The sequence below is a fragment of the Periplaneta americana genome, chromosome 6 (assembly GCF_040183065.1).
Source record: "Periplaneta americana isolate PAMFEO1 chromosome 6, P.americana_PAMFEO1_priV1, whole genome shotgun sequence".
In the NCBI taxonomy this organism is placed as follows: Eukaryota; Metazoa; Arthropoda; class Insecta; order Blattodea; family Blattidae; genus Periplaneta; species Periplaneta americana.
In genome coordinates this window covers 154,334,210-154,406,298 of record NC_091122.1, presented here as the reverse complement: position 1 = coordinate 154,406,298, position 72,089 = coordinate 154,334,210, and positions in this window count along the sequence as shown.

Below are 72,089 nucleotides of genomic sequence, written 5' to 3'. Positions count from 1 at the left end.
AACACATGGCACCAATGCAAATTTCGCAGAAAATTGTTACAATAGATGTGATAGAAAGTACACGAGGAGGAGGCCGGATAATCGAGAGTACGAATTGCTGATGGCTGGGCTAGTAAGAGTCTAGTGTATTTTCAATTCCTCTACAATCTCTGTATTAGTTTTCATTCATTCATTCATTCATTCATTCATTCATTCATTCATTCATTCCTTCATTCATTCATTCATTCATTCATTCATTCATTCATTTTTTTCCATAGATTTTACATGAGCAATGAAGCTTTAAAATGTGGAACAAGTCAAAATTTTACAATATTACAATTATAATTTTTACAAATTTTTATAGTTTTACAATTTAGTAATTTTCTACAATTTTTACAATTTTGTGCAATTTTTTACAATATTTTGGCGAGATGTAGTGAGATGAGGTGAGGTCCGAGGATTCGCCAAAATATTACCCGGCATTTGCCTTTTGGTTTGGGGGAAAACTTCGGAAAAACCCAACCAGGTAATCAAATCAAAGGGAGGTAATCTAATCAAAGGAGTTGATGCCAAGGACTCGCCATAGAGCATCCGGCTTCAGTCCCACGGCTGTGGAAAACCTCGGAAGAAACCAAAGACCAAGGGGGGATCCAACCCAAGCCCGAACGCAGCTGCGGATCAGCAGCCCAGCGAGTCTGCCGACTGAGCTACATCGATGGCTCTACTAAAAGTATACAATACATAGCCAATCAGATTATTAAATTTACAAACGCAAACGATCATTCATCAGTTGAGCTATATGTATAATACAAAACAAGTAAGTTTATTAAATTTAAGGCATAAACAATTCAACCAGTTGTGATATACAGAAATTGGTAATACATATCATGCAAACTACTTCAAATTACAAACACAAACAATTTATCAATAGAGTTATACAGATTACTATTCAATTTAAAGCATATACAATTCATCGGCCAAAACTATGCAAATATACAATACAAAGTAGATTACTTTCATTAAGCTATACAAATTTGTGCAATTAATATCAAGTATATTAATTCAATTTATAATCATAAACAATTCATCTATCCGAAGAGTGAGACAGTGGTTTTATAAAGCAGAGTTTCTCAGCGGTACAACAATTTAGACACAAGTTAACAGCGAGGCGAGTTTAAGTTTAGAAATTTCCAAGATGATCTGCGATGCAACAATTTATATACAGGTATCTCCAAGAATGAGACAATGAAGTTACTAAATGATCAGTTGAAAATAAATATTTGTAGATGTTCCTATCGATCCCTGTCGGAACTCGAATTGAGTTCAGGGCAGAGACAACGTGTACACACATATCGAATAGCCCTCAAAGATTCTCCACCTCTCTTACACTTGGTAACCAAGTAAACAATATCGAGGCGTTGTATGACTATTTACGAAGTCAATATAGACGTTCATACTCGGTACATATTCTACAGTCTGTCCATGGTTATGAAAACACTTCTAGTCGTACAGGGACGGTGTCTCCGAGCTGGAAGGGCTCTCATCTCGTACGACTCAGTTACAGAGGAGAGCGTGGGATGGAGCATTAGAAATAACGCTTGACTCTTAACTTTATCTGCCATGAAAAGCTGTTTAATAATTTGATGGCGACGAAGATGTGTAATCAATTATTATGTTGTTCTTACTAGAGATGAACAAAACTAACTGCCGCTCTCGCTCGTTGTATTCGTTGTACTTGTCTTTCGAGTCTCGTCTCGTAACTCTCGTGCGCTTCGAGTCTCGCTCATCATTCTCGAAATAGCATTTGGTCGGCGTGGAAAGATTTCGTAACTTTGAATACCACTAACATACATAATTCAAATAAATAACATGATAAATGTTTGAGACAGAAAAACAAAACAGAATCGTTGGAAGAGTCCAGAGGAAAAAAGAGGGATGTCCACTTTTCAACAATTCTCAGGAAATCAATTTTAAAATTTGAAACTCTATCATTCCAAATATAATACTGATAATACAGGGACATCATTTTATTTTTACTAAAATTTTTAATATTAACCTGTCTATACCTTTAGAGAACCGGAAACACCGCTTGCTCCCCCCTCCAAGACTGGAGTTCGATGATACTGGCGTAAAACACAAATCACTCTACTAGGTATAGGATGGAAGAAAAGTAGTTCATCCATTTACGTAAACTAGGAAATATCGCGATTTTGAGTTTGATAATTTTCATTAGGTTTTTCTTTAATCAAAGTACAGTACTGTATTAAGAATAAGTGTTTTTACTCATGAAGTGAGTTATCCATGCGAACGTATTCATTATGCAGTGTATATTATACTGTTTACAGCACATTAGCGTACAATATAGAGAAAGAAGTTAAATTGAAAAATAATCATAATATCAATATTTAAACACAATTTTGAAAATGGTGGCCGTTCATTTCGATACAGGCTTCAGTTCTTTTGTGCATATTATCGCACTATAGACTATTGCATCTAATTCCAATTGCCAGTTTCATCCTTCGTACTAGTAACTCATGTTGAAATAATTCTGTACCTACTCTACGTACTGTGAATTCAATCTTCACTTCTGCCCGACCCGAAAATATAAAATTACTCAGACATACTATCTACTGTCCGTCCAAGTAGTTATGCCGTAGGATTATAGAAAGGGAGGAAATCACGTGACAGTTAATTACTTAACGAGGCCCTTTTATTTAAGTTAAATTAAACAGCTGTATAATTTTACGTAAACGTCCAATTCCTAAGAGAAATTAATGTTTTCAGAAAAGAGCTAAGACAGCCCAGCTTTTACAGAGGGGCGAGCAGAAGCAGGTGGGGGAAATCGGGATGCGACGTAGGCAAACGGACAGTACCTGTGCGAAAATATGATTCAATATTGAAAGCTCTTTCGTCACTGGAAAACGCGAACATATTTCTGGAACATACTATACTCAGTAACTCAGTACTGCTTACTATCTGTGGTCTTGGTTCTGTGTGGAGTTGGAACTTCCTTAGTAGAAGGGGTGGGAGTGAAGTACATTAAAAAACTCAGGTACTTCATATGAAGCATATAGGCGAATGGAAATCTGAATTTTGCCTGAAAGTGGACATCCCCCCTTTTTCCCCTGGACTCTTCTGTTATCAAAATGTTCTGGTTCAATTACCAGATATTACCTAAGGTTATATAAATAAAAAAAAAACTTAAATAAACTCGCATTTCTAAGAAACATAAAACATAACGCTAAATAAAACTTTAATATTTTTTTACTTGAGATTTTATACTTGATCTCAAACATACGAAAAGAAAAATCATAGCCTTTTAAATAAGGGCCTAATAATGATTTAAAGATTGGGGACCGGATTACGATCACAAAGCATGTTTTGAAATGTTGGCAAAGAAAGAAACAAATGCTAGGGAAGTGATAAAACAAATGCTAGGGAAGTGATAAAAATAAATGCTAGGGAAGTGCTAAAATTGTAGAAATAAAGAGCCATGATTGGTTGAAACACGTCCTTTCGTACCGTTTTATTGGTCAAAAGTAGTATGACGTAGTAAAAGTTAATTGTCAATAATAAAATGTTTACCATAGTAACCATAACCATGGTGTATCAGTATAAAACGAATGAAATATTACATTGATACTCTTTCAGATGAAATTTAAAATATATATAGCGTCATTTAAAAATGTTCTCGATGATGTCGTATGCCTAACTCGCACAACAATGGTCGCAAAAATAATTTGTTTCTATAAAAACATTCCTTTATAAATACAAGGTTTGACGTGTCTCATCTATTTGTCCAAAATTCCCTCATTCAATTTTAATTGCAATTATACATTACTTTTGAAAACCCCTGTATATAGTTTTTTTTTTCACAAAATTAAAAGTAGAAAGCTACAAGCAGTGCTTTATTATTTTTACTCACCGTAACAAAATTCTTACACCACGTTCGCCTCGGTTACCATGGCAACGTAACTGCAACAGATAGCCCAGGGCTGGTACTGTTCCTAGCCAAAAATCTGGTATGAGTGAGGAATTATGTTGAGTATATAGCTGGAATCGAACTTGGCGAAGAGCCTCCCAGCATCCGGGGCTCAACTGGGGGTTGGATAGGGGGAGGTGTGCGGGGAGTTCAGGCCATTGACAATTCTCAGACCCCGGAGGAACCGGTAATCTAACAGTTATATGCTCGATTTGAGAACATTGCGCTGAATTCCCAGGATACCTCTGGTACACAGAGTGAAACTTAGTATGTCTAGGATGCCCTGTCTACAGAACAGGATAGCAAAGTCACTGTTACATTAAAGGAAACATTCGGAAAAATACTGCTGTGTTTTACTTTGACTTTCTCATTGTACGAAGTACCTACAAGAAATTTTCTCGAATATACACTTTTATAATAATACTAATAATAATAACAATAATAATAATAATATTAATAATAATAATAATAATAATAATAATAATGGTTTATTTAACCTGGCAGAGTTAAGGTCATACGGCCTTCTCTAACACTCAACCAGGAGTAATTTTTTTTATTGGGTTATTTTACGACGCTGTATCAACATCTAGGTTATTTAGCGTCTGAATGATATGAAGGTGATAATGCCGGTGAAATGAGTCCGGGGTCCAGCGCCGAAAGTTACCCAGCATACCAGGAGTAAAACTGCGTTACAAAAACACTACAAATTTACGAAGTGCACTACAATTTTACATAAAAAACTGAATAAGATAATAATAATAATAATAATAATAATAATAATATAATGTAAACTACAAGCAAGTAGAAATCAGACATAATAATATAACATACAGAAAGGAAAAAGCATAATAAATTGTGAACAGGAGGTCAAAATAAATGAGACATACAAAGTATAAAAAAATAAGACAATTATTGATAACAATAACAGTAATAATAATAATAATAATAATAATAATAATAATAATATTAATAATGGTAATAGTAATAGTAGTAATAAAATAGTGAAGTACAAAGCATGCAATGAATACAATATTTTTAGGTACACACAGTAAGGAAAATTATGATTATATATATAGCTCAAGTTATCACAGGGAAATATGAATACAAAAAAATAAAATAAGTTAAATATCACTAGAACACAAAAAAATGTGAATACGTGGAAACATGCAATACAACACTTGTCATAATAGTAAAGTTAGTTTGACAACTCGTCATAAGATAATTTTCTAACTTGGATTTGAAAGATTTCAATGTTCGGCAGCCCTTGACTTCAGGCGGCAGAGAGTTCCAGTGACGAGAGGTAGCAACAGTGAAAGATGAGGAATACAGAGATGATGTGTGAAGTGGAATTTCTAGCGTGTTATCGCGTTGTGATCGAGTATTAATATTATGATAGAGAGAGAGAGAGAGAGAGAGAGTATGTCGAAAAAGTGGTGTTAGGCACGTCGTCCTTTTGTCTGAGTATAACAGTTTTTTCTAGACTTCGTTCATACGCAATATCTACCGAAAACGATACACATGGAATGGAATATAATTGGAATAATGTTCTTTTTTTAAGCAGGACACGAGTCGAACACTACGAAACAAAAATTCTGTGACGGACATTATAAGGGTCCCTTCAGACGAGGCCCCTTTTAGTGGCGCTGCTAAATTTTTGTAGAGAATTTTTCAATCTTCCAGTGACCATGGACGTAGAAGGAGATATACTTTTGGAAAATTTGCTCATACGGAGAAAGAATAGACGTAAAATATAAGAAGAGTCTGGGTTCATCCATTAGTTTGAAAAGACTAAATCGAGAACTATTCCATACCTTGTTTGATGGTTTACATCAGGACGATAAAAAATATTAATTTCAAATTAGGCAAATGGGGAACGATGTGGCATAAAACATATATTTGTTTACTTTTTAAGAATTCAAAAATAAATATAATAGGCACCAAACATGAAACCAATCATAGCACGTACGAGTAATTCAACCAATATACTAGAAATACATGCTTGTAGGGTAATGGCAAAGTCAAAGGCCGTGGTTTAATTGAACCCAGGTTCGAACCTGAGATCAGCTAATTTTTCATCTCTTTATTTTTATTTAGTACACTATTTTAGATGCATTATTTTATTTTAACGTGAAATAAAGAGGATTTTACTACATAAATAATATATCTGTAATTCGCACTAGTCCAGCAATTTAGTAGCCTAGGGTTATAGTTACTTACTGGCTTTTAAGGAACCCAGACGTTCATTGCCGCCCTCACATAAGCCCGCCATTGGTCCCTATCCTGAGCAAGATTAATCCATTCTCTATCATCATATCCCACCTCCCTCAAAACCATTTTAATATTATCTTCCCATCTACGTCTCGGCCTCCTTAAAGATCTTTTCCCCTCCGGCCTCCCAACTAACACTCTATATGCATTTCTGGATTCGCCCATACGTGCTACATGCCCTGCCCATCTCAAACGTCTGGATTTAATGTTCCTAATTATGTCAGGTGAAGAATATAATGCTTGCAGTTCTGTGTTGTGTAACTTTCTCCATTCTCCTGTAACTTCATTCCTCTTAGCTCCAAATATTTTCCTAAGCACCTTATTCTCAAACACCCTTAGACTAATCTCTGTTCCTCTCTCAAAGTGAGAGTCCAAGTTTCACAACCATAAAGAACAACCGGTAATATAACTGTTTTATAAATTCTAACTTTCAGATTTTTTGACAGCAGAATAGATGATAAAAGCTTCTCAACCGAATAATAACAGGCATTTCCCATATTTATTCTGTGTTTAATTTCCTCCCGAGTATCATTTATATTTGTTACTGTTGCTCCAAGATATTTGAACTTCTACACCTCTTCAAAAGATAAATTTCCAATTTTTATATTTCCATTTCCTACAATATTCTCGTCACGAGACATTATCATATACTTTGTCTTTTCGGGATTTACTTCCAAACCTATCTCTTTACTTGCTTCCAGTAAAATTCCCGTATTTTCCCTAATCGTTTGTGGATTTTCTCCTAACATATTCACGTCATCCGCATAGACAAGCAGCTGATGTAACCCGTTCAATTCCAAACCCTCTCTGTTATCCTGGACTTTCTTAATGGAATACTCTAGAGCAAAGTTAAAAAGTAAAGGTGATAGCGCATCTCCTTGCTTCAGCCATTATTATTATTATTATTATTATTATTATTATTATTATTATTATTATTATTGTCATTCTGTATTATTCTGTCGTGAGATATTTTTCTAATTAAGCCTGTACACTGTCGTGACGGTGCAGGGAAATGGTGGCTCAACAGTTAGCAGCACTACTGACGCGCGTTCGCAGCGCCACTAAATATGGCCTCGACTGAAGGGACACTGAGGGCTATATTACACGAACGTTAAAAATGTTGCGTTGACAGGCGTTGGTAACGTGTGAAAAATGTATAAACTACACGTTGCGTAGTTGCGTTGACAGGCGTTGGTAACGTGTGAAAAATGTATAAACTACACGTTGCGTAGTTGCGTTGACAGGCGTTGGTAACGTGTGAAAAATGTATAAACTACACGTTGCGTAGTTGCGTTGACAGGCGTTGGTAACGTGTGAAAAATGTATAAACTACACGTTGCGTAGCTGCGTTGACAGGCGTTGGTAACGCATGAAAAATGTATGAACTACACGTTGCGTAGTTGCGTTGACAGGCGTTGGTAACGCATGAAAAATGTATGAACTACACGTTGCGTTAGGGACGCTGTGTTTGGTTTCAGAACTGCAATGGATGTTATACAAGTTGCATATGTAGCTCTGCTATGTGTTCAATTTATAAGTCTGTCTCAAAAAAAGAGGAAAAGGAGATGGTGAATTCATCCCGCAAGCATTAAGAGACTTTCGACAGGGAAGATTTATACAATGAAACCTCTCATTTACGGACATCGAAGGGACGTAACAATATGTCCGCATCTGGGAGGGAGACTCCCCAATCTAACAGCAAATTTATAATATGCATTATTTATCCCTTCACGCTTTAAATGAAATATGTATTACTGTAGTATAATTCTAAATACAGTATATTACAGTAAATTCTTTGCAACTTTGAACTACAGTAGATAAGACCGAAAAAGGAAAATTCAGTACTGTGCCATGCATTTTTATTCTAGGTCTACAGCTATGCAGTACTATAACTTAGGCCGGGATTACGATCGACGTTCGTTTGCGTTACGTTACGTTGGGGTGAAGTACGTAGAAGTTCGACAAATACAAGCTCCGTGTATTTCATTACGATCACCGTTAGAATGAACGAACGCATGACGGCGTTGTTTTAACATTGTCAAGGTCAAGCTTTCACCACCGCCGTCTGGATACCTTCGCCTAGCGTCTCGTTGTTAAGACGCTAGGCGAAGGTATCCAGACGGCGGTGCTTTCACAAACGCAAAGAAACGTAAGCTGAACGTCAACCAATCACGAATCAGAAGCCCTTCATATGTTTTCACCTCTTCTTTCGTTATAGATGCGCCATATTGCTACTGAAATATTAATTAAAATCGTATTAATTAAAAATTACGTAATACGAGAAACGATCTTTGATTGAATATGTCACGTCACATGAATATATTTCCTCTATATGGCATAAAACACATTTTGTTTAGAATTAAACATTATAGGCAGCAAACATGAAAGCCTTCATAACAACTAATTCAACAACTGCATTTTGAATCTCTCCGTAGCGTAATTGTCAAGAGATTGGTCGTGGTGTAGATGAGCCCTGGTTCGAGCCTCGGTTAATCTTATTTATTTATTTTTTTTTTTTTTAGATTTTTAATAATTTATTTACATTATTTTAGACACGTTATTTTATTTTAACCCGAAATAAAGGGGCTTTTACCTCACAAATAATATATTCGTAATTCGCACTAGTCCAGCTATTTAGTAGGGAAGACTGTTGTACCTTCAGCATAGTATAGCTTTGAACATTTTTTGTTTTTTTAATTTTTGGTGCTACCTAGAGGACTCAAACTGAAGTAGATTGTAGAGAAAGTCGCTCAGTAGTTCTGGTCGTAATTTCGGTTTGATTTATTGCAAAGTGTGAGTTCTGTGGACGAAACAATTTTTTTAGTACTAGAAGTAAACATTTCGTTCATTGATATATGTTTTCTAACACGAAACCAAGGAATAAAATCTCAATCAGAGAAGCCTACTCTGGTTTATGATGGGAAATATATTTTAAATATGATTGCCAGTTTTTACAACTATATTCCCACCTATATTCCATGTGTCCCAAATTACAAAAGGGTATATTCCAAGGTACATGAACCTGTTGTACCTTCGAACACATTACACATCCCTTTATTATATTTTTTCCTCCTTAACAGATCTGTAGAACACGAAAATACATACAGGAAGTTGTAAACAAAGCTTCAATAATTATTTCAAGCTTTTTTCATTTAAAAATTTCATTCCTCAAAATTAAAAAAAAAAAAAAAAGTGAAAAGTGTTTCAAGGTACGACAGTCTTCCCTAGTATATGGTTTTATTATTATTATTATTATTATTATTATTATTATTATTATTATTATTATTATTATTATTATTATCGTTATTCTATATTATTCTGCCGTAAAATATTTTTGTAATACCGGTAGGCCTAGTTTATTTGTCTCAAAGTTACCATAAAATTCAATGTTTATCATAATCAGCTGACTGACTGACTGACTGACTGACTGACTGACGTGTGCATTTCAGTACTCATTATGGCCGACAGAGCGTGATAGTTGTCACGAACGTCGATCATAATAAACAGCCTCTGAACGTTCGGTAGAAATTCAACGTACAGATGAACGCAATGTAATGTAACGCAAACGAACGTCGATCGTAATCCCGGCATAAGAGGGCTTCTGTTATACGTCGTTGCTACGGGATTGTATACGTTGCTATGTTAGCTCGTAATAAAGTTGATGTTTGCATTTTTCCACCTAGATACACAAATTAATGCATAAATTAGTTAAGAGTGGGGCTGCAGAAGGCAGTGCGAGGAGAAGACAACGGATGGAATGGAATTTCGGGAGGGAGGGTACTATGACGCAATACTGCGGCCTTTCAAGTTCTATTGCGCTAACTCTCAAGCTAGACGAATTCCCAAACCCACATCGGCTGACTACACTAAGGTTCGCTACGTACTCATGCTTCGAGAAGGCAGCCCCTTCCGTGCTTCGCCAGCCTACGTTCGGGGTATGCTATGGAATGATGACGGAATGAATTAGATGCCTAATATGAGAAAACGGGAGAACTCAGAGAAAAATCCCAACTGCGACCCTGTCCGCCAATGTGTCATTATGGATTTTTAATGAAAAATCTCAGGCCTGAACGGGATTTGAACCCGGACTCAACAGGCTGAAGGTCTGACCACTCAGCCACGGTAGGGGTTGAAGAAGACAAGGAGAACGAGGGGAATACAAGAAGAACAAGGGGAACGCAAGGAGAACAATATCAAGACAGGGAGAATAAGAGGGGACAAAAACAAGGAAAAGACTGAGAATGTGGGAAATACAAGGAGAATAAGGAGTAGACATGAAGAACATGGAAAACACGAGAACCTGATTCAGGCGAATGAAATGAGAGCAAGGGAATACAAGGAAATGCAAGGAGAACAAGGGAATGTAAGGAGTATACAAGGAGAACAAAAAAGGGTAAAAGCATAGGAAACACAAGAACAGGGGAAATACAAGGAGAACAAGACGAAGACAAGAAGAATACATGGAGAACAGGGAATACAATAATAAAAGAGGAAATAGAAGGAAAAAAGAAGAATACAAGAACATGGCGAATAAAAAATATTTATCTCAACATCTAAGCTTTTTGGGTGTATTTTTAATGTATTCTTGCACATTGATAAAAAGTTACAGGTGCACATGTGATTCAACCTCATTTAATTATCGTTCGGAGTCGCAATTAATAATTGAATATATTTCCATGTTTTCTGCGGTCATTGATTGTCTCGTCAACGTATGAATCGCCAAAAGCTCTAATCGCTTTCATTGTGTCAGTGTAACAGGAGTTAAAATAATTTTTCCGGAGTGTTGATTCATCCGAATATTGAAATTGTAGTATCTGCGTAGGAATGCTTGAAACTTTGGCAATCAAAGTTTATACTACGGTATGTTAGCAGCAACCATTGTCATGCAAAATTCTTTATTAAATTCACTGGTAAAAGACGAAGAAGGTTCCAGCACCACTTGTTTAAGAAGAACTTGTTTTTTCGAAAGGGGCACGTTTTTATTTGTGATATGAAATTGAGTTTTTAAATGCGTTTGTCACACGCTTTGCACGGCACGATTTTGTTATCACTAGTAAAGGCGTCGTCAATTGAAATCCAAATTTTTAACTTGGATGCGACTGGCACCATAGCAGTAGACTAGATAGCTGTATCACCTGATATCAGAATAAGCTTGTCAAGAAAACTGAAAGAACTACTGTTTTCTTTCAGAGCAACTGATTGGGGGTGTTTGTGCCAAACGGTCATACCCACAGGATAATTTTCACTCTGTCCTTTACCGCGGTAGCAGTACAGTGACCCACCCTTCGCATTGGTATTTGTTCCTACTTTACCGTTACTTCGTAAGGGATACACAAAATGTTAGCATGGCGAAGGGATGTTCATTTTTTGACAGAATATTTTCAATTATTAAATTATTTTTATGCAGGAATAAGCTTTATAAAAATTTTTCAAACATGTAACTTGTGAGTCAGGTCGAGGGAGAATCTATGAAATAATGTATATTCTTTCAAAATATGCAATATCCTTCAAAATATGTAATATATGCCAAAATATTTATTATGCACCAAAACATGTAAAAGTACGTAACTTAAAACTTCGGAATAATAATCCCTTTGGTGTGATTTGTCGACATTTTAGCTTTTCTTATAGCTATATAGGGACAGAATATGTAATTGCATAAAATCCGGCCTCTACTCATTGCCAATGCTAACAGATTCCAGAAATGTGAGACCATCCTATAGAAGTCAAGAACCTTACAAACAATGGCCTGCATCATGTGTTCGAGGACTGGAAGAAACACTTAACAAGTGCTTTAAATAGAAGAGGAATACTTTGAAAAAGATCATGTAAACATTGAAGTGGAGTAAGAAAGTTCTGTGAAAAAAATCAGTCTCTGTCTTTCTTGATCTGTCCTCGTATATATGGTAATGTAATTTGCAACTTGTCAAAGGAACTGAATCGTTGCGATATGCGTCAAAGTGTACGTTATCTTTTGAAATTCGAATAAAGTAGATGATAAAAATATCGAATGTGATAGTGCTATAATTGCATTTAGCCTGAGCACGTGATTCAATCAGCTGTGTACACGGTCGCAGGAATCGTAAAATGATTGTTCCTTCAGATCCTCTTCAGAAAGACAAAGACCCTGACTTTCAAAGGAATAAATACGATCCCTATAAGAATTGCATAATACAACCTTTTCTTTTCAGAGTTCAAATATGAGTGTGTTATATCGGTTAATGTAAAAAAAAAAATACAAACATGGAAATGTGTTGAAAATACTCCAACGATTGTACACTTACTGTTCGACAACGAGCTATGCAATATTTCATGTTGAGAGACTTGAACTTTTTCTACTGTTACATAAGCATAACATTATGTATAGAAAAGGAAACACGCTTCATGACATTTTTCGTTCTTAGATTTCTGCTGTATTGCTGCATCATGGCGGAAGTCTGATATCTAGCAGAAAAGGATATTGAATACAGAATCGAATTCGTCTGCGGTTTTTTTACATAACTGCACTAGTTTCACTGTAATGTCTACATCAACTTACACTCGTAAGAGACTGAATTTTCATGTCTGTTGAAGCGAGTCGTTTTTGTTCTAAGTCTCTCTCTTTTTTTTTATACTTATACAATGGCTCTTTCATTCGCGATGACCAGACAATAATATTAAATATGGACGATAATTTATGAAGAATATTCTAAAGGTATAAACGACATAAACTGCGAAAATTACATACAGAGTACATATCGGTCTACTCAACAAAATATCTAGTGAAATTTATATATTATTATAATGTACCGAAGTGCATTATATATATATATATATATATATATATATATATATATATATATATATGATATCCGTCGGATCCCGGCCAACTAGTCACTCATTACGAGTGCACCTCAGCACATGTGTGGACTTCGGTCCTAGGTTCATAGTTATCTATGACGTAGTGCAGAGGGCGGCCACTAGAGGGAACCCAAGAGTTGGAACTTAAAAACTGAGACGATTCTATCCGACGCCGGGGTGGAATCCGGTGTGGCTTAGTGGATAAAGCGTCAGCACGTAGAGCTGAAAACCCGGGTTCAAATCCCGGCGCCGGAGAGAATTTTTCTCCGTTCCATTACTCTTTCATCGTAGTGAAATTTAGGTATATCGTATATTTGTATTTTTAATTTGTAAATTGCCATGTTTTTTTTAAGACTGATAGCAGTCTGATATTTGTTTACATTTCGACTGAACATGAATGTCATTGTCAATGACCTTGAGCCAAACACATACCTAGGCCTATACAGTGCATGAATAATAGACTGCGAAACTTAATCACTTTCCTGTTTCTAAATTCTATTGAGACTAATACAGAAATTTATCACGCTGCCATCTGTTTAGGTCCGGGATAACTAAATACTCCATGCATCTAGCAGCACATGAAGTGGCTATATGCGTCTAGCAGTGCACCAAGTGGGGAAAGGAATAACTACGTGCAAAAAACATCCCTCCATTCTGAAACAACCAAATTTAAAATAAACCATTTAAATTTTTATTCCTCCCATCTTGCACTGAAAATTCGTATTGGCGCCAACAGCAAGATAAAAGAGACGGTTTATTTTACATTACTTTCTAATACAACTTATTAAAATACAGCCAAAAAGGAACAGAAAAGGAAATAAAAGGTTAGATAATTGAAATTGTATTCTTTGGGTATTTAGTATGCAGTGCATTGGAAAAGTCTGCAAAAGCTAGTTAGATTTAATGAAATTATTATATTATTTTTCACTATCTGACAATACATTCAACAACATCATTTTAACAAGATTTATAAACATCACTTGTTAACATAAACTGCATATACACACACGTACCAGTTACATCCAGGGGCAGAAAATTTGCCTCGATTTGTTTGTAAGTTTCTAGCTTCTATCTTGTCTTCTAATCTAACTGTTTACCTCTGTGTATGTTCTATGGCGTAACGGATAAGTGGGAAACTCTGGGGACCTACCAGTCACGTAGTTCTAATGTTCACCACCTACCACACCGTGCGCTGGTCTTGTTATTTCCTCCGGGCGAAGTTAGATGGTGCTGACCGCAGTTTTGCATCCTATTATATTCATCCACGCCAGTAACAGAGTAGAAGTATAAACAAACGACTACTTCAGTGTACATATCGGGCAAAGTAAATAACGACTTTCTATTCTCATTTTCGAAAAAGTTAAACTTACAAAACATATTTTTCCTGGGAAAACCTTGATATTTACAGAAAAAAAGTTATTTGACTTTTGTCTTCAGTTATTTATGCTCTACCACCAGTATTTTTTGGCAGTTTATATTGTTTGCATCCTGTATAAACTTAATAAATTGTCTAGTGTTTTAGTATGATAGTATCTCAAAGTGTAAGTAGTAATAGAATATTGTGTCTTACAGAGACTGATTTAAAATTTTAGGTTGTACTTTATATTACGTTGAAAGTCTTGATCTAAAAAGAAATAGAAAAGTTTAATTATTCAAATGGCAGTGCCAGGAGATCCTTTAAAAGACTGACTGTGCATCTGCAGCTTAAATATTACCAGATTTAATAATTTTCCATCCTTTTATGTCTCGTACAAGTCCCCGGAAAATATCTGTAACACAAATTTCTTCAATTTTGTGCACTAAAAACTTTTGTGGTGTAAAACACCTTAACACCTGTGGCTGGATAATTACAGTCAAAGTTGTTTAGAGCAAAATCCGGTCATTTAGGTCTAAGTAACGTGCTGTGGATTGTCACGGCCTCCTAGTGTCGCGCTGCATGTTCGGCTGATTGGATTAACGGGCGCGTTTGCCATTAGCATCGTAATGGAATATTCACTCTTAACCAGCATTTTAGCTCCCGGGAGATCCAGCAAAGCCCCTTATGAATTTAGTGCAGGCTTATTTGTATTACGTTGTAACAAATTGATACAGCGTCTGCTGAAAATAAAAGTCTCTGCCTTTGTTGCACAGCTGTTTACCGAGACTGAAATTAACTTAGATTGTCTGTTACCAATTCATTTACTACATCTCTCTCGTTCTGGACTTTGATCTACGTTGTCTTTCGAAATCTCGTGTCAACGAATATAATATGTGTTGTATTTAAATAATTTTCAAAGGTAATACCTCTAAAATACACAGCTGTTCGAAGAGGGAAAGGGGTTGCAGGATGAGAACACTCATTACCCTAAGTAATTAATCTGTTAATTAATTAGGTTTATTATTTCATTGCTTTGTTACCGAGCGATGTGGTTCCGTGGTAAATTAATGGGTGTCCGGCTGTAAACAGGTTTCGTTGGTACGGCGCCGTTAGAAATGTGACATGGGCAAGTAGCAGCCTGCCTAGTGGTGATATAGAGCGTCAACTTTCGGCAATAAAATCTGGCGACTTGTATACTACATTTTTTTCCAGACTAAAACCCTATTTCTCGTAAGTACACGTAGGCCTAATTAGAGTTAAAGTTTGTAGCTAAGTATAGATGATGATGATGATGATAATAATAATAGTAATAATAATTTATTTTATTTATAATATTAATGTGCGAAACAACAGCACAAGGCTAATTACAGTTTAGCACAAGATACAAACAAAACAACAAATGATGAAGAGAATGAATGATAGAAATGGCAGTGAGATGAAATACAATCAATATAATAGTCTACATTAATCAATTGACCAAGTGCAACAAAATAGCACAAATAATAATTATTAAAATTAGTTCAGTGAGATAATTAAAAATAATGGCAATTGAATAGAGTGAATTACAAATGTATTAGTGAAATCAAATAAATGAAGACTGGAATAATATAAGTAATATTGTAAAGATATGAATTGGCAAGAATAGTATAATTCATATATTGACAATGGCATAAATTAATAAAAATGACATAAAAACTCAAAAGATATACTACACATTAAATGGATCCAAGTTCAATCCATGCAAATTAGCATATTTAATACATCTGCAGACCGGAGACAGAGATTTAGAATTCCTATTATAAAACATTTTATGAAATCTTAAACCCTTAGCAGGAATAAGAAGACTGACATTGCTTATGAAAGATTCACAATCAATATCACCCTTAATGACTTTACAAAAAAATTAATAATCAAGATCCTGACGTCTGGTAAACAAACTACCGCAATTAAAATATTTGCAATTAGTCTCATAGTTATAATCGGAATTTGGTAAAAATCTATAAGAACACAAGGAAATAAATTTTCTTTGAATATTCTCCAATTTAGCCGAGTCAGTGGAAGTAATGGAGTTCCATACAACAGATGCATATTCAAGCTTGGATCTAACCAATGTATAGTATAAAATTAATAAACACATAGCAGTAGAAAAAGAATAAGTTATAGATCTGATTAGACCAAGCATTCTTGATGAATGGGTATAAATATATTGCACATGATCATGAAAATATAATTTTGAATCAAGTAAGACACCAAGATCTCTAATACAATCTTTCTTAGTAATTACGACATTACTAAGAGAATAATTAAATTTTTGGGAAGTAGTTTTCCGTGAGAAGGAAATAACAAAAATTTTGGATTGATTAATTTTCATTCCATTTTCAACAGACCATTGTAAAATTGAATTAATGTCATTTTGAAGAATTTGACAATCAGCCGAACTATTAATTTTACAAAAGATTTCGAGATCATCCGCAAATAAAAGGCAGCTAGAACTTATTCTTTTACTTATATCATTTATAAATAATAAAAATAGGAGAGGTCCCAATGTAGACCCTTGAGGAACTCCGCATACACTATTAAATGGAACCGAGAGAGAATTACCTAGTCGAACACAAGACTGTCTATCTGTTAAATAATTTTCAAACCAATTAACATAGTTAGTGGAGAGACCAAAATTACTTAATTTATTTAATAAAATTTTGTGAGGAACAACATCAAATGCTTTGCTAAAATCAAAATAATAATAAAATTAATAATAATAATAATAATAATAATAATAATAATAATAATAATAATAATAATCGCCTCTGCACAAAAGGCATGTTCAAAACTAATAAAAACTTTTATTTTGGAGAGCAATAGAATTAATGGTTTTATTGCCAAGAACTCTGCATTAGTTAACAACAATATTAATTTTATTCTGAGAAATGTTTTCTAATAATTCGATAACGTGTGAGAAATAATACATTATTTTCCAGCAGGCCTACTATACTAAAAAAAAAAGAAGAAAAAAAGGGAAATCAACCAAACGAAAAAAGGTATTGCTGTTTTCTGTCCACATCACTATGAGCAATAGGATATTACGTAGTAATAAGGGGGGGGGATGGTTCGGTTTCACCCTTAAGGTATAAACTAAGTAGATTCGGACTATATGCTTAGATGACTTTTTCAAGTCCGCTGCTGTGGCTCAGTGGATAGTGCGTGCGCTTTCAGCTAAGCGGTTTGTGGTTTGATTCCAAACGTGGGTAGATATTTATGTTCATTTCACGGACGAAGTGTTTATTCCTTGTCTTGTACGTGTCCTGTAACGTCTCCGCGGTGGCCCTTCATCATGCTAACCACACTGTTAAGGAGACCAGCTTTGTGAGAGAATACATTGTTAGTACAGTGCTGTACCCCTCACTACACCGCTTTGGAATTCAAATAGGTAAGAAATGCGGACTTCAAACATGACAAAGAAAGAAATATTTCATTCAATACTTTGGAAGTGAATTAGTTTTTGGGTGCCGTACATTTTCCCCTCACAGGTTTGTCTTTGTTTAGATAAATTACAAATTAACTGACACGTGATCATCTGACTTCGTAATTAGGTTGCACTGTTATAGCCCTGCAATACAGAGGTGTTACACCAGCTTTGGGGCATCAAATTCGCATCCAGGCTGAAATTCGATACTTCCTGTTCATACAAAGATAATGGATTAACTGACATTTCGATATATCGCACATAATATTATTATGCGCGGCTTGATAGCAAACATCGGATATCAAATTACGCAGTGGGTTCTTGCTAACTGCGTTTCATATGTTAATAATTGTACTATGTGAATAATTATTTTGGTTTACTATTATTTCTGCATGGTTGCCTCATAGTTTTATATTTTCCTACGTTTTCAATTATAGCGGCTTAAAAAGTCTGTTACTGTACGAACACATTTTTCAGGTTCACCTTGCGGTTTCTTGTGCAGGGTGTTTCAAAAATACGGGGCATAATTTCAGGTATGTATTTCCCACATGTAGACAATCAAAATAGTTCATTACAACATGTGTCCGGAAATGCTTTATTTCCGAGTTATGGCGTTCACAACATTGAAATTCACCGGAACGTTTTTCTTTTCGCAGGTCGTTGCCGTCAAAGGAGACATTAGGAGGGCACTCTGACAGTTCATTCCGAGGCGAAGGTTAGATTCAGTGTTGTGTAGGCGTTAGACTGTGCGACATGTATTCAAATCAAGAGCTGGCAGAGATACACTTCATGTACGGTAAGGCGGACGGCAATGCTGCGCTGGCTCGTCGTTTGTACCAGGAGAGGTACCCACAGCGACAATATCCAGATGGGAAGACATTTGTACGTCTCCATTACCGTCTGTGCGAATATGGAAAATTTAACTCTCCTGGTTTGGGAAGGGGACAACCAAGATCTACAACTCCAGAAGTACAGGAGGAGATTCTGGAGGCTGTGAACATGACTCCTTCTATCAGCACACGAAGGGTAGCGTTGCAAGTCAATGTTCCTCATACGACTGTCTGGAGACTGTTGAAAGAGTATCAATTGTATCCTTATCATTTGCAACGTGTACAGGCCCTGTCACCAGCAGATTACCCTGCACGAGTTAGGTTCTGTCAGTGGTTCTTGCAGCAGTGTGGTGTAAATCCGAACTTTCCTGCCTTAGTATTATTTACAGATGAAGCACAGTTCACACGAGATGGCATAACAAATTTCCACAATCAGCATGTATGGGCATATGAAAACCCACGTGCAACTGTTCCATCTCATCACCAGGTGCGGTTCTCCCTCAACATGTGGGCCGGTATCATTGGTGATCGATTAGTTGGACCCCATGTACTTGTAAAGAGACTTACGGGACAGGTGTACACAAACTGCCTGGAAAACACCATACCTCATGTTTCAGAAGACACTCCACTGATCAATCGTCAACACATTCACTTCTTGCATGATGGCGCTCCTGCACACTTCAGTCGTACGGCTCGCCGGTACTTGGATCGAAGGTTTCCTGATCGATGGATAGATAGAGGTGGCCCAATTGCTTGGCCTCCACGCTCACCTGATCTGAACCCTCTCGATTTCTACTTGTGGGACCATTTAAAATCATTGGTTTAGCCTATTCGTCTCCGGTGCCTGATTTGGAATCCCTTCGGAATTGAATTGTGGCATGACGCAATACTCCTGGAGTTTGGGATCGTGTTCGCAGGTCAATGAGACATCGATGTGAGGTCTGTATTCAAGCAGGAGGTGAACATTTTGAACATCTTCTGTAATGACAACGACCTGCGGAAAGAAAAACGTTCAATGTTGTGAAGGCCATAACTCGGAAATGAAGCATTTCCGGACACATGTTGTAATGAACTATTTTGATTGTCTACATGTGGGAAATACATACCTGAAATTATGCCCCGTATTTTGAAACATCCTGTATAACATAAGGTAGCTAAGTAAGACAGATATTAGGGTATTGCTGAGTAACTTACGTTAAAAGATATCTGACCTACGATTTATGATCGTGTAAGCGAACTTTCCAATCACGAAATACGTGAGAACCAAAGATATACAAAATTGACAAACTTTCAAAGATTTTCGCTAGTTCTCCATAGGTGGCACCATTATTGGAGCTGTTAAAAAGTGTCAGGGAAAATGACAACTCTGGACCAGAAGCTTGAAACGGTGGAACCAAAAAGGTGTACTAGTATGGCCTTCAAATTATCCATAGTCCATCTCTTTTTCCGGCGTGTTTATCAACTGTTTTGTTCATGTTATTACGATTATAAATTGTTTCGTGTGTGAATATTTCAAAAGTGTAGTCAAGTTCAGCAGATGTTATTTTTTATAAATAAGCTAATATTCTGATCGGCTCAGCTGTTGAATATGTCCCCCTATGCTTTAACATATGAAGGAGTGCCAACATCCTTCTTGATAAAAGAAAGAGTGTAGAGATGAAGTGTTCAGTCCATGTCACAACCGTAACACTTTTAATAAATATACAGTGAAATGTACATTGATATAATAATCTGATAGTACTCCTTTACCTCCACATCCATTCTAACCGTTTACGTATGACCGAAACCGATAGTAGAAATTTAATATTTGGCGATTGGCGGTATTTCGCGGAGGATTATGGGACATAAAAGGTGTAGTTTGACGTCATATCCGTTTCATCGAATTCAAGCATACTTGCCTGGATTGCTCCTTCCTCTCTTTTTATCTTCTCAGGAAAATGATTATGTAGATTAAGCATACATTATTCTCATATTTGACAATATCAGCTGTTTCCAGCTAAACCCGATGTTGTTTTAAATCAGCAGAGCGGTATGAAAAAATTAATTTTATAATGCGGGTATAATTATGTACGATTGGAAACACTATTATCTTCGCCATCTATTCATAGACGTAATAATTAAAGAAGCCACACTTACACCAACAAATATACCCAATTATACAGTGACTTCAACATCAGTTTATTTAGTGACTACGTTCGAACATTACGGAAAAATTATCTGGAAAAGCTACATTCTCACATCAACTCTCTCATGCAAGAATTAACTAAGTGATCACCCTCCACTTGCTACACTCAGCTCACCTATCTCCATCACTGATGAAGATAAAAGGAAGATGAAAACGTCAGTGTCACATTAATCATATTTATCCATACGACTGTGAAAGGCAAGGGTCCATAAGAGACTTGGAACTTATTTAAACAGGCATATAAAGTGCCACCAATTTAAAATTAAAAAAAAACAAACAAATTATCGATCACTATCGATTATTAGGGTCAGATATATTTGAACGTCAGTGTATAAAACGGTCAAGAGAAGTTTATGTAGAGTTTCCTTGTTGTGGCTTCCATTTTTTTCATCGCTTCTTTAAAACCTCTTTGATTTAAATAAAACTGTTGCAAGAAAATGAAAATCAATATGAAAGGTTATTTAAAGGGATGCAGAAAAGAAAACAAGGAGAGACAAAGAATAGGAAATAGAAGATTAAGGAGAATGGGTAGTCTAGGCGTATGGCTGTTGTGTGTGAAGAAATTTTGCTACTGTTCTTCAAGTTCGGAATCTAAATTAACAATTTTTACAGCATACGCACAATATCTGCAGGCATATTTTTGTTTTATATTAGCTTCTATGTCATATACTTGGATTTATAAAAATGTTTAAATCTTAAAAATATTAATTAAATTTAAGTTAAAAACATAGATATTTTAGGAACATTTTTCTGAGAAACTACTAGGGCTAGAAGGGTGAAATTTTACATACTCCTGTTTCATGTAGTATTGAAGAAGCATAGCCACTTTCACATAGTTATCGAAATTATTATGGATTGTACAGCCAGAAAAGTATGAAAAATATGAACATTTTAAAATATTTTCTAGGATTGAAATTATTTTTTTCTATTGAGTGAATATTCATAATGTGATGGAAATGGCAGAAAATATTGTCAACTGTATTGGAAATGTGCTTGAAGTTTTAGGAAGCTGTAGTGTAAAGGGTGACTGAGAATAATGTTCCTGAAGTATTCATGTTTTTAACTTAAATTAAATTAATATTTTACAGGTTTAAAAATTTTTATAAAATAAGTGAATGAGGTAGAAAGTTAATCCAGAAACCAAAATATACCTGCGAATATCGTGTGTATGCTGTAAAAATTGTAAATTGATAGATTCAAAAGTTGAAGATTAATAACAAAATTTCTTCACTGCCCAGTGCCCTTAAAGAAAGGGGAAAAGAAAGCAAAGAAGAATGAAACAAAAGGAGCAGCGCAGAGAGTTAGAGAAAAATAAGGATAGGAACTGAGAAGGTAAAAGTAAAATGAGAGGGCAATAAATAGAGGTAGAGAACAAAAATATAAGTAGAAGATGGAGGAAGGAGGTTGAAAAAGAAGAGCAAACGAAATAAATAATAAAAAGAGAAAATAGAGTTAATACAAAAATGGATGCAGAATATGAGGAGCAAAGAAAAGCACGAAGAAGAAGATTGAAGAAAATGGAGAAAACGTCGGAGAAAATTGACAATAATCAGACAAATATTTGAAAGATAAATGTCACAGATATATAACTCTAAGAATAAGTCTTAGGAAAGAGAAATAAGAAGGAAATGAGAGGAAAATAAGGCGTGGAAGAGGATGTTGAAGGAAAAAGTGCGGAAGAGAAAGAAGAATAAAACGAGTATTTCCACGTGACTAGGGTCGTTATCTGTTATGAACTTCTCTCTTGGTTAATAGAAAGACATGGAAGATACGAACAGTCCGTGGTAAGAATAAACATGAGTATATAGTATATACTTGACTTTTTTAGTATATACTCTTGTTAGTAAGAATAAAAACATTTGAGTACCTACTCATTTTTGATTACATACTCATAACATGGAAGAATAGTAGAATATACTCAAGTATCCATCTTGTACAGAATATATATACTCATGCTTGATAAGAATAAAAGCTAGTATATTCTCATATTTATAAGTTCGTTCTCATGTTATTCAGAGTATGGTTTGTAGCAGACTCAATTCTGAATATTTGTTGATTTGTGTTCAGTTTAAAGTTAAATAAAAAAAATGGCAGAATTTATTAACGATGTAGTACCTCATGGAAAAATATAGAAAAAGACGTGAACTTCAGAAGCCTTTAACGCTTCACAAAAGTGACTGTGAAAAAGGTTAAACACGTACTTGTTATTCATAAAAAACATAACCTATAAAAATATGAATGGCTATCAAATTATAAGGTTAGATTGTATTGTAAATATAATTAACAATTAGTTTATTTTGTAAAATTTGAATTGCAAAATGCAATTACTTGTAACTTTAAATTATATATATAACTCTCTATAATAAAAAATAGAATTAGCATTACTGGAATTCTAGAAATGGATTGTACTCTCTATCCAACATCCCGTAATGACGATTTCCCAGTACTATTTTCTTGCTTCCTGTTTATTAACGTCACTTATCTTATTCTCTCTCTCTTTCATGTTTATTTATTCATTTATTTATTTACTTATTTATTTGTTTATTTAATTTATTTATTTTATTATTTAGTTAATTTATTTGTTTATTAATTTGTTTGTTTATTTATTTATAAAAAGCAAAACACAAACCACTACAGCATGCGGATAGCACAGCGAATAGGGATTATAAAGAATGGACACTAAGCGAATTTGCCTGTGTTTTGTTTCTCTGTGCGCCAGCGTTTAGTTCTACTTTCAAGCACTAGAGGTTAGTGTAATCGAGCATACGCTAAGATAATAATTGAGTATAGAGTTGAGACACAGGATCCAAACATCGCCTACCTTATTGCATAATCCAGTAACGCTTTGCTTCAAATAAATTCAAGTTAACAGCTTTTCCTTATTTCTCAGTGACGAACTAGTTGTAATAATAATTGTTTATATTTCAGATAATATATAATAAATTATATTATAAAATAATATAATACATTATAAAATTAAGTATCAAATTCGTTTAATGTTTGTATATAAAATAATATAGGTATATGGTTTTACTTCTCGTAAGAGTTTTGTTTTTCCATTTTCAGTGCTATCAAATCATTACATATTTTAATTGTTGTTGGGGTCAACGACTCAACTCTCATTATAAAGGAACTCTACAGTCTAGATATTACAGTTAATGACGGATTTATTACTTTATGGATCCAATTTATTTTATTTGAGTACATAATGTACATAGATGTATTAATTATATGTGTTATATTTCCGCTGTGTCGACTGCTAGCTGGTGTGATGTCAGCGCCAACTCTAGGGAGAAAGCAGAATCTCACGCTCTAGCTGGCTTGAAGGTCATTGAAATCAGTTCGGCTACATCATAGGTACCGACGCGAAGTGTCCATTCTTTATAATCCCTATTCGCTGGATGGCATGTGAAAGTCTATAAAAAAAACTGAGCATCACGGTGCAATGTCGTCAAAGAGGATAGGTAACACGAGTACATACTAACTTTTAAACGATCAAGAAGGCTGTAGAGATGAGTATATATTCGTGTTAGGTAGAATGTCTTTATTCTTACGAATATGAGTATATTCTAGTGGTTGCGAGTATATGTATAATGAGGAAGTGCTCATCACCAAAATTATAAACCTTGAGAAAGTACTTAAGCTTTATTCTTACTACCCAGTGTGTTTGAAGAGTTCTATCTGCCCCAAGGTGCAGTACCGACCACGCACATGAAGATTAACTCAGAGTTTATCTGGGATTACTACGGATTCCGTGGATCGAGACCCGACCACTTCCATTACTTGACCACCTGTTGACGTTGAAGAGAATTACTCTTGAGACAATGTGCCGCAAATCTGTTCGCTGGGCCAAGAGAACGTGGAGGCGAGGTTTGCGATACTGATTGATTTTACTGCACAACCAAAGGACGAGCAATGTGGGAAGCAGTCGCTGCTGTAGATTTGTAGTCATCAGTAAGTGGTTAAACTACAAACCTACTAGTGGCCTATGCAGCAAACGCTGAGAACTAAGCTCATTAGACGTTTAAATAAAATTTTTTCTGTAGTAATGTCACGAGAGGTCTGAGATCTGCCGATAAATCCACGAGCGAAGCGAGTGGATTTATCTGGGAAATCTCAGACCTCAAGTGACATTTATTAGGACTATTTCGTGAATAAAATAAAAATTTAAATAATATATCCCTAAAATTCGATCACAAAATGTTAATAATTGTATATTAACGAATACTTAACCTATTCAGACATTGTGAAGTTGAAATACTCTTAGATGAATATCGATTATTGCAATAAAGAAATTCGGTGTTATTATTCAGTAATGCCAGTTGCGAAAAGCGAAATACAGGTTTAACATTGTTAATTACATGTACTGCACTTTTCTCTTATTATTATAACAAATACATTTTCATTATCTGCTGAAATCATAATTTAATTTAACAGTAACAGTGGGGACAGCTATATACCAATGCTTATGTATTCACAGTGAGACATGTTGCTACACAGGCCATCTCTGTATAGATAGGCCTAATTACAACACGAATTTTATTACGCCATACGAAAGGCAGTTTGATCAAAGACAGTATTACTATGCAAGGTCTTTGAGTTTGATATGCGATGATGTTACATAAATTTGAACGTATATTAATTGTTTAATTTCAATACAAATGTTATAGGGTACAATTTTATAGGTTACGTTAGGCCTACCTGTGAAGGCAGGACCAATGTCAGATGTGCCTTGTTTCGACCGTTACTTGCAATGAGTGCTACTCGAAAGCATTTTTTATAGCTCGACAAACGCATTCTCGCTGTAGTGTGTAACGGAACTAAAGTTGCATCTACACAGTTCAATATTCCAATCGCGTATGCGTGCAATCTGGGAAGAATAGAATCAAGTTTAAAAGGTACGTTCAATTAAGATGCATAAGGATTTTGTGTCTATATGGTGCGCCGTTTTGAACGTGGTCTTCACTGCGTAAATATATTAATTAATATTAAATATCAATCTTGCATTCATTGCTTTAAAGTTGAAAGAAAAGTTTAACCATGTAGTTGCATCTTAATGTATTCATGTTCATCAATTTACGGGGAAACAGTTGGCGACAACGACTAAACAAAAGAACGACCATGCGATAAATTGATAGCGATAAATCTAGCTGCAGAAATTATCGCAAAGTCTGACTGTGATTGGTTGGAATTGAAAATTTCATTACACTTCATTGGTCGAAAATGGAATGACGTCATATAAACGAAATAGTCAGATTTATTTTCAATGAAGAATACCAGACATTTTGAAAGTTATTTGCTTCCATAATAATGATATATACTCCTTCTGAATGTTTTGTTATGCCAAATACTTTTTCTTGGACCTACGTATCTACCTTCAGTTTTTGAGTTTCAATGTGAAAACGCAAGTAACAATGTCAGGACGATCAGTAGGTTTTTCATATGGGAGTAAAACAATAGCTATTTCAGGTCATTGTGGATTGCAGGTGAAAGTTAAAACAAGTCAGGTTTGGTAAGCTTTCGAACAATAGACATGGCATCTTGGTATAGCTGCTGGATGTAGAGCTTGAAATGTAGAGGGTAAAATCATTTTATCCTGCTAAGAGATCTTGCTGAAATGATCGGGAGACTACAAAATTTTGTAGACCTCTTATTTTACCAGGAACCTTAGGAACTGTAATTTTTGAGCTCGCTCGAACCAATACTGAAGAGAATGACGCATATAAATATATACACTACACCGCCATTAAGTATATGAAAAAGACCCAACCCCACTTAATTAATAACTATAAAAATATTTGATTTTTGATAACAATATTATTATCTTACGTAAGTTTTGTGGTTTATATATATGTAAAATAGCCGCCACTCAGTAAATTATAGAAATGAAGATCTAATTTAAGATATTCTCTACAGCTACTTATATAACCCCAAAATGTTTAACTTTCATATCATTAATATAGTATTAATATGTAATTAATGAAAAATAGTCACATCATAGCATTAACTATAATAATATTTCATTTCTAATGGTAATAATGTCATCAAACCACCTCACGTTTTGTAGATTTTAATATACAATACACAGCTGTACTTAGAGAATTACACACCGCAGAATCAGACCTATAAATAATTTTTAGTAAGTCTTGAAGTTTTTAATAACCAATTGAATTTGAACTCTAAATATGTCAGCAATCCTGCACGTCATGGCCTTCGTGTAATAGCCTATTGTTTATTGTAGTGTGTGTTTTGTTTTATTCTGAAATGCAATTATTTATCAAAACTGAAGAAGGATGGAGTTTGAAAAATAGGAAAATTATGTAGGAAAAATGACATTTCACTGAAAACTACTATTTTTCTGAAAAACGTTGGGTTCCAAGCTTCAAAATGAGGGTCATTTATTAAAATCCATTCAGCCGTTTTCACGTAATTTTCATTACCAGTTCAAATTATATATATAGATAACGGGATTTAGAGGTGCGTTGAAATCTTCTACAAACAAGCATCGGTCCACACCTGTGGAGTAACAGTTAGCCGCGAAACCAGGTGGCCCGAGTTCGATTCACGATCGGGGAAAGTTACCTGGTTGAGGTTTTTTCCGGAGTTTTCCCTGATCCCAATATGAGTAAATGCTGGGTAACTATCGGTGCGGGACCCCGGACTCATTTCACCGGCATTATCACCTTCATTTCACCTTAAATAACCTAAGATGTTGATAAAGCGTCGTAAAATAACCTACTGAAAAAACAAGCATCGCAATTTCGTGTTATGAAGTTTAAAACTTAATAGAAAGCCATAATTTAATCACTTTGTATAATAAAATTCAGTAAACATTCATAGGTCTTGTCCACACCTGTGGAGTAACGGTCAGCGCGTCTGGCCGCGAAACCAGGTGGTCCATGTTCGAATCCCGGCCGGGGCAAGTTACCTGGTTGAGGTTTTTTTCCGGGGTTTTCCCTCAACCCAATACGAGCAAATGCTGGGTAACTTTCGGTGCTGGACCCCGGACTCATTTCACCGGCATTATCACCTTCATTTCATTCATACGCTAAATAACCTATATGTTGATACAGCGTCGTAAAACAACCTAATAAAATAAAATAAATTCATAGGTCTTAATTTTTAAGTTAAGGGAACCAATAATTGGATGGAGTTACGCAAGAGGCCAACCGCCTAAAACCTGTTTTTGAGATATTCACCATTGAAATAAATCTGGTTTTTATTAAACATTTTAAACATTTCAGTTATTAATGAAGTTAAGGAGGTTAAATACTTAGGTATAATTATTGATAATCATTTGAAATGGAATAATCATATTCATTATATTTGTAATAAATTACGTAAAACATTATATTACTTTGTTGTTCTAAGAAATATACCTATAATTTATTTCAATCTATATTTATGTATGGTATTATAGGTTGGGGTGGAACTTATAAATCTAACCTATATCCGTTAATTTTACTACAGAAAAAAGTATTAAAAATTTGTTTAAAAAAGCTGAAAGATTACTCAACTGAATTGTTGTTTAAACATTTCAAAGTTTTCAACATCAAACAAATTTATTATTTTCTTATATTAAACTATTTTCATAGAAATATTAATAACTTTGAAAGGTATATACATAAATATAGAACTAAAAATACGAATTCTCTGCGTTTGTGTGAAAAATGTAAAACTAATGCAGCTTTTTATCATAGCATGAGTCAAGGACGCAGATTATTAAACAAATTTTATTCCAATATTATTTTAACCGCGAATCCTCTCCAAATTAGTAAAAAAAATAAAACAATAATATGTATTGGGTTTATAGTTTGGTTTTAAACATATTAAACACTTTTTCATCTGTATTCACTCTCAATTTTAATTTTATTTTTGTCTGCATTGGAGTCCCTTCCTGAGCACGAGTCTTACTCATTCAGGAGTGGGCTAGTTTATCTTTCATTGTATTTATTAATCTGTATTCATTTCAAACTTACTAGCAATAAAATAAATAAATAAATTTCACGCAAGAAGTATTGTAACATTCATACTGTTACAAAAATAGCACAAATAATACTAAAAAAAGTTAACCGATTTTAATAACATACTAGCAGTTGGTTTAATATTGCAAAGCTAAATAAAAAAAATATATTTATGCAATTAACGAATTTTGCTTATAAATAGCAGCAAAATGCAGATATCTAATTCTTGATTTTTTCCGAGTTAAATAATTCAGCCATCAACAGATCTGTGCAAATATCTCATTTATTTTTAAATTGTCGGTTGGTCTGTTGTTTCTGAACTCCGTCTAATTGTGACATAGCCAAAAATTATATATATTTTTTTTAAGTGACGGGAAACTATAAGCGTTTGAAATGGGGATACGGAGAAGATAGAATGGAGCGTGTGAAATGGATAGAGAAGATAAGAAATGAAACTGTGCTAGAGTCGGTGAAGGAAGAATAATTCTGAAGATGATCAGGAAGAGAAGCAGAGAACGTTTGCTATAAAAAATACTTCTATGGAGGCATTGTTGCCACATTTGAAAATAAGCCTTAATGTTTATTTGCGTTTATGTAATGTATAATTTTGCGGTAAAGTAAACATAACCGTTTCCGTAAATGACGTCAATTTTTGCATAAAAGTGCTGCACCGAAAAATTCCCCTCCCCTGGTTGGGAACCTTTGGTTTAGATCAGTGTTCCGCAACCTTTTTCTACTCACGGCACTCCCTAGACAGGCCTAGACTCAACACCGCACACCAAAATGTTAATTCCCTCAAAAATGTATGATGTGCCTCTCCCAATATAATTACGTAATGTAATCAAATTTATTATTATTATTATTATTATTATTATTATTATTATTATTTTCATTATTATTATTATTATTATTATTTTCATTATTATTATTATTATTATTATTATTATTATTATTATTATTATTATTATAAAACAAAAATCGACTCTTGCATTTATTAACAATATATGAACTTCAATTCACTGTAGAAAATACAGATTTCTATTACTAGTATTAAAGTAAATAACTCTACTCATACTTTCAATGTGTTAGGGCCTACTTGGGCCTGCTTAGCTGCACACAGGTGGCTGATCCGCGGCGGAATCGTTGACAGTGCAAGCCTCATTTCTTCAACGATGGATTTGAGTCTCTCCCTGTTTAATGTTTTAATTTCAGTTAACGTCGAGAAGCCCAGTTCACACATATATTTTATGCTCGACCATGCCGAAATGTAGTAATTATACACCTGGTAGCAGTCCCTTAATGCATGTCATTAAAGTACAGGTGTTCAGCCAATGACAACTCAGCTTACAGGTGTTCAGCCAATGACAAGTCAGTTTTGTACCGTTATAAAACCGCAAGTATCGATTATTCTCGGATATGCAATCGAAAGAGAATTGGCGAAAAGTCACGGAGGCTGGAAATCCAATACTGTCGCAGAAGGTTATGTTCTGTTACTGTAATAATTAGCGTTAATTGTAAATAATATTCAAATAAATTAATTTGTCATCTCGTTTTTCAATGTCGAATTCAATAATCAAGGTTATATCAATTTTAACGGAATTACATCAAGGTCAATGACATTATTCTTCCTCGGAAAAAATAAATACTTTCGCGTCTGCGCACATCTCACAATTCACGACCCAGAACAAGGTCACTTCCGATCTTGTCAGATACAAATAAAATGTATACATCTGAATAATTTCAAGTTAGAAATATGGTCGAGCATAAAAAGTCGTATGAAACTCGCCTATAATGGTAATTAAGAAGCGAGTATGGATTATAGGCTCGTTGCATAATGTACTATTATGTAGTTGAAAATGGCAATAACATATTAACTGTGTTCTCAGAAATAGCCGGGTATTCACTTCTTCTTGACAACCAAAATGTTTCCAAAGGCACTTCGAGAAGCTCTAATTTCAATGTTCTTGTGTAGGAGGGGTGTAGTGTGCTCTGATCTCATTTCATGGCACAAAACAGAAAAAAAGCAGCATATTTAGGGACCGCGATTTGATGAAGTTCACGACTTTTACTACTTCGTCCAACACAATTTTCAGAGGAGATGGCAAAACAATGACTTCGCGGTGAATGAGACAATGGTCGCCCATATGTTATGATATAGACCTACTTCACGTACTTTAGCCATGAATTCTTTCACTCGGCCTGTCATAGAAGCGGCTCCATCTCTAAAACACTAATGCAATCCTCCCATGTTAATTCATTACGGACCACATATTCATTAGTTGTACGAAACATTTCTTCACCGGTTGCTCGCTCGGGCAGTTTGCACAAAAAAAATTGCAATTACATCCCCATGAATGTACCAAATGTAGGAAAGAAGTTATGCGTGACCGCTAATATCGATGGACTCGTCGATCTGAAGTGAGAACTTCCGACTGTTCTTTATTTTATCCTTCATAATGTCTTGGATGTCATTGGCCATGTCACTAACTCGGCGGTTAATTGTGTCAGCAGAGTGAGGAATTTAATTTTGATTAATTTTATTTCTTACGTCACACCTTCCACTTTGTGGAGGCACACCGGTTGCGGAACACTAGTTTAGATTATACAGGGACATCATTTTATTTTTACTAACATTTTTAATATTAACCTGTCTATACCTTTAGAGAACCGGAAACACCGCTTGCTCCCCCCTCCAAGACTGGAGTTCGATGATACTGGCGTAAAACACAAATCACTCTACTAGGAATAGGAAGAAAGAAAAGTAGTTCATCCATTTACGTAAACTAGGAAATATCGCGATTTTGAGTTTGATAATTTTCATTAGGTTTTTCTTTTATCGAAGTACAGTAATGTATTAACACTTAGTGTTTTTACTCACGAACTGAGCTATCCATGCGAACGTATTCATTATGCAGTGTATATTATACTTTCTACAGCACATTAGCGTACAATATAGAGAAAGAAGTTAAATTGAAAAATAATCATAATATGAATATTTAAACACAATTTTGAAAATGGTGGCCGTTAATTTCGATACAGGCTTCAGTTCTTTTGTGCATATTATCGCACTATAGACTATTGCATCTAATTCCAATTGCCAGTTTCGTCCTTCGTACTAGTAACTCATGTTGAAATAATTCTGTACCTACTCTACGTACTGTAAATTCAATCTTCACTTCTGCCCGACCCGAAAATATGAAATTACTCAGACATGCTATCTACTGTCCGTCCAAGTGGTTATGCCGCAGGATTGTAGAAAGGGAGGAAATCACGTGACAGTTAATTACTTAACGAGGCCCTTTTATTTAAGTTAAATTAAACAGCTGTATAATATTACGTAAACTTCCAATTCCTAAGAGAAATTAATGTTTTCAGAAAAGAGCTAAGACAGCCCAGCTATTACAGAGGGGCGAGCAGAAGCAGGTGGGGGAAATCGGGATGCGACGTAGGCAAACGGACAGTACCTGTGCGAAAATATGATTCAATATTGAAAGCTCTTTCGTCACTGGAAAACGCGAACATATTTCTGGAACGTACTATACCCAGTAACTCAGTACTGCTTACTATCTGCTGTCTTGGTTCTGTGTGGAGTTGGAACTTCCTTAGTAGAAGGGGTGGGAGTGAAGGACATTCAAAAACTCAGGTACAATAAAAATTGAAGTAAAAATAAAATGATGTCCCTGTATAAATGTGCCGTTGGTTTTTAAATTACTCCTTTAGTGTTGAATAAAGTTGAAAAACGCTGATATAGACTCTAGAGATGTTATCATTTTTTTGGCAATGAAAGTTTCGTATTTGAGAGATATGTCATCGGGCTGTTTCACTGTTTTCGCTATTACGGGGTTGATGAGGGCGCGGGGTTTACTTCGTTAATTGGAGTGAGGGTAGTGCTAATTTGGTTGAGTGTACCCGCAGGCCGAAGGATCCCAGCCAGCCAGCACCCGGCCGAATACTCCATCTACCGCGCGAGCACCGCCAGAAATCGATGCTACGACCAGACAGGCCGGTTAGTCAGTCCGACAGACCAAGCGATCCCGGGCGAGCAGCGTCTCCCCTGCCTGCCAGCCATCACCATTCATATTCAGGGCCCCGATTCGTAATGATGCCACGTTTCTAAAAGCTTTAACTTTATTAAACTAAAAAAAAAAAAAAAAAAAAAGTAATAGATGCTATAAAAAATCTGTATAGTGACTTTTACGTAAAATACTTTTGTGCGAGATCGTGCGTATTTGCTTGTTTTCCGCACAGAACCAATACGCGGTAAGTGTGAAATACCACATTCAGTATTCCCAACGTAACACACATAACAATTTCCCTCTTCTTACCGCTTAAGCGCGACATTCATTTTACTGCTTTAGGCTTCTAACATATTATTTTTAGAGACGTTTAACATAGTAATAATTATAAATTGGAAACTTACCACTGCAATTTCACCTAAATTGCACTGTTAATTATTGTTTTTAAATATTTGCAAAAATTAAGTAAAGTCTACTACTCCACGAAACTTATTGCACTCCTGATACAAGTAACATTAAGGAAGCCGCAAAAAAATCAATAAGATTCCAGATGCGGATGTTATTACTGCAATATGTTATATAAATAATATTGTTAAAATATTAAAATGGAAAATAAATCATTACATAACCTTACCGTTTGTTTTAAGTTCGCATTTATAGACTGGGGGAAAAAAAAGACAGACGTATATCACGGCCTGCTGGAGTATACTAAACACAGAAAACATTTTATAGCAACAATGTTGAAGAAAGATATTTTGTTTTTTCCGAAGTTGCCGTCATTAAACAGAAACCAACGTGGAGATTTCATTGCAACTAATTAGAAATTCGTCTTTCAGGTATGTAATAAACGATCTTCGCACAAAATAATATACGATACACGAGCGGCATGTTTGTTTTCATGTTCTCGGAAATTAAAAAAGCTCAACTACGTTTCGCTTTTTCAATCTTTTCCTCGACCATGAAAATGTCAACATACCGCTCTTGTAACGTATATTACTATTTTAGCATCCCTTACACATAGTCTTTTCGGACATGCCGTTTTTCTGTCTTTGTGTACAGCGATTGTTCCTGGACTACTGAACAGATTTTCTTCATATTTAATACTTACTAGCCAGTCTATCCAGCAATCATGAACACGATTTACAAAAAGAAAGGGCGCTAGTTAGGGAGGACGGGGTAGACCAATTGTCCGCTTCCCTGAGTTTAAGTTAAAGAAAAAAAAGTTATAATAATCGAGTAGTGGGCTTGCTACTAGAGAAAAAAAATATTAACATATTCCATATTTATAAACGGTTCCGCGCCGTGGCGTCGTGGTCTAAGGCATCTGCCTAGGACTCGCGTTACGGAATGCACACTGGTTCGAGTCCTCATGGATGAAGAAATTTTCTCATGAAATTTCAGCCAATGTATGGGACCGGTGCTCACACATCATCGTGAGGCACTTGGGGAGCTACGATAGGTAGGGAAAATCCGGTTTCGCAAACCGGCTATAACGGCTGGGAGGATAATCGTGCTAACCACACGATACATCCATTCTGGTTTGATGACCGTCCACCTCTGCTTCGGCATTTGGGCGTGAGGCCAGTAGCCGGTTGGTCGGTATGAGCCCTTCGCGGGATGTAGCGCCACAGATTATTATTATATTTATAAACACTTAAGAAATACAAACGCAAATTACGAGAAGGCTACGCTTAAAATGTCTAGGGACCTAGTGTAGTGTAAATTGTACAAATCAGCCATTCCAGATGTCACGGTTCTTACATTTTTACTATTTTCAAACTCTATATTATATTGAAAACTAAGTAACTTTTGTCAACTTTTATTATTAGAATTAATTTAGGAGATCAGTAGCATTTTACAGAGAAAAATTTATCTGAATAAAATTTATTATTATTGCAGAAAATAAAGAAAACGTGCCGTCACGGATGTTACAAGATTTGTGAACTCACTTCACACCATATTAACAAAAAGTGTAAAACATAGGTCTCTTCCTCAAGCAACAAAAAACAAGATTCATTATCATAGTGTCCATGTGAAAGCTATGCAAATCTCATGGCATCCAATTCCAGTGTCGAAACAAATGTGACATATTTTAGTCAAAATATTCACTTGAACTGTAAGATTGCTAATTTTTATTAACCCAATTTACTTAAAACAAATGACAGAAAGAATATAGTACAGAGTAAAAAGTTCCTGGAGCTCTGGAATTAGCAGTGTAGACTCTCAAAATATTTCTTCAACAATAGCTCCTTGAAAAACAAACATTAACAGCTGATCTCTCTTTGAGTAAGTGCTGCAAACTTTAAGGAAACAAAAAGTAGCCTACTCATTACCCAACCAAGACCACTTAGATCCAATGCTCTTGAAACTTGTAAAATATTTTCATTTTGAAAATAAAACAATAGAATATTTAAATTTAGAGACTTATCTATGTCTTGCACTAATTATAAACAAATATTTCTGAAAAGGACTTTTTCATTGGAATCCCCAGTTTGTCTGGAATGGCTGAAAAATAATTTATGAGTAGGCTATGTTTAAAATCTCTAGGAACTTGTACACATGTTGCTATGAATATACATAATTACAGTAAAACCTCGATTATCCGTCACCATATTAACTGATGGTGGATTATCCGATTGTCTTTTTCTCTCGCTCTTTTTGTTTTGCAGAAAAAATGAGTACTTACATTATATTAATACGAAAATTTTTTTCCACAGAGTGTTTTTCACAAACCTTTACCCTTACGCAGTATGATCTACTCTTCGAGTGGTGGTACTGTCTAACTTCTATGCAAGATGTCTTCCACAGGTGTCATAAGAAAACATGTTTGCTACGAAAAAAAGTGCAAGTAATTGAGTGATTTGGGAAATTAGAAACAGTCTCATCACAATAAGAGATAGGAATTACAACTGTGGGCGATTTAAAGAAAAACAAAATATAAAGTGCATCAAATTTGTAAATCTACAACATCTACTACTCCTCTCTTTCCACAGACAGCTGTCGTAAGGAGTTTCCTTGGTTTTATAGTACGGATTATTTGATTTGTTCGATTAACCGTTCACTCCACCCCCTTCATTACCACGGATAATAGAGGTTCTACTGTACACAATAATAATAATAATAATAATAATAATAATAATAATAATAATAATAATAATAATAATAATAATTTATTTTAGCTGGCAGAGTTAAGGCCGTAAGGCCTTCTCTTCCACCCAACCAGCAAAAAGTATATATACATATGTATCAACTTACAAAGAATTCAACAATTTGATTTAGATAAGAGCTACATGTATACAAGAGTTATTTACGAATTAAACAACACAATACTATGAACTATTAATTAAACACTGAAATACAAACTATGTAGCAGAATTATGCTAAAATACATAGAATGTTAATATATTTAAAATAATGTTAGATAATAGAAAGAGATTATTATGAGACAATTTTGAAAATACAGCACAATCAGGATGCATGTCTAAAGGAAGGAGTAACAATGTAGACAGTGATAGTTTAAGTCGGTATGATTGGAGTGAAATGCTAAGAAGCTGTTTTCAAAGTGTTTATTGTCTTGCAGCCCCTAATACTTTGTGACAGGGAATTCCATTGTCGCGAGGTGGATACTGTAAAAGATGATGAAAAACGAGATGTTCTATGAAAAGGTATACTTAACGCGCCACAGATAAGTGATCTGGTATTTACGTCGTGGTTAGAGTATAGATAAGAGAAACGAGACGAAAGGTAATTTGGTGTTGAAGTGTGCAGAATTCGAAAGAGCAATGACAAGGAGTGTAAGTTCTACGTTCTTCAAGTCGGTGCCACGAAAGACTTGCGAAGGACGGTGATATGTGATCATATCGTCGGATGTTGCATACGTATCTGACGCACATATTCTGAGCTCGCTGTAACTTGACTGACAGTTCAGAACTTAGGTTACTTAACAAAACGTCAAAATAATCGAAATGCGGCATTACTAGGGTTTGTACTAGGGTAAGTTTTAGTTGCTGGGGCAAGAAGTTTCTTAAGCTACTCAAACAGTGAATGGAGGAACAGTGTTCTACCAAATGGAAGATCTATCATTAGAACATAATAGAGGAATAATTGTATTCTTGCGATACTGATACACGTTTAAAAAGAAAGTATAGTACGTGTTATCTTCGAGACACTCGTTTTCAATAAGACCGCAGTAGAAAACTGGAAAGGACAGAAGAGCATCGCGTCAGGACGGCACCTGTTGTGCTTTGTATTCTTGGCTGCCCGTCTTCCAGACTGACACAGATGGAGCTGGACAGCCACTCTCGAGGCGCGTCCACCTGTGGGAATTGCCTGAACCACCCTTACTAGTGAACGAGGCCTCGTGGGGAAAATTGCCAATTTTCACCTCTTACAGTGTGGGGAGCAACGCGTGACTTGACGCAAATTTACGTCGACGATAGTCCTTCACAGCGATTTTGATAATTTGTTGTGGACAGCGCACGCGGAGAAAATATGAATTGTGAGCACGACTGAGAGCATTTCATCAGAATGATTGTCTGGCGCCGTAATATTCTTTAGTTGAAATGTGACGTTCAATAAAAGGAAGATAAATTCAGAACAAGCAAATTAGTAAATTACGAACTCATGGGCAATAGAATAAAATAGTTGGATCAATGGTTATAAGACGGATAAGTGTGTGTATTTATTATACACATTTAAGTGCATAATAATACATCCAGTGGATACAGATAAATGGATAAGTATATGTGTAAATATACAGTGTGTTAATTAATTATATGTTCATTTTATAAAAAAATACCAAGAACAAAAGTTGTTGGAGAGATCTAACTAAAACTTATGCATCTTGATTACACAACGTTTAACACTATATCACTTCGGAAAACGTATTATTTGTCTTTCTTGTGTTAAATTTTATATTACCTTGTTAACATGTTTCAGCCTGCTATTGGCCATCATCAGAACTGGTCGTTGCTGGTCTTGGCGAGTTTTGTTTTGTTTCCTATGGGGGTGTGTTTGTGAAGTGTAATGTGGAGTCAGAGAGTGTGTGTGTTTCTGAAATTGAGTTGTGTGTTGAGAATTTCATTTGGATATGTTTTTGTGTATCTGTATATTTCGTATTGTTCTAGTGTGTTTAGTTTCTGGCTTTTTGGTTGGATGTGTAGAATTTCCATGTCTGTGTTAATGTCTCTCTATAGGTGTGGTTAGCATTTGTGATGTGTTCTGCATATATGGAAGTGTTTTGTAATTTTGTTATGGCTGTGATGTGTTCTTTGTAACGTGTTTGATATGATCTGCCTGTCTGTCCTATGTAGAAATTGTTGCAAGTGTTGCATTTGAGTTTGTATACGCCTGTGTGGTTGTATTTGTTTGTTTGTGTTGTGTGTTGAGATGTTTTTGTAGAGTATTATTTGTTCTGTATGCGATGTTGTAATTTAATTTCTTGAATGAGGTTGCAATCTTGCGTGTGTTTTTGTTTTCGTATGTTAGTGTGATGTATTTTTTGTGTTCATGTGTTTTTGTTGTATTCTTATATTTTTTGTGATTACGTTTTGTCTTTCTTATTATATTGTCTATTATGTTGGGGGTTGTATCCGTTTTCTTGTGCTATATATTGATTATGTTTAGCTCTTCTTTGTAATCCTGTTGGTTCATTGGTATGTTGAGTAGTCTGTGTACCATTGTTCGGAATGCAGCTTGTTTTTGTTGTGTTGGGTGATTGAATGTGTTGTGTATGTGTGTTGTTGTTTTTTGTAGACTTTGAATGTGTGTTTGTTGTCGACTTTTGTTATTGTGATATCTATAAAATTTATAGATTTGTTGTTTTCAATTTCTAATGTGTAGTGTAGCTTTGGGTGTATTTTGTTTATATGTTGATGTAGGTTTTGGTTCTGTCTTTTGTTTCCTTTGTATAGTATTAGTATGTCATCTACATATCTGTGCCAATATATGATGTTGTCTGCGTGTTTGTTGTTGTCTTTGTTTAGTATGTATGTCTGTTCTATGTGGTGTATGAATATTTCTACTACTATGCTGGAAATGGGTGATCTCATGGCTGTAATCTCACCAAAGTATTGATTCATTGATAACACTTTTTTTTTAAATGGCACACTATATTAAATTTTATATATTTGAAATCTCCATTCACTTTTACATACAAACAGAAGTTTGACTCAGCATAAATGATGAATACTCTCTTGTAAATGTTATAGTTCTTTCAAATGCTTTGATAATGTAACACAAAATAAATGTGTGTATTCAAATGTAGGCCATGAAACAAACAAAACAATAACATGACTGTTTCAAATAATGTTAAGATCAGTGAAATTATCTATAGTAATGCCAGATATTTATTAGGACTATTTCGTGAATAAAATAAAAATATAAATAATACATCCATAAATTCGCTCACAAAATTTTAATAATTGTATATTTACGAATACTTAAACTATTCAGACATTGTGAAGTTGAAATAGATGAATATCGATTACTGTAATACTGTAATAAAGAAATTGAATGTTATTCAGTAATGCCAATTGCGAAGAGCGAAGTACAGGTTTAACAATGTTAATTACATGTACTGCGTATTATTATAACTTTATAACAGAAATACATTTTCATTATCTGCTGAAATCATAATTTACTTTATGCTCGACCATGCCGAAACGTAGTAATTGTACACCTGGTAGCAGACCTTTAATGCATGTCATTAAAGTACACCTACTCATTAAAGGTCAGGTCTTTCAGCCAATGACGACTCAGGTTACAACTGTTCAGCCAATGACAGGTCAGCTTTCTAACGTTATAAAACCGCAAGTATCGATTATTCTCGGATATGCAATCGAAAGACAATTAGCGAAAAGTCACGGAGGCTGGAAATCCAATACTGTCGCAGAAGGTTATGTTCTGTTACTATAATAATTAGCGTTAATTGTAAATAATATTCAAATAAATTCAATTTGTCATTTCGTTTTTCAATGTCTAATTTAATTTCAATGTTATCTCTGTAGGCTCTTATGGCCTAGCAAGGTCAATGTGGATATCTGTTCCTCGGAAAAAATCAATACTTTCGCGTCTGCGCACATCTCACAACATACGGAACATTGCTGAAGGTCAGATACAATTAAAATTAATAATATCAAGTTAGAAATATGGTCGAGCATAAAAAGTCGTATGAAACTCGCCTATAATGATAATTAAGAAGCTCGTATGAAAATTATGAAACTCGCTTGCGCTCGTTTCATAAATATCCATACTCACTTCTTAATTACCTTCATTATAGGCTCGTTGCATAATGTACTACTAACATTTTATAATAGTAACCTGATTAATACATTAATTAAATGAACAATATTGTTGAAAACACAGTTATCAAATCTGAATGAAGGAGTGTCATTTTCTTTAGATGCAATGACACGGAATTAAAAGATGAAGATGTAGTGGAAGTAGGATTTCGCACTTTATTTTGTACTTACTTCATCGTTACATTACACACTACACCGAGAACTATGAACTATGTAATATATGTGGAGACAGCAATGCTTATTATTCACACTACATCACACTAGTGTGAAACACGAATTTTATTACGCCATACGTAATGCAGTTTGATCAAAGACCTTGTTTGAACATCTGACTTTCTATTAATTGTTTAATTTCATTCACGTAATACAAATTTTATAGGCTACAATTAGGTGAGTCACCCATGGAAGCTGGTCCAATGTTAACCGTGCCTCATTTCGACCGTTACTCCGTGCTACAGGAAAGCATTTTCCATAGCTCGACAAACGCATTCTCGCTAAAGCTGCATCTACACAGTTCAATTTTCCATGCACGTATGCATGCATTCCGGGAAGAATATTGAAAGAATCAAGTTTAAAACGTACGTTCAATTAAGATGCATGAAGATTTTGTGTCTACATGGTGCGCGTTTTGAACGTCGTCTTCACTGCGTAAATCAATTAATATTAAATAAGTTATCAATCTTGCATCCTTTGCTTGGATGCGTAAAGTTGAAAGAAAAGTTCAACCGCGTAGATGCATCTTAATGGATTCATGCTCATCGATTTACGGGGAAACAGTTGGCGACACTGACTAAACAAAAGAACGACCATGCGATAAATTGAAAGCGATAAATCTAGCTGCAAAAATTATCGCGATGTAGGACTGTGATTGGTTGGAATTTAAAATTTCATTACATTTCTTTGGTCGAAAATGGAATGACGTCATATAAAGGTAATATTTTAAAAATTATCAGCACTTGTAGTATTATTACTGTTGAAATTTGGGACTTAAACTTTATACTATTATCATCGAATTTGCTACGCAAGTTTTATAATTTTATACATTGAACCAAAATAAAATATCACTGCTACCATTTAAGATTTCTAACCTTTCATGGCACAAGAATTCTTGGAAATTTATTTCAGCTCTGAATGCCAATACATCCATTAGGAATATGAACTCCGGGGGATAAAAAAGATATGGGATGACGTAAAGAGGAGCTACACGGATGATGCTACATCGCTGTGATGTCTTTCTTTGATTAATTAAAATTGACTTGAGAAAAGTTGTTCCTGTATTTAAATAAAATGTGCTGCATTCCGTATATTTTAAAAGAGAGCACACTTTACTAAACATGCACTTAACGTCCCTTCATTCTTTTGTTTCAGCAACGAAACAGCTGACGTTAGGGGAAACCTTCTCCAACTCCTCCTCCTCACTTCCTTAGTTGCCATGGAAACTCTGCTCTTGAATACGAATTCAAGTATAGAAGAGGAATTACTGGTCTTTCTTTTGCATTTGAAGAATTTCAGGAATTATTATTTATAGAGAGAAATCATCTCTCTTAGCTACTTGTAAATGTTTCATAGGCATTCATCAATATGAAATTAAAAAGTTATACATTACTCATTGCAAAGGTTTGTAGGAAAACTAATAATTAGAATCGTGTTTTCTTGTTTATAAGACAAAGGCCTATTTTTAACTTTTTATGCAATAAATCAATAAATAGGTAGGTAGATAGGTAGATAAATGGATGGATGGATAGATAGATAGATAGATAGATAGATAGATAGATAGATAGATAGATAGATAGATAGATAGATAGATAGATAGATAGATAGATAGATAGATAGATAGATAGATAGATAGATAGATAGATAGATAGATAGATAGATAGATAGATAGATAGATAGATAGATAGATAGATAGATAGATAGATAGATAGATAGATAGATAGATAGATAGATAGATAGATAGATAGATAGATAGATAGATAGATAGATAGATAGATAGATAGATAGATAGATAGATAGATAGATAGATAGATAGATAGATAGATAGATAGATAGATAGATAGATAGATAGATAGATAGATAGATAGATAGATAGATAGATAGATAGATAGATAGATAGATAGATAGATAGATAGATAGATAGATAGATAGATAGATAGATAGATAGATAGATAGATAGATAGATAGATAGATAGATAGATAGATAGATAGATAGATAGATAGATAGATAGATAGATAGATAGATAGATAGATAGATAGATAGATAGATAGATAGATAGATAGATAGATAGATAGATAGATAGATAGATAGATAGATAGATAGATAGATAGATAGATAAAAATTTAATGGGTGAGTGAATGAATAAATAAATAAATAAATAGATAAATAAATAAATGGATGAATGAAATAAAGTCTGAAGTCTGTTCGGTGACTTTTCGGGCCTTACCCGAAATGGATTCATGAATTCGGAATTACATTCGCTCATTGTATGCTCTATAAGCCTACAGTGTGAACCGTAACTGATGTCATTAATTTCAGGTGATTATTCTTTGAAATAATTCAAACAGAAAATGTTAATACTATTTTGCTCGTTTTTGCTCCCCTTTCGAGATAAAAATTGTTTTACATAATTTATTTCATAGCGTGTTTTGAGAAGGCCATTGATTTAATTTCCAATATGCTCAGTCATTTTAAGAGAGCAGTGCATTATGATAATGAATGATTGAAATAATTTCAGTTTTGCCCTTTGAATTTGCAGAAATTTTATCGGAACAAATATAACTTTTCGTTCTGCAAAGAAGTTTGACATTGCTACATTTGTTCTTACCTCTGATTGAGGTTCTGGCTGATATGCACCCTACATCTGCTGTACATCGAGCAGTACATCTCATTTGACGATGTGTGACAGAGGAAGAACAATTTTATTGTTTGTGTAATCTGAAATCTGATTGGTGTAATATGTAACTAGTTAGTGATGCATGCAATGAAGGCGGGAAAGGAACTGCCCACCCTACCCCATAATCTCCTGGCCTAGTTGTCACATGAGTGATGCTTTGTTGGTGTCGTTTGTGGGGTTCAGACCTCTCTTCGGACAGTTTACTAACAAGGAAACGTTCTGATGGGGGCAGATAAAAAAGTTAAATTTTTTCTTTCACCATGTTAATAATGTCAAAAGAAGTTCTTATACAAATTTTGGCCACTCGACCACAATTACGAGGGCCGTAAAAAATAAGTTCACCAGGGACCGTTAACAGAAAGAAAACACAATTTTATTGGAAGAAACAGAGCAATTGTTCAGCTATATTTCAACATATTCCCCATCGCAATTGACACATTTGTCATTTCATGGGATCGACAGAGAGTGCAGACGGCTGTCAAACGCTGGTTCCGATTCCATGCGGCAGACTTCTACGATACAAGGATACACTAATTGATCTCATGATATGACAAATGTCTAATTTCCATCGGGGAATATGTTGACAAATAGCACAACAATTTCTGTATCTGTTACAATAAATCTTTCCATGGAATTGTGTTTTTTTTCTGTAAACTTCCCCAGAGAAAATCACTTTCTGGACGGCCTCGTAATTGCGGTCGAGTGGTCAAAATTTGTATAAACACTTCTTTTGACATTATTAACATGGTGGAAGAAAAAAAAAATATCTTTTTTTATCTGCCTCCCATCACAATGTTTGCTTGTAAGCTATAATAACAACAAAAACATTTTTTCTGATCAAATTTCTGCACATTTAAAGGGCAGGATTAAAATTATTCCAATAATTTATTAACATAATACAATGCCCTCTTAAATTGACTGAGCATATTGGGAATTAAATCAATGGCTTTCATATAAAAAACTTTTCATGTCGAAAAGGAAGAAAAAATGAGCAAAACTGTAGGATTCTTTTCCGTTTGAAATATCTCAAAGAATAACCCCCTGGAATTTACCTACTGTCTGGTATTGATTTCGATTTCCTGTTTCCTCTCTATGAAATATAAGTGAAACATTGATGTGCAAAGCCTTTAATTCCATATTAATCTAACTTGTCTAGCAGCATTTTATGATTTATACAGTCAATGCTTTGGACATTAAGCATTTGAAATTCTGTCATTTTTTGTTTTATTAATGATCCCTACTCTGTGCTGACAAAAACGTATATTACGTCAAAAACAGTATGTCGGTAATAGAATAATAATATATCACGAAACAAACATTTATAGGAGAAAAAAAAAACCTTTGCGAAGAATACTATATGAAGCCGAATCATATCTGGTAAAGTATAATTGAATCGGTCGTTGTTAAAAGGCATTTCATCAATTCTTGACGAAGTGGATATTTTGATGGAGTTCTTAAGTTTTTTTTTTTTTTTTTTTTTTTTTTTTTTTTTTTTTTTTTTTTTTAGGCCTAATAGAGAATGAAACAAACCAATTATATTTTATAGCTTAGACCTGGTAAACGTAAACACAATAGAAACATAACTATATTATTATTATTATTATTATTATTATTATTATTATTATTATTATTATTATTATTATTATTAAACTAGTAGAATAGTTTCCTTCATTTATCAGTTATCACAAAACTGAAAAAAATGACTTAGTTCATGTGAACAACGATCAATTCAATTGATGATGAAGATGCAGACGAAGAATTTTTGATCTGGTGCTAATAATATTAGAGTAATAATAATAATAATAATAATAACAGACGGAAATGGTATTATTGAAATAATACAGCAATTTTGGAATAAGATGGCACGGAATATGAAGGTATTAAAAGAAAAATCTTTCAGATACTATGTTGGTTACAAAGCAAGAAAAAGTCTGTGAAGTACTTTGTGTGGATTGTGACATTATATGAGATAGAAACATGGGCATTATGACGTGAAGAGAAGCGACAAGAAGCATTTTAAATGTGGATAAGAAAGAAACATGTGAAATGAACAGACAGAATAAGAAACGAAGCTGTGTTTGGAAGAGTCGGTGAAGAAAGAATGATGCTGAAACTGATCAGAAAGAGACAAAGGAATTGGTTGGGTCACTCTGGTTGAGAAGAAACTGCCTACTGAAGGATGCACTGGAAGGAATGGTGAACGGGAGAAGAGTTCGGGGCAGAAGAAGATAACAGATGTTAGACGACATTAAGATATATGGATCATACGCGTAGAGTAAGATGAAGGCAGAAAATAGGAAAGATGGGATAATACTGAGTTTTCAGTGAAAGAAGTGCCCTTGGGTAGAACACAAAATGAAATGAAAGGACTAAAATGACTGAGTTATTGCGTGAATCAGTACGTGAACGACGAACGAACGAATATGGAAAGGAGAATTTAGAAAACATAAATCCTATCTATAAACGTGATGTGTTCTGAAATCGAAATCTCTTCCAGCGTTGAATTTAATCGCACTCGAGTTCTCGCGGTTCCACAAATCAGATTTCTTGTGAAGAGGATTTGTGTAATCCCACACAAAGAAATCACTAATTGCGTCGAAGCAGAACGAGAACAGCAGCCAAAGCTCGTCATCAAAATGCGTGCTTGCACAGTAAGCAGTAATATTTCTTCCATTCTGATTCCTAACAAACTTGCAGCTCTGCATACAGTTAAGTTTATTTGCAATTGCCGAGTCTTTGGCATTATCAAGAATGTCTAGCTTGTACAGTATTATAATGTATGAATCGGCAACTATTATTCAAGAGAAAAAAAAGCAGTCAATCAAGCAAATTTCCTCCTGTTATTATTATTATTATTATTATTATTATTAATTCTAGAATATGCCATTAAGAAGATCCAGGAAAAAAGAGAGAAAGTTTGGAATTGAACGGATTACATCAGCTGTTTGTTTATGCGGATGATGTGAATATGTTAAGTGAAAGTCCACGATATATTAGGGAAAACACAGGAATTTTACTTGAAGCAAGTAAGAAGATAGGTTTGAAATTTGGAAGTAAATGCCGAAAAAAAAAACAAAGTATATGATTATGTTGCGTGACAAGAACATAGTACGAAATGAAAATATAAAAATTTAAAATGTATCGTTTGAAAAGGTGGAAAAATTCAACACTAACAAATATGAATGGCACTCGAGAGGAAGTTAAACGCAGAATAAATATGTGAAATCCGTGTTATTATTCGGTTGAGAAGATTTTGTCGTCCAGTCTGCTTTGAAAAAACCTCGAAGTTAGAATTTTTAAAATAGTTATATTACCGGTTGTTCTGTATGGCTGTGAAACTTGCACACTCACTTTGAGAAAGTAACAGAAGCTAAGGATGTTCGAAACTAAGGTGCTTAGGAAAATATTTGGGGCTAAGAGGTATGAAGTTACAGGTGAATGGAGAAAGTTACACAGCACAGAACTGCACGCACTTTATTCTTCACCTGACATAATTAGGAACATTAAATCCAGACTTTCAAGATAGACAAGACATGTAGCACGTATGGGCAAATCCAGAAATGCATATAAAGTGTTAGTTGGGAGGGCGGAGGGAAGAAGATCTTTGGGAAGACCGAGACGTAGATGGGAGGATAATATTAAAATGGATTTGAGGGAGATGAGATATGATGGTAGAGGCTGGATTAATCTTGCTCAGGATAGGGACCGATGGCGGGCTTATGTGAGGGCGGCAATGAATCTCTGGGTTCCTTAAAAACCATAAGTAATAATAATAATAATAATAATAACAATAATAATAATAATAATAATAATAACAATAATAATAATAATATTGTACTGTGCGTTCAACTAATCCCTCCGCACGTCAACCGTTCTGAATATAGCGGATATCACAACAGTCTAGTATAGTCCTACAAGGGTGAGGTTGGATGAAAGAGAAAGGAATATCGTCCTTAGAAGCAGGTAGTACATTGCAAATAATATTTTATTTATTTATTTATTTATTTATTTATTTATTTATTTATTTATTTATTTATTTTCTAATATTTAATGTGCTGTACAACGACCAGGTGCCAATAACAGTTCAGCACATGACAATTTCATATAAGAACATTAATAATGATAGAAATTACGATAAAAGTTCATAGAAATAATTATTAAAATAATGACAATTAAGAAAACTGTAATTGAAAATGAAAGGATGTAATCATATAAATAAAAATAATCGAAATGATGTAAAAGATAACGAGAATAATATTACAATACATATCTAAACAAAAGGCATAAATTAATAACTGACATAAAACTCCAAAAGTATTGTGAATTTTATTAGTAACAACAATGTAATTTATTCGTCACAACAATAATTCCTTTCTACAATTCACCTTAAACGCTCTCGTCAACAATTGGATCTTCACTCAACACACTATTCGTTATAGCACTCCACCGACAACAATGACAATTTACTTGGACTATTACGCACAACAATGAACTGTTAATCTTAACTAATATTTACAAAGCACTATTTACAAATCAGAACTACCAGTTCTCAGTTCACAGTTCTTCTATCTCAGTCACTCGAGTTCACGGTATCTCGAACCACAGACCTTCAGAGACAGTTCACTGTACTCGAACTCGGGTCCCTCCAACTGCGGTCCACTGCACTCGAACTCAGGTCCCTCCAACTGCGGTCCACTGCACTCGAACTCAGGCCTTCGGATGCTGACGCAGATGCGGACGCACACTCGAGTCGAACTCCGGCTGGCTTGCTTGCTCTGGCTTACTCACTGACTGAATAACTGAAAACTCTAAAACTGAAACTGCTGTCGTTCCTTCGCGACCGTAATTTATAACTACAGCGACGTAGCCTCGAAAGTTCGACCCGTCTCTAGAGATGGCATTCCAGAGAAATCCAGGGCCCTCTCCTCTCTACCAGCACCAGATGCGCGCGCAAACTCGTCGCGTGACGTAATACACCCTCTCTCTTCTCTCCACCGCGCGACGTCACTCAATGTTCCGTGGAGCCTGTGCGATCTGCTTTCATGCAGGACGCTGGTCGTGAGTTCGATTCTCACGTCGCTGTCACAGTATGTACTACACATTAAATAGATCCAAGTTCAATCCATACAAATTGGCATATTTTATGAATAAATAATAATAATAATAATAATAATAATAATAATTATTATTATTATTATTATTATTATTATTATTATTATAGTTCAAAGTCACCGTCTTACTATTTCACTAGAGTAGAGCTTCTCTCACCTCTTGAGCTTCAATTCTTCTAGTCAATGTAGTGGATGACACAACAGTTCAAAGCACAGTCTTACAATTTCATTAGTTACTTACTTACTTACTTACTGGCTTTTAAGAAACCCAGAGGTTCATTGCCGTCCTAACATAAGCCCGCCATTGGTCCCTATCCTGTGCAAGATTAATCCAGTTTCTATCAACATATCCCACCTCCCTCAAATCCATTTTAATATTATCTTCCCATCTACGTCTCGGCCTCCCTAAAGGTCTTTTTCCCTCCGGCCTCCCAACTAACACTCTATATGCATTTCTGGATTCGCCCATACGTGCTACATGTCCTGCCCATCTCAAACGTCTGGATTTAATGTTCCTAATTATGTCAGGTGAAGAATACAATGCGTGCAGTTCTGTGTTGTGTAACTTTCTCCATTCTCCTGTAACTTCATCCCTCTTAGCCCCAAATATTTTCCTAAGCACCTTATTCTCAAACACCCTTAACCTCTGTTCCTCACTCAAAGTGAGAGTCCAAGTTTCACAACCATATAGAACAACCGGTAATATAACTGTTTTATAAATTCTAACTTTCAGATTTTTTGACAACAGACTGGGTGATAAAAGCTTCTCAACCGAATAATAACAGGCATTTCCCATATTTATTCTGTGTTTAATTTCCTCCCGAGTATCATTTATATTTGTTACTGTTCCTCCCAGGTATTTGAATTTTTCCACCTCTTCAAAAGATAAATTTCCAATTTTTATATTTCCATTTCGTACAATATTCTCGTCACAAGACATAATCATATACTTTGTCTTTTCGGGATTTACTTCCAAACCTATTTCCTTACAGTTTCATTAGAAATAATATTATTAATAGGCGAGTTACATTTGTAACTCTAGTGAGTGTTGCCATAACTTTGAAACATGATGTACATACAATAACTTTTTTCTACTTTTAATGGAAGGGCCTAAGCGAGAAGAGTGCTTGCATCAGCTACCTCAGAATTATAAACAAGAATTGTATGGAGAAAGTTGTATTAATCCGGGTGAATGCTCTGTACTAGAAAATTCAACGCTTGCAACTCTGCTGTCTTTAAAACAGCTCAGCTCATACGTGTATCCGCATTCTCCATCCAAGTTTCGTTTTTGTGTGCTGTACAAGTCTTTGAGCTCCATGCAGAATTATCGTGTTTAGGGGCTTCAGCGCTCTTCATGGTACAGCACTGCCGCATCAACTTCCATGCTATTCCATCAAATGGGCGAGATGAAAAAGCTTCTCGTTCTATGCAGGTTGTTCACTAGAGAGAATTTTAACAGAAAATATACTGGAATGCCGCGAGATAGATAACATGAATGTTCACGGTTCTAAGAATTACAGCGGGTTACAAAAACGAATCCTTTCTTGTGTGTATATGCTCTCGTTTATTTCTTTCTGATCCTGCAGTCGTGGAATCAGAAGCAGTAAACTCAGGTAATGCCTTATCGTCCCAAGTAAGCCTGAGACCACTAACGTAAAAATAACGGTACGATATACTGGATAAACCGTAAGTAATGTTATTAATTTTAGAGAGTTATTCTTTCAGATATTTCAAATAAAAAGATTTAGAACAATTTTGCTCTTTTTGCTTCCTTTCGAGATAAAAATTGTTTTATATTAAACATTTCTTATCGTGTTTTGGGAAATCAGTTGATTTAATTCCCAATATGCTCAGTTAATTTAAGAGAACAGTGATTTATGATAATAATACTCAGTCTTTTGAAAAAGCCGCTTCTTGGTTTTTGGCTAATGGTCTTTGCCTTAATGACAACAAGACTCAGAGTATTTTATTTTCGTTGCGTAGAGAGATATGTGATAATACCCTTCAACAGGTTAAACTCTTGGGTGTTGTTCTTGACTCTAAGTTGACATGGGAAGGCCATATTAATGACCTGTGCATTAGATTGTCAAGAGTAATCTATTTATTAAGGAGATATACATACCTTGTACCTAAAGAATTTCTTAAAACCTCGTATTTTGTGTTTTAATAGTATTATTACTTATGGTATACATTTGTGGGGAAATTGTCAGAAAATTGATCAGGCACATCTTATGCAAAAAAAAAAAAAAAAAAAAAAAAGGCAATACGCATTTTCATTGATTCTGATTTTGATGCTGATTGCAGACCTTTGTTTATTTCTGAAATAATTTTAACTGTTGTGAATTTATATATTTTCCATTGTTTGATTAAAATTAAGTCAAATTTAAACAGTTATTATTAGACTTCGTTGAATTGCCACACGCAGCATACAATCAGGTTGCCGATGTACGGTAGTATAGAAGAGGTGGGCGACCGCCCGGTCTCGTAGTATAAGCAGTTCATGTTAAGAGATGTGACCGGTCCAAATAGGTAGAGCAGCTACAGCTAATGTATACCTATGTAAGCACTTGTTTTGCATTACTGTGGTTGGAATAGTCAAAGTTTAACATTTGTTCAATGCAGACAAGAATTCAATCAAACTTACTACAATGAGAGTGTTGCTGTTACAAACAATTGCCCCTGGAATACCCTTACCTCCGCAGCCAGTCTTGACCCGTTGGGGAACGTGCTTAGATTCTGTTAATTATTATGCAGAATATTACAGCAAAATAATGGAGGTAATTGATGCATTGGATAGCACAGACAGTTCCGCTGTTGCAGCTGTAAAATCATTGCCTTCTGAACAGCTATTGGAAGATATTCTGTTCATTGATTCCAATTTTAAAATCGTGTCCGAAAGCATCATCCTGTTAGAATCGTCTAAACCACAACTCTCAGAAGCCCTTAATATAGTGGATAAAGTATCACAAATCGTTATCCAAAATAACAATTAATTAATTTCAGAAAAAGTGAAATGTAAGTTGAGAAACATTATTGCTAAAAATTCTGCCTATTCACAATTTCATATTATAAATGATGTACTATCAGGTCATGACAAGACGTCTGAAGTTGGTGTATTAAAATAGTGACTTTCCCTTCTTGAAATATGCACGTATTACATCGTGTGATGTTGAACGTATATTTCCCAATATAAAAACTGTTTAAGTGACTATCGGAGGATAGTCGCTCAAAATGCACGTAACTCTGCACTGCAATACACATATTCAAGGACGATGTGCGTATCTAACTTTAAATTTTAAGATATAATATATCTCACTATAAAATAATTGTGTATTTACACGTTTAGACATTTCCTAATTCAATGATCATTCATTATATTTCCTGAATGCTGGGTACAGGTTTTATTATAATCGCAGTATACTGCTCAGTGTTTACATCAGAGGCATACTCAATCCTTTGCAAGCCCCCTTCTCATACAGTCCATACCGCGTGAGCAGTAAATCTTACGATTCCTGTGGCAATTCCACGAAGTCTAGTTATTATCCACATAGCGCGATTCATCATTATTGTACAAGACATAATTACCACCTTGTGACCCCTAGGGTTAGATTAGCCAAGTCTAAACAATGTTTTACATCAGTTGCATTGTCTATGTTTAATAAACTTGCTCATAGTGCACATATTGTTAATTTTAATAGATTTAGGTGTGTTATTCGTGACTAGCTAATCAAAAATCGTTTTTATGATATATAAATGAATTTATGGAAATTAGTGTTGATATAGTATTTTAGTTTGTTTGTTTATCTTGTTTTTCTTTTGACTTTGTCTATGTATCTGTGATACCACGACTGTTTTTTATCAATAAATCAATGAATAATTGAAATAATTTTAGTTTTATAATTTAAATGTACAGAAATTTCATTCGAACAAATGTAATATTTTAGCATTTTTTCAGAACGAAAAGTTACATTTCTTCAGATCAAATTCCTGCACATTTAAAGTACAAACGTAAAATTATTTAAATCATATACTATCATAATACACTGCTCTCTTAAATTGACTGAGCATATTTGGAATTATATCAATGGATTTCCCGAAACACGCTATGAAATGTTTCATATAAAATAATTCTTATTTCGAAAAGAACGCAAAAAGAAGCAAAATTGTATTAAACTTTTTTATTTGAAATATCTCAAAGAATAACCCCCTGAAATGAATGACATTACTTACAGTTCATTAGTAAATTTTGTTAAAAATCTACAGTAGAGGAGACAAGACCTGTCCTGTGACCTTCACATGCGCCGTGGCTTATCACCAATTGATATGGAGGGGGAAGATAGGTTTCAGTCTGAGATCAACTTCCGTGTCGGTAGATTCGTATAATATTAACCATCATGAAACAAAATCTCTTTCTGATAGCTTATTCTTTCTCCTCTCGCACAACTCACATGCCAGGTCTCGCCTCCTCATCTATATGCTGCCTTCTTTACAGGTACTTTTCTGTTATTTACGTTAGTTATTCCGAATTAAAAGAAATTAATCTGAGAAACTGTAGGTAACTTAAGTGTTAAGAAACAATATCGGGACTGTAAGAAGAGTAAGTAACTCAATAAAACACTATCCAATGATAAACACGACTACAAGAAACATTGGAAAACCGAAATAAATAAATAAATAAATAAATAAATAAATAAATGAATAAAAGATTGACTGCACATGTTTAACATAAAATTATCATACGAAGATATCCACATGAACGCTAATACACACCCCTGATTCCATCTGTGAAACCGTTAAGTACCCATATGTCTGGACTGATATTTGGGCTGCCTAAACAAAAATGAACGTCTTAAATCAGACACACTGTACATCTCTTTGGCAACGCATGACCATCTGTGTTAGTGTACCTCAGTAGGCATAGGTCTCGCAAGTACGGATTGCCGACGGAAGGAATGCGAATCAAACACTGCGAAAAGGAAGAGCGGGCGATAGAAAAGGTCACGAGATAACTTGAATGATATTCAAGAGTACAGTCGGAAGAGAAACGACATCGATAGAATCAGTCTTGCGTTGTGATAGTTATATTACGACTTCAGTTTGTTCCATTGCATGTGAATACGTGTCTTGTATCGCACGGTATTATTATTATTTCATTCGTAAACATATGTTGCGCGTTTAATTAGCTTCGAATTTTTCTCTTGCTACGTTCTTTATTTCCACAGCGATATCCTCATCTGTTCATCTTCTTGGAAGATACAGTACTTCCATCGGCCCGCACCTCTCCTCCCTCGGTGTGCCTACATACACACGTCAAAACAAACAGCAACGCCACCATTGGTTTTCGGTAATCATTTCTTGCGCGAGCTATAGTCTTTTATCGAAAACATCAGTCGATTGTTTACAAAAGTTAATAATTTGTATCGTTACTAACTTATGTTCTTGGATTGTACCTCGAAACATGTTGAATGTCATCTTTGGAATAACTCTTCAACCAAGCATTTCCGGACGTTTATAAGACATTTTCCTCGTTTTGGTTTGGGCAGGCCTGCAGAACCCCTAAGTAGGGAAAATATGACGTCAGCCTCACTCCACTTCTATTGGGTATGATCGACTTCCGCGTAGAGTTGTTTACATTCTTTTCCTGTGCAAGGTCCATCAGTGGCGATACTGTAATTTAAAAAAAATGATTGTAATAAATTCATTGTATTTATAATGCGTTATCTCGTTTCGAGGTTAACAATTAATTATGCTAGATTTCTTGTCGGTAGGTTCTTTGAGATTTCTTTGCACTTAGTCTGCTTTAGATTTTCGAAAACTTTCCTCCTATCATCACCTATGGAAACATAAATTTATAGTAATGAACCTTGAAAGTCACTAATAATTTCAATTCAAAATGAACACAACGAGTGACGTCCTTAATTTAACACTATGTAAATAAATGATTAATATACAGTTCGTAATAATGAACTTACCCGAAAGTTTGTGCATTCCATAATTCTTAATATGGTCTTTGTTGAAATGTGGTTTAATATTGAAATGACGTATAGAAATAAATTGGATGGGACACAGTAAACAAGCAATTCTTTCGTCTTCAACAACAAAATAATCATATTCCCATTTCCTTTGGAAGTACTATTTCTTCACGGGTTTATATTTTGCCAGGTTCTAGTTTTCTTTAAACTGCAGTACGCGTATTGTGTATTTATTTATTATTTATTTATTTGGCTGGAGTGCGTTACAATGTTGGATGACAGCATTGACATCCGATCATATCGCTATCACTCACTTATCAACGTACAATTTATTTACTGTCCTGTTACTAGTAAAACCAGTTAAGACCAGTAATGCAAGTTTTATAAAAACAGGAATTAAAACTTTATTAATGCACGAAAAATCATAATAAATTCTTCAAATAAAGTAATTGGTTTGTTGCCTGCATGCAACATTTCGGACTTACCCCATTTTAGTAGAATACAGAGCACGGAAAAACAAGTCGGAGACTGTACTTAACTTATTTGACACAAAAGTGGACTTAATCGGCGTTACTGGTAATAGGACGATATATACATAGGTAGACCTTCTTACATTATATGCACACATACATTTTAAAATTTATTTTACATGTCTTTTAATTTAATTATTTTCCTCATTCATTTTTCTCATATTTTCTAAAGGTATGTTCCTAAGGATTTTATTATCTGTTCATTTGTAATTCTTGATAGCGTATTGCATACCTGCCTCCGCGAGAATGAATGTTGATGCAGTCGAGCGTAACTAAAACGCTATGAGTGCACTGGTAGAAAAGGTGGGTGGGGCAGAAGGGATGGTAAGGCAGTCGCTCTGAGGAGCTACAGTTCTGGTCAAAATCATCATTAGAATTACAAAAATCATTAGTATAATCCAAACCATCATATTTCGCATCACAATTAATATAATCATCATTAGCATCATCTAAAATTACTGTAATTTGCATCACAAAAACAGTCATCATTAGCATCACCAAAATGATCATCATCATTAACATCATCCAAAACTGCCATCATTAGCATATTGAACATCATTATCATTAGCAGGATCAAAATCATCACTAGCATCATCAAAATCATCACTATAATAAAACATCATTAGCGTCATGAAAATCATTACTACTATCAAAATCACCATCATAACCATTACTATCATTTTTACCAGCATCATAGTTACCATTATCGTCATCATTATCATCATTGCCATGACTTCTATAATCACCATCATATGCGATGATATCAAAATGTTAGATTCTCTAATTGCACTAGTAGCCTGCTTGTGTTGGTAACAAGGAGAATTAAAACTTCTGGAAAAGGCAAGTACCTACTCTTTTGTTATGTCTATGATGACTAGCATCATCATTATCATCAGTAGGGATGGCCTAGATTTTATATTTTCTGTTTCAGAAAAATTGGTCATAATATCCATCCCACTTTTAATCATGCAGCATTTCCTATCTCTTCGCTTTATATTCCAACATGTTTTGGTTGTCGTTTTATTTTCATTGCTGGAATGAGTTCGAATCAATCTTGTCGCCGTTGTTTTATATTTAATTTAAGTTGCTGACGTTTAAATGTATACGAATGGCTGTCTAGACTCGCACGTGATTTATTAATCCATATCCAGCGCTGCTTTCCGTTTTACGTTTATCACGGCAGTTCAGTGTGCAGATTTCACGTTTGTACATCGACATCGGTCTCGTCAGCGTTTAATAAAATGTTATTTAATTAGAAAGGTGTAACAGACGTTAATTCGTATTTATACCACTCCCAATACGACCTGGAGAATATGCTGTTAACAGACGGTTGCAAATATAAGTCACTTACTGTGTTTCATTTTAAGCTCAAAAGCTTATACTCGACCTACAAGGAGAGGGAACTTGTAACGTTTTCACCTGGAAGATTTACTCTGACGTCACTCATGATAACACGGAAACTTAAGTGTAAGATGAACCCCATATCTCGTAGTTGTTTACTTTTTCGTTTAGATCTGTTCTCTATATTCTGTCCCGCAAAAGAATAAAGTAATACAAAGCATAGAACACCAATTAGAAATCGGAATATACACTGGCGTTAAAAAGATATCTGTCCCTACTAATCGATAATGATCGATAATTTGTTGGGGAGTATAAGGGTACAGTGCATCAGTTATTCATAGATTTCAAAAAGGCATATGACTCGGTTAAGAGGGAAGTTTTATATGATATTCTTATTGAATTTGGTATTCCCAAGAAACTAGTTCGATTAATTAAAAGGTGTCTCAGTGAAACGTACAGCAGAGTTCGTATAGGTCAGTTTCTGTCAGATGCGTTTCCAATTCACTGTGGGCTGAAGCAAGGAGATGCACTATCACCTTTACTTTTTAACTTTGCTCTAGAGTATGTCATTAGGAAAGTCCAGGATAACAGAGAGGGTTTGGAATTGAACGGGTTACATCAGCTGCTTGTCTATGCGGATGACGTGAATATGTTAGGAGAAAATCCACAAACGATTAGGGAAAACACGGGAATTTTACTGGAAGCAAGTAAAGAGATAGGTTTTGAAGTAAATCCCGAAAAGACAAAGTATATGATTATGTCTCGTGGCGAGAATATTGTACGAAATGGAAATATAAAAATTGGAAATTTATCTTTTGAAGAGGTGGAGAAGTTCAAATATCTGGGAGCAGCAGTAACAAATATAAATGATACTCGGGAGGAAATTAAACACAGAATAAATATGGGAAATGCATGTTATTATTCGGTTGAGAAATTTTTATCATCCAGTCTGCTGTCAAAAAATCTGAAAGTTAGAATTTATAAAACAGTTATATTACCGGTTGTTCTTTATGGTTGTGAAACTTGAACTCTCACTTTGAGAGAGGAACATAGGTTAAGGGTGTTTGAGAATAAGGTGCTTAGGAAAATATTTGGGGCTAAGCGGGATGAAGTTACAGGAGAATGGAGAAAGTTACACAACACAGAACTGCATGCATTGTATTCTTCACCTGACATAATTAGGAACATTAAATCCAGACGTTTGAGATGGGCAGGGCATGTAGCACGTATGGGCGAATCCAGAAATGCATATAGTGTTAGTTGGGAGGCGGAGGGAAAAAGCCTCTGTTTTAAGTGACAAAACTTTAAGCAGATGCGCCGTTTTGCCGCTAGATAGCCTGAAGGATAGATGACTTGACTTCCGTCACAACACACACTGGTTAGTTCTGTTTGTGCACGACCATCTTGTAGGGCCTTGTCTGTTGCCTAACAGTCTCCGTGGTGGTAATTATTTTGTTTTTCTACCCGACGTCCTACCAGAACTTTTAGAAAATATCCCATTGAACATCAGAGAACGAATATGGTTTCAGCATGACGGTGCCCCTCCACACTTTGATCGTCGTGTCAGGAATCACCTAAATGCTACATTCCCGGATCGTTGGATCGGCAGGGGTGGGCCGGTACCGTGGCCACCTCGATCACCGGACCTAACCCCACTGGATTTCGTTTTGTGGGGAGACGTGAAACGTTATGTGTATGAGACACCGATCGATACGACAGAAGACTTAGTTGTCGCGTTGTTGAAGCTGCACATACATGTTATTAGAGACAATGTTTGCCTTTTTGAGCGTTGCAGACGCTCCATAGGACGAAGGTACCAGTTGTACAATGCCCTCAATGGACGGCAGTTTGAACACCACCTCTAAAACGACAATTGATCTTGTTCTTTATGGATTATACTAACAGTTACGTACACAATAAACGGCACAACTGCCAAAGTTTTGTCACTTACATAAGACATTTGTTTTTACGTCCTCTATTATCCCTGAAACGTTGTAAACGTTATTTTTAACACCCTGTAGAATTCAATACTTCATCTCCCTCTGCAGATTGTGAAACAACATTGTGTTTAGTTGGAAATCGCTGACATTGTCAATTATGAGAATAATTTATGCTTAATCTACACCATTCCCCCCCCCCCACACATTTTTAAACGCACCACTAATAGTGTCACGTATTGAGAACTAGCTGAGTTTATCAATTTGTTATATCTTTGGTTCCGACTTATCCCATGGTTGGAAAGTTCGCTTACACGATCATAAAACTGTAGGTCAGATATTTTTGAACGTCAGTGTACCACTCCGCCGTTGTTATGTATTCATGACACCATATATTTAACAGTCGCCCTCGGTAGCGTAGTTGGTATAGCGCTGGCCTTCTATGCTCGAGGTTGTGGGTTCGATCCCGGCCAAGGTCGATGGCATTTAAATGTACATTTAAATGCAACCCAGGCTCATGTCAGTAGATTTACTGGCATGTAAAAGAACTCCTGCGGGACAAAATTCTGGCACACCGGCGACGCTGATATAACCTCTGCAGTTGCGAGCGTCGTTAAATAAACCATAATTTATTAGCTTATTATTGTTATTATTATTATTATTGTTATTATTATTATTATTATTATTATTATTATTATTATTATATTTAACAATATCAATAGCTCTGTTCACAGTCTTAAGTATATATTTTAATTTAAATCAATCTTTAAAATCATATATAATTGCGGAAAATGGAAACATCGCTAGGAATATTTGGTAGTAGCCAATGTGTGATGTGCAAAGCTCGGAACTTGGGGACTTGTGTCGTGTGCATGAGTAAGGTTACAGGTACAACGTACACAAAGCTCACCCTGCAAGTGCTCAGGGTCAGTCGTGTGTACTAAGAAAGTGGCCACAACTAATGACAGGAAGACGGACGAAGAAACTGTTATGTCGAAGCCAGTGACATTCAGAGAATTATAGGTAAATGGTCTGTCTGAGGAATTAGAAAATACGTGTTATTCGAATGGGTGTTATAGAAGTTTGAAAATACATTTCTTAAATTTTAGGTCCAGAATTTCGTGGAGGAAGTCTGAGGAGATACATTATTTTCTTCTAATGCAGAGTTTATATTTTGTAAGTTCTGCCACACACAATCTAGAGCTGGAAACGGGCATTCATTGAAAGACATTGCAGTCCTTTAAATTGATGGAAAATTTGTCCTTAGCCATGGATCAAGTCGTAGAGGGATCTTCCCTAGTAGTGATACACTAATTCAAAACTATTTGCGAGAAAAAATTAGGATATACTTATCTTTCTCAGATACGAGATCTGCTGAAAATCGAACAGAAAACAGTGACAGTGAAAATATTCAGTATTTTATTTAGGCCCAAGACTTTATAATAAAATTTCAAACCATTTTCCAAATTTGAAATTTTTTTTAAATTGAAACTTTTAAAAAAGAAATTTGTAAAATTATCCATGATATATAATAGTAAATGTACTTTTTTTTACCTTTTATTTCTATCGACTATATTCATGTTTTTACTGAATATCACTGGCTTCTGTCGGATTGTCAGTTTATATTAAATGTGTATTTTTCTCTCGTTTTCTCTTTCTTCTTTATTCTTGCTCTTGTGTTGTATTTATTGGTTTGAATTAAGGTACTTACTGTATTTAGTAAACTGTCCTTGTAAATTTTATGTTATATTATTCACTAAGACCACACCGTACACGAGCCTGACTCTTACGGTAGTGGCTAGAAACATTTTTATTTTATAAATGCAATTTGTACTCACTAGGTAGCTAGTTAAAATAAATCAAATAAAAAAAATCAAAGTTTGCTCCCGTCACTTCATGTGACGTGGAAATAAGTTTTCTTCGTTTCAAATCATGTTTAACTAACAGAAAAAGAAGTTATGGGTTCGAAAATCTTCGAATGCATGTAGTCATACACTGTAATAAAATGTACAGAGCAGAACTGTAAATTTGATATATTTTGCGTGTTTATTATGTATATGCTATAAAATTACGTCTTTCAACCTATCATAATATTATCATTATGTTGTTCTAGCCAGGAACCACTTTTCTAGCAGACCTGACAGTACCTCTGTGCTGGAAGCGGGAGTTTGTTGACATTGAAGTCCGGTCGCTTAGCCACGTTCAAAGACACAAGTCCCCAAGTTCCGAGCTTTGGTGATGTGTTCAAGAGCCAATCAGAGATCTAAGCCTACGTGTATGTGTATAGGGCACTTTATTCTTTTGTTGATTAGACATTGATTTTTATATTTAAATATGACTTTACTATCTTTGTTATTGTTTCATTATGTATTTCACTTCTGGTAGTGTGGAAGAGAAGGCCTCATGGCCTTAACTCTACCGGAATGAATAAATAAATAAATAAATAAATCAATGAATCAATGAATAAATAAATAAATATATAAATAAATAAATGAATAAAATATATATAGGCCTAAATACACGATACGCTACTGCAGTTTAAAGAGAACTGGAATATGGCAAAATCTATACCCGTAAAGAAGTAATACTATTTCCAAAGGAAATGGGAATATGATTATTTTGTTGTTGCAGACGAAAGAATTGCTTGTTTACTGTGTCCCATCCAATTTATTTCTACTCGTCATTTCAATATTAAACCACATTTCAACAAAGTCCATATTAAGAATTATGGAATGCACAAACTTTCGGGTAAGTTCATTATTACGAACTGTATATTGATTATTTATTTATATACTGTTAAATTACTGTAAGGACGTCACTCGTTGTGTTTATTTTAAATTGAAATTAATAGTGACTTTCAAGGTTTATTACTTAAATGCTATAAATTTATGTTTCCGTAGGTGATGATAAGAGGAAAGTTTTCGAAAATCTAAAGCATGTTAGATGCAAAGAAATCTCAAAGAAGCTACCGACAGGAAATCTAGCATAATTGTAAACCTTGAAACGAGATAACGCATTATAAATACAATGAATTTATTACAATCCTTTTTGAAAATTACATGCCGCCACTGATGGACCTTTGCAAGGTCAGAGAATGTAAACAACTCTGCGTGGAAGTCGATCATCCTCAATAGAAGTGGAGTGAGGCTGACGTCATATTTCCCCCACTTAGGCCCGTAACACACTTGAAGAGATTTCGCTAGCGAGAAATGTGTTGCGAGAAAATTCAAAGATTGATAACATGGATTCAAATGGACGTCCACACACTGGAAGAGATTCTCGTTCGAGACAAAAACCTCGCGCGAGTTTCTCGCTGGAATAGGTAGCTCAACGAATTTTCTTGACACATTTATCAAAGATGTTTGACATTTATACTCTTTATGACGATTGAATGTAGAAAAAGATATCACAGGTGGCGATGAATTGCATTGTTTTTATTTGAAAATGAGGAAAGATGGCTGATAATTGCAGTCAGAAACTTATCGAACTTGTACGATGTCACCCGTAAGCCTATTTATATGACACACGGGATGAAAACTATAAAAACACGATACTTAAAGAAGAAATCTGGAGACATATATCAGATTATCTTAAAATAAATAGGGCTATATTTTATTTTGATGAGATTTAATAGTATTAATTAAACATTTAAAATAATGTATCTATATGTCTTAACAGTTTACATAATTTTAATCAGAACATAGCAAAGAATCCTCTATCATATCATGAATGGCAAAAAACTGAGGTCCATTCAACCTGAAATAATGCCTAAACGTATCATCATTCAAATCGAAACTCGCCCTTATTTTTGTAAGATACAATGCGATTTTCAGATACTTCTGGCTTTAATTTTAGGCCTACTTTTTCTTTTCATTAACAGAATATGTTCATGTCACTCCATTTCCTCATCATCTGAATACTCAGATTCAACATAGCGTTCGTACGTAATTTGTAAAGTACGACAATATACTTACAGGTTATATATTTAAGTACGACAATATACGTAAATACATAAACTATAATATTTCCCCCAACGAGTGATTGCTATAATCAGAAAAATGCATGCTGCATGAAGGCAGTGCATAGATGATCATAGCGACGTGTGATCTGTGATAGCGAGAACTCGCCAAGTGTGTGGAGGAAGGCTCTTCGCCTCTTTCTCGCACCACGTTTCTAGCTAGCGAAATCTCTTCAAGTGTGTTACGGGCCTTATGGGTTCTGCAGGCCTTCCCCAGGCCTACATTCTCACCATTCTACAGGCTATTATGATTTGATCGTCCGCGATCATCAATGCATTAATCATTTTCTCCCTTTTTTTAAATACAGAGTGTATCTAAATTGGTGTCAAATATTTCGGGGATGTGTTCGTAACACAAAAACATTACAAAAGGTTCATATGAACATTGGTCTCAAAATAATTTATTTCAGAGTTACAAGACAAAATTTAATGTTACAAAAATTGCTCGAAGTGGCTTCGATGTATCCCCTAAACCTGCGTTACATGCTCTGGCATACTCTGTTAAAAATTCCTGGAGTGTTTCGTATTTCGTGAAATCCAGTTTGGATACGCTCTCGGAATACCAGCATTAAGTACAGGAGTCGCATAAACCAGGGACTTATATGTCCCCAGACGAAGAAATCCATTGGATTCAAATCAGGCGATCGAGCAGGCCACGCAATGAATCCCCTTCGACCAATACATCTTTGGGGAAATCGATCATTAAAAAAATTACGAACTATCAGACTGAAATGAGCTGGAGCAGCATCGTGTTAAAACACATTCGTTGGATGACGTCCAGAAGCACATCATCAATTAAATGATGCAAATCATTTCGTTCTGGTCACTCACAGAATACATTTTCTTCTGATTTCTTTGCTCTACAAAATACAAACAAACAAAAACCATCAAACATCAGCGGCCAATGAAGGGACAAATCCTTTAATAACTCCCTAACGAATGGTTTTCGGAGCCATGTTTTTATTAACTTTTTTAATTGCTTTGATGTTAGGAACACGTCCCCGAAATATTTGACACCAATTTAGATACATCCTGTATACAGTATTCAAGCTGGTAGGCTATTACAACTTCCCATTGCCGTACGGTGTAGTCTAAATGAATATTAAATAGTGTGGTAACTCTGATGTTTCTAATGAAAAATTAAAGCTCAAAAACATTTGTATAGTTAGTCAAAACCACAGTGTTCCGACTTGAAGTCGATTTCATCGTTCGTCGCTTGTCACAGCATTGAACGCAGTTCATTACACATAGGCCCACATCAATGTGAAGTAAAGAGGAATCAAGCCGACGTGAATTAGACCTGAACCCAGGCTACAAAACTAAATCGTTGCACATGTCAACATGACAGACACGGCTCAGCGCGGTGTAATGCTAGGCAGACAGCCGGCCTGCACTCTGGCGGGGTCAGATGGAATTACATCGGGTTTGTTTCCGTGATCCACGTGCTAAGCCGTGTCTGTAACCACGACACGTGCCCCATCAACTGTCGAAGGCATCACGTCATGAAGGTAAAGATGGAATCTTATTAAAGTTTTTTTTTAGACCATTGAAATCCTAATTCCTTTGTAAAAATTATGACTTATATAACTTACATACGCTTAGATATTTTCTAATTTTTTATTCATTCCAGTTTCCAAAAATATGCAGCTTATTAACAGTATTTCATATCAGGTACACCAAATTGCGTTTTTGTGAATATAAGCGTACATTTTTTCACAATATTACCACAGTCTAGTACAGTGTTCCGCAATCTTTTCTTACTCACGGCACACCCTAGACAGGCCTAGACTCAACACGGCACACCAAAATGTTAATCCTCTCAAAAATATATGATGTGACTCTCCTAATATAATTACGTAATGTAATTAAATTTATTATTATTATTATTATTATTATTATTATTATTATTATTATTATTATTATTATTATTTTAGAAGTCGAAATTGCGATAGAAAATCTGAAAAAGTACAAGTCTCCAGGTATCGATCAAATTCCAGCAGAATTAATACAAGAGGGTGGAAGTGCATTATACAGCGAAATTTATAAACTTGTACTTGCTATTTGGGAGAAGGAAATTGTACCAGAACAATGGAAGGAGTCCATAATTGTACCTATTTTTAAAAAGGGGGACAAAACCAACTGTGGTAACTTTCGAGGAACATCACTTTTGTTGACGTCGTACAAAATTTTGTCCAATATTCTTTTGAGAAGATTAACTCCGTACGTAGATGAAATTATTGGGGATCATCAGTGCGGTTTTAGGCGTAATAGATCGACTATTGATCATATTTTTTGTATTCGACAGATAATGGGAAAAAATAAGGGTACAGTATATCAGTTATTCATAGATTTCAAAAAGGCATATGACTCGGTTAAGAGAGAAGTATTATATGATACTCTTATTGAATTTGGTATACCCAAGAAACTAGTTCGATTAATTAAAATGTGTCTCAGTGAAACATACAGCAGAGTCCGTATAGGTCAGTTTATATCTGATGCTTTTCCAATTCACTGCGGGCTAAAGCAGGGAGATGCACTATCAACTTTACTATTTAACTTCGCTTTAGAATATGCCATTAGGAAAGTTCAGGATAACAGGCAGGGTTTGGAATTGAACGGGTTACATCAGCTTCTTGTCTATGCGGATGACGTGAATTTGTTAGGAGAAAATACACAAACGATTAGGGAAAACACGGAAATTTTACTTGAAGCAAGTAAAGCGACCGGTTTGGAAGTAAATCCCGAGAAGACAAAGTATATGATTATGTCTCGTGACCAGAATATTGTACGAAATGGAACTATAAAAATTGGAGATTTATCCTTCGAAGAGGTGGAAAAATTTAAATATCTTGGAGCAATAGTAACAAATATAAATGACACTCGGGAGGAAATTAAACGCAGAATAAATATGGGAACTGCGTGTTATTATTCGGTTGAGAAGCTTTTATCATATAGTCTGCTGTCAAAATATCTGAAAGTTAGAATTTATAAAACAGTTATATTACCAGTTGTTCTGTATGGTTGTGAAACTTGGACTCTCACTCTGAGAGAAGAACATAGGTTAAGGGTGTTTGAGAATAAGTTGCTTAGGAAAATATTTGGAGCTAAGAGGGATGAAGTTACAGGAGAATGGAGAAAGTTACACAACGCAGAACTGCACGCATTGTACTCTTCACCTGACATAATTAGGAACATTAAATCCAGACGTTTGAGATGGGCAGGGCATGTAGCACGTATGGGCGAATTCAGAAATGCATATAGAGTGTTAGTTGGGAGACCGGAGGGAAAAAGACCTTTAGGGAGGCCGAGACGTAGATGGGAGGATAATATTAAAATGGATTTGAGGGAGGTGGGATATGATGATAGAGACTGGATTAATCTTGCACAGGATAGGGACCGATGGCGGGCTTATGTGAGGGCGGCAATGAACCTTCGGATTCCTTAATAGTAATATACGTTACAAGAGCGGTATGTTGACGTTTTCATGTTCGAGGAAAAGATTGAAAAAGCGAAACGTAGTTGAGCTTTTTTAATTTCCGAGAAAATGAAAACAAACATACCGCTCGTGTATCGTACATTATTTTGTGCGAATATCGTTTATTACATATCTGAAAGACGAATTTCTAATTAGTAGCAATGAAATCTCCATCTTGGTTTCTGTTTAATGACGGCAACTTCGGAAAACCAAAATATCTTTCTTCAACATTGTTGCTATAAAATGTTTTCTGTGTTTACTATACTCCAGCAGGCCGTGATATACGTCTGTCTTTTTTTTCCCCCAGTCTATAAATGCGAACTTAAAACAAACGGTAAGGTTATGTAATGATTTATTTTTCATTTTAATATTTTAACAATATTATTTATATAACATATTGCAGTAATAACATCGGCATCTGGAATCTCGTTGATTTTTTTCACGGCTTCCTTAATGTTACTTGTATCAGGAATGCAATAAGTTTCGTGGAGTAGTAGACTTTACTTAATTTTTGCAAACATTTAAAAACAATAATTAACATTGCAATTTAGGTGAAATTGCAGTGGTAAGTTTCCAATTTATAATTATTACTATGTTAAACGTCTCTAAAAATAATATGTTAAAAGCCTAAAGCAGTAAAATGAATGTCGCGCTTAAGCGGTAAGAAGAGGGAAATTGTTATGTGTATTACGTTGGGAATAGTGAATGTGGTATTTCACACTTACCGCGTATTGGTTCTGTGCGGAAAACAAGCAAATACGCACGATCTGGCACAAAAGCCATTTGTAAAAAAGTAAGTATTATTATTGTTACTATTATTATTATTATTATTATTATTATTATTATTATTATTACTATTATTATTAAACATAAATCGACTCTTGCAACAATTTATGGACTTTAATTCACTTTAGAAAGTAGGCCTACACATTTCTATTACTAATATTAAAGTAAATAACTCCACTCACACTTTCAATGTGATACTTGGGCCTGCTTAGCTGCACACAGGTGGCTGATCCGCGGCGGAATTGTTGACAGTGCAAGCCTCATTTTTTCATCGATGGATTTGAGTCTCTTCCTCTTTAATGTTTTAATTTCAGTTAACGTCGAGAAGCCCAGTTCACATATATAGTTGAAAATGACAATAACATATTAACTTTTACTACTTCGTGCATCACAATTTTCAGAGGAGATAGTAAAGAAGTAGCGACAATGGCTTGGCGGTGAATGAGGCAATGGTCGCTCTGTTTGTTAGCATATACTTCACGTACTTTAGCCACGAATCTAAAAAACGCTAACGCAGTCCTCCCATGTAAATTCATTACGGACCACATATTCATTAGTTGTACGAAATATTTCTTCACCGGTTGCTCGCTCGCGCAGTTCTTTGCACAAAAAGAAAAAAAAAATGCAATTATATTCCCCATGAATGTACCGAATGTAGGAAAGAAGTTGTGCATGACCGCTAATATCGGTGGACTCGTCGATCTGAAGTGAGAACTTCTGACTGCTATTTATTTTCTCCTTCATAATGTCTTCGATGTCATTGGCCATGTCACTAACTCGGCGGCTAATTGTGTCAGCAGAGTGAGGAATTTAATTTTAATTAATTTTATTAATTTCTTATCATAATAGGTAAAAGTTCGCGTCACACCTTTCACCTTATGGAGGCACACCAGTTGTGGAACACTGGTCTAGTATATACGGTTACGAAGCTCAATACGTAGTAAATATGCGTCCATAAATACTTGCTAACCACTAGGATCGCTGTTATCGCCTCATTACAGACAATACGAAATAGTACCTGCACAGTCTATTGTTTCTAGTACCCTCATAAACTCAAGCTTCGTAACTGTTTATACTAGACTGTGATATTACCAAAACTTTTTTTGTTGCGTGTAACTAGGCTTGCCAACTTTCGTAATTAAAAATTAGGGACAGAAGCGTTACTGATGATTTTATTACACTAATTATTTCCACCTATCAATACAACCACTTCGATTCATATGTAAAAAAACTAGAAAACCTTACCAAAATCACAACAAAACAAGTTGAAAAACAATATAAATTCCTTATAAAAGAAATGTTAACCCTTAATCTCTGTTCATCTCTCAAAGTGAGAGTCCAAATTTCACAACCATAAAAGAACAGGTAATATAACTGTTTTATAAATTCTAACTTTGAGATTTTTTGACAGCAGACTGGATGATAAAAGCTTCTCAGCCGAATAATAACATGCATTTCCCATATTTATTCTGCGTTTAATTTCCTCCCGAGTATCATTTATATTTGTTACTGTTGCTCTAAGATATTTGAATTTTTCCACCTCTTCGAAGGATAAATCTCCAATTTTTATATTTCCATTTCGTACAATATTCTGGTCACGAGACATAATCATATACTTTGTCTTTTCGGGATTTACTTCCAAACCTATCTCTTTACTTGCTTCAAGTAAAATTTCCGTGTTTTCCCTAATCGTTTGTGGATTTTCTTCTAACATATTCACGTCATCCGCATAGACAAGAAGCTGATGTAACCCGTTCTATTCCAAACCCTGTCTGTTATCCTGAACTTTCCTAATGGCATATTGTAGAGCAAAGTTAAAAAGTAAATGAGATAGTGCATCTCCTTGCTTTAGCCCGCAGTGAATTGGAAAAGCATCAGATATAAACTGGCCTATACGGACTCTGCTGTACGTTTCACTGAGACACATTTTAATTAATCGAACTAGTTTCTTGGGAATACCAAATTCAATAAGAGTATCATATAATACGTCTCTCTTAACCGAGTCATATGCCTTTTTGAAATCTACGAATAACCGATGTATTGTACCCTTATACCCCCATTTTTCCTCCAATATCTGTCGAATATAAAAAAATCTGATCAATAGTCGATCTATTACGCCTAAAACGTAACGTATTAGAAAGAGTTTATTGTAAATATAATGCATGGATGCATTGCAATATAGTTTTGGAAATAATGTTATTCAGTTGTGCTTTGCAATGGACGCCAAACAAACGCGTGCACAATACATGCGTAACTATACAAGCTTGGCATTGCTCACATAGCCTACAGGTGGATAAATAGCAATAAATTTACTTTATAGTTTCATGTGCTTATGCCTATACTCGTACAGTATAAATATAAAAGTAGCCTATTGTGTGCCGTGAAGGGCAAAAGCCTCCTGCTAGAGGGAAAGTTCTAACTCTTCTTCTTCTTCCTTATCCCAAGGTCTTAGACCAAGTCCATGAGATTACGTTGTTCCAGAAGGTGTGCAACCTTCTTTGGGCTGAGTAGATGTAGTCAGGTATAAGCCCTAAACATGACAAGATGTGAAATGGTGAAGCTTGTACTATGTTGCATTTTGTGCATATTGGGAAGATCTTCTTGATGCAACTATCTTCATATGTTTTATATGTCCACTTTTCAATCTTGTTATTGCTGTTTGTGTGTTGAGTTGGCAGTTAATGGCTATTCCTGGATGTTGTTCTTTGTACCATTCATGTTGCGGCGGCTGCTTCCAAATTTCGTTTGCTCTAACTTTTCTGACGCGGTTAACTAATCACTGTTAGAAGTTATACTTGATTTTGTATTGAAATTTATTTTTATTGTGAGTTTTTAGTCCATGGTACTGACTGATTATTATTTTTGTATAGTTTTCTCACACACTGCTCGATGACTCTCGAGGTATTTCCATTCACTTCTTCCTCTTGTTACTCGGGACCATTGTTGGGTTGCTCTCTCCTTGAAGAAGACCACCCATCTGCGCAGAGGTCTGTCCTAAAGCTATTTGCCTGCACGGGGGTTTCACTGGTAATCTTGTAAATCCATTTGTCGTCCCTCAGTCTTACGTCGTGGCCTCACCATTTCCATTTTGTTCTAATGGTGTGATGTCCGTTGTTGGTGACAATATTGGTGCTGCGTCAATTATTTATATTTTATAGTTCTCATTCCGTCCTAAAATCCTCAAAATTTCTCTCCCCAGAGTTGGAAACCATAGCTTTAGATTAAGGGTTATTCCATACAAAATTTTAAGAATATGCCAGCGATGTCATGCATTTTTTTTTGGGCTTTTAATATAATAATGTTATTATCAAAATAAATTAAACCGCGAACTATGACCGCCATTCTTTAATATCTTAGTCATACGGATGACTGAAAAATGGGTGGCAGTTACATGTTATCTATAATTTAAAATATTCTAGACACCCTATATGAAGTGTCATCGCAACTAAACAGATGCCATTGTAAACCTGAATAACCATATTTTAATATCTTAAAGACTAATCCGAATAATATTGAGGCATGCTCGTAAAAACACCTCATTGAAAAAAAGAAATAGTTTTATATTCGTATGCAACAAATTAAATACCTGCGAATTTTATTCGTATTAAAGAAAATCTTATTCCTAATCAATTTTCCAAGTTTTATGGCTTTATCTCAAAAAACCTGCGAATAATTAAAAATATAAAATTATTAATTTTTGTTCCTATGCGATGGTTGAAAATCGCTTGCTACGTGTGGCGGTCGCAGCGTTAGCGAGACTTCATAACGATGAATAATCTCAAACGTCCGTCTCCCTGACCTTGATCGTGCAACATTCTGCACGACGGGAGAGCCTACCTGCTGAGCTCCTTTGTTCCGGTGAGTTATTTTTATTAAAAACTGACGTGATATTTAAGTCAGCATTGTGAAATTTTCACATTGGAATTAATACATCCTAAAGAATTAAACACATGTTTTCTCGTCTGTAAAAATGAATTGCATTTTGTGTTCTATATTTTTTAAAATTATTTTACGATGGGTAACTATTTAAAAAGTTATTCATGTTTTTTTTTTTTTCATTTTATAAGGACATTTATAAACAAGGCTCTTTTTTTTCGAATTGCATTGAAATTACTTTTCCATCTTCCTTTACATAGTAAGAAAACTTCAATGAATGAAACCGTGTTCTTTGTTAAACCAATATTTTAAATTCTGATTGCTGCCAAACTGTGAAAGATATAAATATAGTATTGCTTGAAATTCATATTTAGAACATACAAAATAACCTACTACAATATTTTTAACGTTTGAGACATCATGGTTCAAAAACATACTTTATGCTCGACCTTGCCGAAATGTAGTAATTATACACCTGGTAGTAGCCCTTTAATGCACCTCATTAAAGTACACCTATTCATTATACTGTAGTTCAGTTGTTCAGCCAATGAGAAATCACCATTGTAGCATTATAAAAGCGCAAGTATCGATTATTCTCGGATATGCAATCGAAAGATAACTAGCGAAAAGTCACGGAGGCTGGAAATCCAATACTGTCGCAGAAGGTTATGTTCTGTTACTATAATAATTAGCATTAATTGTAAATGATATTCAAATAAATTCAATCTGACATCTCGTTTTTCAATTCTAAATCAATTTTCAGGTTATATCAAGATTAATGTTTATGTTATTCTCTAGATTATGTCAAGGTCAATGACATTCGTTCCTCGGAAAAAATCAATACTTTCGCGTCTGCGCACATCGCACAATTTAGAAGGTCAGTTCCGCTCCTCACATAACCATAACATGAATACTTATGAATAATTTCAAGTTAGAAATATGGTCGAGCATAAAAAGTCGTATGAAACTTGCCTATAATGGTAATTAAGACGCTCGTATGAAAATTATGAAACTCGCTTGCGCTCGCTTCATAAACGAACATACTCGCGTCTTAATTACTACCATTAGAGGCTCGTTGCATAATGTACTATTTTTGCATGGAATGATACTTATATGAGTGTGTAGCGGGGTTTTTAATTACACCGTAAGTGCACACGTATTGAAAAAGTTGAAAAACGCTTATCTAAAGTCAAAACATATTCTTAGCCACTTCGTAAAATGAGAAAATAAGGAGAGCTTGTAATAAAAGTTAAATTACAGAATCCTTCATACATGTAATTGAGAGTATTGAAATAATTCATGTCCTGAACCAACGACACATCAAGCAGCTACATAACTAATGGTTATTTTGGTGCCTGAGGGAGTACGATTAAACGTTTTAGCAGCATTTTTAAAGTGCAAGGCAGTTAAAAACACGGACCGCAATCCGCGTACGTACCGAAAAATATGAATGTGTGATTTGTGAGGCGGCGCGCTGTTTCCATGCTCACTTTTAAACGACGCCACGTCAGCATTAGTCTTGGACGCGGGAAATGTTAACAGCGACACCTCTTCTACCTCCTCCCAGCTCGCAATTCATAGCTCGCCTGCACCTGTTCCCTGCTCTCGCACCAGGAATGTCTGTGCTGAACATCTGGCGTGTTTATACAATGCGGAATTATTTCATAACCTCTCCCGTCATTAAGTTACTCTTGGAGAACACGAATGCAAACATTTGACGACAAATTGCCCGGGGGAATGTCTGGAGAAGACAGATGAACTCGGTGAAGAATTTCACAGCAAGTTATTGTAATGTTGGACATCTAGGAGAGGCTAAGCTGTGATCAATACACGGGCTGCAGGAAATAGCGAAGGAAAGAAGAAAGGGAGACGAGGATAAAACAAAGAATTAAGGAAGGAAAGAAGAAGAAGAAGAAAAGGAGCAAAAATGAAAGGAAAAAGAAAATTAATAAGCAGGGAAGAAAGGA